Source organism: the organism of the source record quoted next, unplaced genomic scaffold (assembly GCF_019419815.1).
Source record: "Pyrus x bretschneideri cultivar Hongxiangsu unplaced genomic scaffold, Pyrus_bretschneideri_v1 Contig64, whole genome shotgun sequence".
In the NCBI taxonomy this organism is placed as follows: Eukaryota; Viridiplantae; Streptophyta; class Magnoliopsida; order Rosales; family Rosaceae; genus Pyrus; species Pyrus x bretschneideri.
Genome location: NW_025999803.1, coordinates 1,638,336 through 1,710,424, shown reverse-complemented (window position 1 = coordinate 1,710,424; position 72,089 = coordinate 1,638,336). Strand labels below are relative to the sequence as shown.

Below are 72,089 nucleotides of genomic sequence, written 5' to 3'. Positions count from 1 at the left end.
TGAAAATCCAAAATCGGAAATGAACGTGGGTCTCACCGAAGAATTCGAAATGTCACGTATTCCAAGAATAGATATGTCTTTGGGTCGAGTCCTAACAATAATAAATCTGTAACCACTGCTGAAGACAGGTCTTCCTGCCCACTTGCTTAACGAACCCAACAAATAAGCTATCAATATCACAGTCGGCCGCCCGCGATATCGATCACACATTTGTTGTCTCAATAATCAAACAGTAATTTCCTGAAGATGCACAATTCCACACCTCGTAAATTCAATCCTCTAAATATCAGTCCACAATACTCCTCTGTCAACCAATGTTGCCAGTAGGAAACTCTCGTACCATGTCGTAAAAAGCGCCATAATCAAACCAAACAAAACAAAAACTGTCGTCGTAACAACTCTATCTAGTACCAAGCATCTTATCCTCCTTAGTTCTTCCAAATGTGACCAATTACTTCAGTGTTCTGCCAACAAAGAACCCATTTGAAAATTGTACCTTGGGATTCAAGAGAAGTGGCTACCATGTTAGTAGTAGACCCAAAAACTTGAGCCAAGCAAGCAGAAAATGAAAAGTCACTTTTCCCAACAAGCAGTATCTTTAGGGAGCTGTTGCAATGCTCAAACCACCTCTCCATTTTTGCTTAGTTGCAGATTTCTAGTCGAACAAGGTCAATGTTGGTGGAAAAAAGAAGGACTTGCAAGTGATTAACCTAAAAGCCCTATGAGAGCACACACCATTCGAGAGAAGTGTAAAGATCTTTCGATTCTCGCCTCAACCGCACTATGGTGCCATTCCAGAGTGCTCTACATAGATCCGCTAGAAGCGTTTTGACATCCACATACTCACAACAATAAAGTTCGGAAGTGAAGCAGTGGAAGGATGCGTTGAGACAAGTACATATTGTTGGAAAAAAACCAATGTGATAACCTTGAGCAAACCAAAGCACAATGATTCTAGAGAAGTTCAATGTAAAGCTCGATCTTCGTCTGATAATGAGAATGGTAGATTCTCAAGCCATTACACTAAAAATTAAAAGGTTGAACGGTTAGTGGACAAGAGCACTGATCAGTTAAGCTACAAGTAAAAGGCAAAGTTCACCCATACTGAAAAGTACGAGAACAGGGAGCAAGGTTTACCACCGAGTACCAGACCCAGGTGAAGTTCAAGGAGTTAGTTTATCCAAACAAGACTGGATCTTCATCATCCCAATCCAACTACAACAGCAACAAGAATCGCAACTCCCTTTGGAAATTGGTGAGAACGTCTGCTGCCAAAGAGTTTCCCAAGAAAATCAATTAATGTAAATGAAGTCGACACTTGAAGAATTTGGTGTAAAGCTGACTGTCAAAGGTTAAGGAATTTGACTTTAGGGTTGGAGTAAGTAAAAAGGTTATCGATAGAACAACCACCGAGAACTTATTCTAAAGATCCACACAAATTTCTTCAGTGAAAACAAGTCTAAGAACACTGATTCAATCCCACCAAATCACCACTTACTAAGTTTCGTAACAATTAGTACTTGCTGCTTTCTCTAGCACGCACTTCGAATATTTTGAGTAATTGCCACTACGAAATGACTTTGCCCGCCATTCCTGGGGAACGCATGTTGCAGAGTGATATCACCGTTTCAAAGCTCCAGTTAGTCTTAACCAACTAGTACCGCCAAGATTTTTCTGTTTCCCAAGATTCCGATGTAGAGTCGACTCTGCCCGCAATTCCTAAGGAATGCATGTTGCAGAGTGGCATCACCATTTTAGATCTACAACTGGTCTTGACCAAATTTTCTCAAATTGAGATTTCTAAAATACATTGCTTCCAAATAACACCGATTATGCCTGCCCTTCCCAGAAATGCACGTCACAGAGTATCAGTCCGATGTTGAAAGTCGTTCAACAATCCATTACATCACTTATGAGGCACAATCCCAACACGAATTACTTCTTCTTCACTAGGATGAGATAATTCATAGCATGATGAGGATTGCATAACCGTGCCGAAAAGATAGCAAATCTAAAAGTCATGATATCCAAATGATGTCATGACCGACACACTACTAGAGTAACAGAAGATCCTAAGTATGCTCTGAACAAAACCATGCTCTGATACCAATCTAACACGCCCCGATTCCGATATTCCCCGAATACCTGGATAGGCACGTGCTAGCCGACACCAGAGGGTGACGAAAGCCATTAATTGATACAAAAGCTAAAAATGAGAAATAAATAAGGGTTATGATTGAAATACAATGAATTAACAATTTAGGAACGTGTTCAGAGCATACAGCTAATTAGAACACTAAAAGAAATAATATAAAATTGAATGAATAAAAGAGTGGGTCCTACATCGAGAGGCTCGAAGATGCTGATGCTGAAGTGCCTTGACTTCGAGATTGCATGCCTCGATTCTAAGACCTAAATGGGGGCGCAAAACAAATGTGAGTGGACCGAGTTTATATACATACATAATACGAAAATAGTTGTGAACATACTAACCCCCAAGTTTTCATAATGAAAACTACTAGCATAATAAGTGATAGGTTTACTGAAACCCCTAGCATGCCAAAACCATCTCAAAAGACATCGCAGAAATCAAAATATCAATCGTCTCACAGATCGTCTCGTAAATGCGGTGTGCTGTTTGTAAGATCACTGAATAAGTATAACTCCCAGCTCTATGCCAGCACTGTGGTCTCTGCGCCTGTAGCCAGAGATTACCGACTCCCAGCCTAATGCCTGCTCCGTGTCCCTCAGCCCATAACTAGGGATTATTTCTCCCGGCCTAACTGCCAACACCAGATCCTAGCCCCAAGTGGCATAATGTCCACTAGGTACGCACAAATAGTTACGCCTCTCATTAATAACCACTTCATAGTATAAAGTCATCCATCGTCTATACTATAAAGAGGGGTTTCTAAACATGTTCTAGCATCCTATCGTCATCCATCAGATAGTCTACCTGTTCATGGTTTTTATAGAAAATACGATATATTAAAATATAGCTCAATATAGGCCAACAATTAATTCCTTACAAAATAACGAGACAATAATCAACATTTCAATAAACATGCTTAACATAAAATCAATCCATAAACTTGTAAGGCATGCTTTTCATTTATGCAATTAAACTATGAAATCATGTAATTTTAGAAGGGGTCCACTCACAGATACTCCATAGCAGCAGAGTTGTGTGGAAAAGGATTAGGGAAATCCCCACTAGCAAGTTCACCTAAGCACAAAAATGTACAATTTATCAAACTATGCCCAAATGGTAGAATTCCAGGAAATGGACGCCAAAAACAGATTCGGAACATCAAAATTGGCCTAGGAGAGATTTTGGGTTTTCGGGTCCTAAGGTTTTTGGTTGAAAAGGGTTAGGGTGAAAAGGGATGGTTTAGGCTTAAACCGAAACTCACACCCACACACACACACACACACACACACACACACACACACACACACACACACACGTGCACCACACACACTCACACATGCTTACACACACACACACGTACACACACTCACACGGACACACATACACACACACTACACAAACACACACACACACATGCACAGTATGCATACGCATGCACGACATGCATGCATGCACACACACACACATACTCAGCCCGCAAGCCTAACTAAAAATAAAAGGGCTCGGGCCCAAGTTTTATAGGACCCAGAGTATGGGTTAGGTCTCCAAAAGGTTATTGGGCTTAACTTAAATAAATAGGTTAGACAAATTTAAATAAGATTATGGGACTTGGACTGGAAAGGCCCAAAGGCCTTGGGTTTGGTCGGTCACCAGATTCCAAGGAAGGAGAAGGCCGGATTTTGGCCGGAGAATTCCCAAGCTCCAATGGAGCTCAAAACTCAACCAAAACATGTCATTCAATATACCAAATTGAAGCCCCGAAGGTAAGGAATTGAAATATATCCTTGGTTTCCGTCATTGTGGCTGGAGTTGGCCCAAAAATGGCCTGGAAGCCATGGGTACCCGCCGGAATCTTGGTTTAACACACCCGAACTGATTTCAAGTCCAACCTTCACCAAAAGAGGTATACATACTCAGAAATTCGTACCAACATCCAAATTAAGATAGGGTAAAATGATTATGAGCCTTACTTACTTGCAAATGGTGGAGTTCGACTGAGTTTGCCATTGCACCCTCTCGGTGCTTGCTGTGGGAAAAGGAAGAGAGAAAAAGATATAGGGCGAAGGAGGGGAGATCCTCGTGGGTCATGGTGGTGCAACGTCGACATCAGGGTGGTTTGGGTGTGCGTGGGTCGACGGGAATAGGAGAGTTCGAGGGAGAGAGTTAAGGGAGGGTGAGACAGAGAGTGACAGAGAGACGGCAAGAGTGAGAGAGACATGGGGATCGGGAAAAGGGAAAGAGAAGGGGAGTTGGGTGTTTGCCACGTGGCAGCGTGGGGGAGAAGAGAAATCAAGATAAAGGGTCTAGATTAGATTAGGATAAGGGACCAAAAAGTAACTTTCAAAAACCTTTTGGGGAAAATATGAAATTTGCAAAATAATTGGGGGTGGGGTGTAACATTAGTAGTACATGAGAGACATAAAGGAAAACTAAAGGCTGCATTGGAATTTAAACGCTACGATTACAACATAATCAGACGAACAAAAAAAACAAACTCAGTACCTATCTCTACCACATAATATATAACAAAATATATTCACTTCCCAATGCCATCTACAGACATTACAAGTAGTGAATTTTTCATGGTCAGATGCATCCCAATGAGTTCGGAGTGTGATCGGACCCTGGGGACTTCTATAGTTGCTGCGAGGCTTGATGGTAGCAATTCCATGGTGAAGTTTTAGGATTCGGGCCTTAGGATTTAAGCCCTTACTTCCTCATGCACCTAATGAAGGAAAAATTTTGTCCTAGTAAGAACATGTAAGAACATTTGAATACATATGCAAACTAATAACACTTTAAAGTAGGCATGCATTCAAAAAACAATTCATAAAACCCATGACTTTCAAAGCCTAGTATATGGTGAACCATAAGACTCTTTAACAATATTAAAGCGAATAAGAATTTAGAGATTCTTTACCCTTGAAGCTCATCATTGATTGCACAAGGGATTCCCAAGTGGAGGGCTTTCAAGTCCCTCCTTGCTCCTTGGATCTTCCTTGTGATTTTCTCCTTTAGTGCTCCTTTTTCTTCTTTGAGGATTTGAGGATTTGTTCTCCAAAACACCAAAGTTTGGTGTCTCTAAGTCTCCACACCAAAGATGTTGTGTGAAGATGAAATGGATGACTTAGGGAAGAAAGATTGCTAGATGTTCCTCACCTAAGGTAATTTGTTCTCAAAGAAAATGAGAGAGTTTTTTTCACCCAAATTCAATTAGAAACCCTAAGGATGAAATGGCTATAAAGATGTCTTTATACCACCTCACAATGGAGTGGCAAACTTGCAATTAAGCCAAGTTCACTACCCTTGAAGCTTATGGCCGGCCATTAGTTGTTATTGGGCTTAATTGCCCATTTTGTTTTAGTTGTCATACAACTTAAACATAATGGGCCTTGTGGACCAAAACGTTTTTGTGCTCCGAAGCCCAAAACTAACTTAAACGCCCAATACGAACGTTTCGTATAATTAATTAACTATTTAATTAATCTTGACCATTCTTCAATTAAACCATTTAATTGCTTATCCATTTCATATAATTTCTTCACTTATATCTTTACTCGGTGTACGATCCATTAGGTTCCAATTAGCGAGGTAGTGGGCGATGTTACTCTTAACGATCGATTGTGAATTGAAACCACATTTCAATTCTCCCTTAAAATTAGTGTTTGCTAATCTTTAGGGCTTCCACAAACCATGGGTGACGCCTAGCAGCATGTCATGGTTACCCAAGCTAAGTAGAAGTGGTTGGAGAACCTATCCAGTTACAACTACAATGCAATACGGTCCTTCTCTAATACAATACTCTTAATCACATTGTTTAAGTGATAGTTTGTTTCATGTCTACTATCCAATGTGATACTTCTCTATATGATTCAATTGAATAAGATTTGGAACATCTTCCTTAGTCATATTCATATGCTTTGGCCAAAGACTCTCGAATCATATCTTAGAGTATTCTCCTTCCATCATGGAAGGTTAGAGATCCCTTGTTGTGCATTCATATGCCTACATGACTAGATAGCTTGACGCCAACAATGCCGTGGACACTCCAATGGAATGCCGTTGACATAATCAAAGATCAAGGACCTAACCATTAGACATCAATGATGCCTCAGGTCAAAGGACTACTTTGCATATTGCAACTATTGAGTTCTCACATGACATGTATGTTCGAACTCTTGTTTGATCGTTGTTCAGTGTACTCGATTACTCTTTCGAGCACCTATGTGTTTGCCTTAGTGTCCAACACCAAATGACTTGAGACTAGTTCATACTCACGCTTGAGTCGACATAACACATACTAACCTTAGCGGATTGTCAATGCCCAATTGGCAATCCTATGGCTAGGAACGTTTTAGGAATGAACATAAGAGAAAGGTCTCGTTAATTTAACTAACTTAAATCACTTGTCTCTTAGATCAAATACATTCCTTGGATTCCCTTATTGCTTAAACACAAGATACTATAAATAGTGATTAACAATAAGCTTTGCCCTCTATTAAACATATAAAAGTTTAACACAATTAGTATTCCAAAAAGCTATTACATCAAATGAGTGGCTTTGTGAGCATACTTCCAACACCTAAAAACTCGACAAACACAGGCGAAACCTCTCTTAGCATACCATTACACTCAACTATCCCGAGTTGTAATAGCTGAAAGAATATAGAAGTTTGAGCCCTTCGTGCTTGGAATCCCAGATTGCACTTTTAAGCTGCTTAATTCTAGTTTCTTCCTTGTTGTCTCGGAAGAAGTATCACATCCCCACCATATAGAGGCCTTGGGGTTGTGGCACTGGATGAAACGATTAATGAAGTTTGAGACTTTGTCAGATGCCCTTCATGATTGGTAGATGCGAGGGTCTTTGACTATTTCGTTGAACTTCTTCGAGACCATCTTCGTCGAAAAGAGGTCCCTTAACAAGTGGAGAGCAACGATGATGAGAATTTTGAGAAAAACGTCGTCCCAAATACAAATTGCATGAAGGAAGTGGTGGTGCACCCTTTCTTCATCATTTCCATCTTCTGGTTTTATTTTTTTGGGAGAATGTAAATTGAACTTGTGGTTTTGTAATGAAATTCAAATCCACAAGACAACTTAAATAGATGGAGAATAATGGTCCTTCAAAGGGTGAAACTTTCACAAAAAAGGTCATTCAAATGGTGCAACTTCCCTGGACAAAAAGTGAACTGCTTAAATACATAATAATTCAAAAATAAAACCACACAATAGCATTACAGAAGTAGATTAATGATAACCACCTTCCTTATACAACGTATGCACATATTAAGCACACTAAATGATCTCCTATGCTTATGATATGCACACTGCATGCTGCGTCTCGAATACTAAAAATATATATTCTGGAATTGGAAAAATTAACATTTCCCAAACCCTTTTGGGTCAAATTAAGTACCCAAACATAACATTAATTAAAACCCACTACTTTTGTAATATATTATTATTAAACCTTGGGGCATTTATGAGTTGACATGAGGAAAAAGCACATTTTACACATATTGAATGCAATGTACACCTCAAGTAGGTTAGGACAAGACATAAGGGTCATATACACCACATCTACATTTTCTTGTCAATTTGCTAACTAGTTGGCCAACCAATCCATTTAGAAATAAAAGCATGGAAGGCAAAATTTACCTTCCAATTTGCACTTTTTAGTTTGGGATTTCACTAATATGAGGATAGTGCATTTTCCAAGATACGAAACCCTAAAATAATGGGTAAGTCTCATCCCTTTTGGCACGTAGTCTTGAATATAATCTCAAGGTCAACATGCTAATGCCGACTGGATTTACACTAAACGTTTGGAAAAAAAAATTGATTTTTGACATGGTAGAATACTGGGTATGCTTCAATCTGTATTTCAGTTCAATTACAGAAATTTCACAAAATTCTCCCAATGTGTGCATACGATGTGCATATGTTGTGCATATCTCTTACATAAGGTGTGCATTTGATGTGCATGGCATGTTTTGTGCATATGGTATGCATAATGTGTGCATGTAATGTGCATATAACAAGGATACATAGTACGCACGCACTTTTTTCTGCTTGTTTGCATGGTAGAGTGCTTTGTTGGCTTTATCATTGAGTTCCACAAGCTCCTTTTCTACCTTCATTAGCTTGTGGTTCCAATACTCTGCGACACCCGTTTCATAGTTGAGTTTCTTGCGGATCTTATCTATAATTTTCAGCAGTGCCTCTCAGTCCACAGAGCTAAACGATGACGTAAGATTGGCCTTCGGTGATCCCAAAAGTGGAGGAGGATCCATGTTGGTCCACCCCTGGAACTATGCTTTAAAGCCCTTAGTTTCATGTGGGAATTTGGACATGTTTGTGTTGTGAATTGTTTTGGTTATCTGAGAAGTATAATTTTTAATGGGGTTAATAGTTATTGCAACTATGTGTGAGAAGCATATTTATATACAAGTCTACAATAGTGAGGATGAAATCCATTAGGTAAAAGAGAGATTGTGTAGAAGGTTTTATGTGGTGAAGATGTGATGCATGTGACCTTCCAAAAGTTGTATGAATCCCCACTACTTTTTTGTCCCCCCTCCCCCCAACTTGAACAATGCTTCCAAATGTTCTTTCTTCATTTCTAACATAAAGGTTAGTGTGTTATCAAATCTCACATCCCCTACATCATGCTGTGCATGGGTTGGTCCATGCATATCTAACTATTTTGTAATATATTGCAATTATGTGCAAATATAAACAATATGAAGTGTCTAGCCAATTGGTTACTATACATTGATAGTTTTAGCAAGATATGGGTTCGAAAGTTGGAGGTTTTTTTCATTTTTTATCTTTCTAAACCCATTCATATGGTTTTAACTCATCATTTAAAGGTAATGAACCCAGAATCCAACACCTTGTATATACTGATAGCAATATAGAAGCACATGGCAAATCATATGGAGCTAACAAATGTGCATATCATGTGCATATTGTCTATAATTTCTTTCCTATTGAGCTAGGGCTTGTAATTCACAAAAATTTTCAAACAAACACATATTACAAATTGAATTCACAAACATTTGCAAGTTCATAACAAATTAACAAATATTGACCAACATAACTCCATGAATCTTCAATACCCTAAACCAAAATTAAAACGGAAAACTCTAAGATTGAAACCCAAAAATTGAAACCCAAAATCTAAAATAACAAAACCCACAAACAAATAAAGATTTTCCATTTTGAGTCCCCTCTTCCCTATCCTCTTTTCTTCAACTTCCCATCTCTGCAAATCCAAAAAACCTAATTGAAAAAACAAGTAAATATTTGCAGAAATGCAGATGACCGAGCTAGAGAGAGAAAGAGATGGGAGACTGAACTAGATGGCTGTGGAAATATGGTCGTCGAAGCTTCATTGGCTGAAAAAATGGAACTTTCCAGCCAAAATGGAAAATCTAGTACAAAAGTCATATCTTTAATGATCAGACGCTGATGCAAACAAGAAACCCTCACTTCAAAATCGGTGCTCAGAGATCTGAGCTCAACCTAGAAACCCAGAGCTCTCTTAGCATGCTTCTCTTCTAGATGACAAAAATGACGAAATGAGCTGAGGGTTTTTAGTATTTATATGCGGATATTTTAGTAATTTCGGTTTTGTGCAAGGTGTGCATGGCTTATGCATGGCCGGTTCTCATATTTATGTCCTAAGATTAAGAAAAGTCTTATTTTTGGTTATTTCCCAAAAAAGCACATTCCTTCTGGAAAGCATCATAAGATAGTTTGTATGCAAACATAAGTAATTCATATGATTGTATATAGAAGCAGGTCTGATCCAATACCACTAAAAATGTGTAGGCGCTCAGTTGGATCATCATCTAGACTAGACATTCGTGTCATGTTTTTGGTATTCATGTCGTTTTCATGACATACTGATATCTTAATGGGTCGTGTCGTATTACACGCGTTAAAATAAACGGGTAAAATGACCCACCCAAAATTGACCTTTTACTATTATCAAGTAATATGACTCGACGCGTCACCCGTTAAAGAAAATATATCTTAAATCAATAAATATTGAAAATGATAAACATAATTTGACAAAAAAAAGAAAAAGAAAAGGAAAGCATAATACTAAATTAGTATATACATATTATATTGTCACAAATATTACTTCAAAACATAAAAAATAAAAAAATAAAACATTTGTTTTTCAAGTACTACATACCCCAAAATAAGAGCCTAATGAAAAAACATTAGTACATACTACAAAATACCAAATGTTCAAGGATATGCAAAATGAAGGGAGTTGTGTTTCAAGGTTGATGAACCTTGCATGTTTTTGACAATAAAACCCTTCAATTTTCATCAATCACCAAGGGAAATGGTATTGGAACTTTGGCTTGATACATTGTCTTCAAGGGTTATATTGACGATGTTTTCATTAAGGCTTTCCACATTAGCACGGTTTTCCGCATAAACTAAGCATAAAAAATAAAAAAAAAAACACCAAACATTGTAAATCATTCAAATTATGAGTATAAAAAATAATAAAAAGAAATAAAATAATAGTACAATATTATATAAAAGATATATTACCTCTTTTTCCAAAAATCCAATCTCGTGTGTACAACAAAACTTGAACCGTGTCTGGCAACAATGAAGTACGATATTGATCTAGCTAGTACTTTACCCTTGATACTGAAAGTGGATTTTGATGCTACAGTTGAAATAGGAATTGTTAACACATCTTGTGATATCTGAGAAAGTATTAGATAATGAAAATGCTCCATTTGTTACCAAGAAAGAACATTTATATCTTGTCTTCAATCTAGTCTTTTATCATCCAAATACTTTTGTAATTCACTTTTTTCAACTGAGCGTAGACCATTGTAATTATTATCAAAATCCTACATCACAAAAAAAGTAAAAATAAAAATAGAAAGATGAGAAGTTTTCCTCGAATACATATTAAAAGACAAGTCAATGTGTAACAAACATTTTGATATTCAACAGAATTCACTCCATAAAGCTTTGTGTAAGCCCAATCCACAAAATGCAACTTGTAATGAGGATCCAATATGAATGAAATTGAAATAATCAAATTGTAATCTGACCAATACTCCTGAAACTTCATGTGCATATAATTCCCCATCTTTTTCATGAAACTATCGTAGTCATCAATGACTGCCTTAAATTGAAGTTGAATTACAAACACTTTAGGGAAGAATAAATTTGATGTGGGGTTCTTTGTCCCAAAAAATAAGCAGGTAACATCATAAAAGTACCCCAAAAACTTTGACATCTTCACTATTTTATCCCACTCTTCAAAAGAAGAACTTCAAAAATTTTAATCACTCGAACGTAAATTAATAAAAGCATATCGATAGAAAATTGCACTAACATAAGATCGGTTGAGTCCAATCTAGTAGAGACATCTTGTCTCAAGCCTCTCCTACTATCCAATATCCCCACTTGCCTAACACATTCTTTAAACTTTATTTTTCTAGCCTCAGAATCCTTTATACACTTGATGCATTAATGAATTTTTATCATTGAAGAATCATTTTCTTTAAGTCCATCTTGGACTATCTAATTCAAATATATGAGCACAACAACACACATGAAAGAAGTCACCATTTGTCAGGAGAATACCTCTAATATTCAGTTGATCCTTCAAAGATGCTAACAAAATACTTATCCAATGTGAAGAAATTATCTTCTTCTCATTCCTCCACTCAATTGCCAATGCACTTTTTTTTTTTTTTTTTTTTAACATATACAACACCAGTATGTGGAGGAGGCATGTGTCAAAAACTTATAATTTTTTTATGCAATTTCTAGTCATTGTCTACAAAGTGAGCAGTAAGAGCAAGATACCCATCAGTGCGTTAGGAGGATCATAAGTCTAATATCAAACACATTCTACCTTCAATTGATGCTAACAATTTATGAAGTGCTTGCCTTTCAATTTGAACATCTTCAACACATAGGTTTTAACAGTATTTTGACACAGTATCTTAATATCGGGAGATAAATATGCAAACAAAGCCATAATTCCCACATATTCAACAAAACTAAAAGGAAGATTATGCTTGATGATTGCCTTTACCAATAAGCCACGAAATACCACATGATCAAATTTTTGGCAACGCAATTCAAATGCCGACATAAACAATTCAACATTATTCTTTGCCAGGCATGTTTTCAAATGCCTTTTCATATTACCTTGTCTCATGTTGACGATCATCTACCAACACTTTCTTACAATCTTTACAGTGAGGATGACTTTTACCAACTTCAGAAATAGTATCCAATTTATTGAAAATCTTCAAAACGGGAGATATGAGTTTCATGCTTACCTAAATTGATCATTCTAGCATTTTCCTTTGCAACACTTGTATTTGTATTGTCTATATTTTCACTTCCAAAATCTAATTATGTTCCCATTTTAATTTCCACAAACTTCTCATCATTAAGGTTCACAGAATCTGAATTTCTAGTATGCATTGCTTCCGGAAAAAAATAGATAGAAATTAATTAAAAACATTTTAAATAATGACAATTGACAAATCGAATCTAAATTACAACTTTTATTCAAGTATGTCTCTAAAGTAATTATTATCATTCAAATCCATCTAATTAAATAATGACAATTCACAAGGGGAATACAATCTAGATGTGGACTAGAGAAAGCTAATGATATTAAAACATAAAAAAATTAGGGTTTTTATTACCAATGGTCCCTTGACCAAACTCATCATTTTGGTCCCTCACCTTCAAAATAAATCAATGTCTTCCCTGACATTCACCACCACACATCAATTTGGTCCTTCTGTTTAGATTACATCAACTATTTCTGTTAGTTTGCATGTGGGACCCACAAATCCTATAAAATGGTAACACGTGAATTTCACAAAAGAAGGGTTTTAATCACAAATGATCCTTGACATTGATCAAACTCCTCATTTTGGTCCCTGACTTTCACTACTACACAGTCTACACATCAATTTAGTCATTCTGTTAAAATTTTGTCCATACTTTTTTTCAGTATGATAATATAGTCCCATTGGTCCAATCATATGGCACCACATGAACTAACTATTAAAAAAAAAAAATTTAAGATTGAAAACTAAAAGTACTATGAGAAACTAAAAGGAAAAAAAAAAAGACATCATCGTCTTCATCTAGGTATGCTAAAAAGAAAAGAAAGGCACCATGACACCACTAAAGCTCTTGTCCTCCGTGAACTCACTCATTCTCTCTAGTTGGTTATAATCCTATCAAATTTGAATTGAATTTGGATTCAATTTTATCGAATTTAGATGGAATCTTATTTTCTAATGAGGAGTTTGATTAATGTCAGGGACCATTTGCGATAAAAACCCTTCTTTTGTATATTGACGAAATTTTGATGGAAGGACTCTATTGATGTGCAATAGTGAAAGTCGAGGACCAAATTTATTGATTTTTGAAACTCAGGAACTAGAATGAGGAGTTTGATCAGTGTTAGGGACCATTTGCGATAAAAACCTTTCTTTTGTATAATCCACGTGTCACACGTAGTCACCATTGTATTGGATTTTTGAATTCCACATACAAACTAACAGAATAATTGACGGAATCTAAACGAAATGACCAAATTGATGTGTGGTAGTGAATGTTAAGGACAACATTGATTGATTTTGAAAGTAAGGGACCAAAATGATGAGTTTGGTCAATCTCAGGGATCATTTGTGATAAAAACTCTAAAAAAATATAATTGTAAAAACAAAAGCTCAGCAATAGAGGAATGAAGCTGTTGGAATTAAAAATGAAATGTGGTGGGCTACTTTAAAGAAAAAAAAGAAGAAGAGATAAACAAATCAAACTTAACTAAAGAAACAAATCAGGAAACGATCCTTTTTTGAAGAATATATATATTCAAGAAATTATAATCTTACTAAAATTTTCCAACAAATTTGGGCTTTAAAAGTTGGAATGAGTCAATCAGGAAATATATCATGCTATTGAAAGCCAAAATTTGTTGGAAAATTTTAGAAAAAATATAATTTTCCCAAATATATATATTCTTCAAAAGGGTATCGTTTTCTGATTTGTTTAGCTAAATTTGATTTGTTTATCCTTTCTTTTTCGATTTAGAGTAGCCCACCATATTTCATTTTTAATTCCAATAGCTTCCTTCTGCTGAGCTTTTGATTTTACATTTATATTTATATTTTTTTGATGTTTTAATATCCTTAGCTTTCTCTACTCCACATATAAATTGTATCCCACTTGTGAATTTTTATTATTTAATTAAATGGATTTGAATGATGAGAGTTACTTTGGCGGCATATTGGACTAAAAGTTGTGATTCAAAATCCATTTGTCAATTGTTATTGTTTAAAAAGTTTTTAATTAATTTCTATCCATTTTTTTTCAAAAGCAATGGATGCTACAGATTTAGATTTTGTGAACCTTAGTGACCATGAGTTTGTGAAAATTATAATGGGAACAAAACCAGATCTTGAAGTGAAAATACAGACAATACAAATACGAGTGTTGCAAAAAACAAAAAAAAGGCTAGAATGATCAATTTAGATAAGCAATAACTCAGATTTTCTGTTTGGAACATTTTCAATAAATTGGATACTATTTTTTTAATATGATAAAAGTCGTGCTCAGAAAATGTTGATAGATGATAATCAACATTGACAGGTAATATGAAAAGACATTTGAAAACATGCCCTACAAAGAATAATGTTGAATTGTTTATGTTAGCATATGAAATGTGTGCCTAAAAGTTTGATCATATGGTATTCCGTGGCTTATTACTAGAGGCAATCGTCAAGCATAATCTTCCTTTTAGTTTCGTTGAATATGAGGGAATTATGACTTTATTTGCATATGTATCTTCTAATATTAAGCTATTATGTCGAAACACTATTAAAGCCTGTGTGTTAAGGATGTTCAAAACTAAAAAGCAAGCGCTTCATAAGTTCATAGCATCAATTAAAAGTAGAATTTGTTTGACATTACTCTCATGGTCCTCCTAATGCACTGATGGGTATCTTGCTCTTACTGCTCACTTTGTAGACAAGGATTGAAAATTGCATGAAATGATTATAAGTTTTTGTCACATGTCTCCACATTCCTCCATTGCATACTGGTGTTTCATTAAGTGAAAAAATTAGTGCTCTGGTAATTGAGTGAGGGATTGAGAAGAAGTCATTTTCAATCACATTGGATAATGCTTCTTCAAATATTCGTTTTGCTAGCATTTTGAAGGATCAATTGAATATTAGAGGTCTTTTCTTGATGAATGGTAACTTCTTTCATGTGTATTATTGTGCTCATATTTTGAATTTTAGAGTCTAAGATGGACTTAAAGAAATTGATTCTTCAGTGATAAAAATTCGTGAATGCATCAATTATATAAAGGGTTTTGAGGCTAGAAAAATAAAGTTTAATGAATGTGTTAAACAAGTAGGGATATTGGATAGTAGGAGAGGCATGAGACAAGATGTCCCTACTAGATGAGACTCAACCTATCATATGTTAGTGCAATTTTTTATTGATATGTTTTTATTAATTTAGGGTTGAGTGATTCAAATTTTGAATGTTGTCTTTCTTTTGAATAGTGGGATAAAATAATGAAGATTTGAAGATTTGAAGTTTTTGGGGCTATTTTTATGATGTTACATGCTTATTTTCTGGGACAAAGTAACCCACATCAAATTTATTCTTCCCTAAAGTGTTTGCAATTCAGCTTCAAGTTAAGGCAGTCATAGATGACTGTTATAGTTTCTTGAAAAAGATGGGGAATGATTTGCACATGAAGTTTCACAAGTATTGATCATATTACAATTTGATTGTATCAATTGCAATCGTCTTGGATCCTCGTTATAAGCTACATTTTGTGGATTGGGCTTACACAAAGCTTCATTGAGTGAATTCTGTTGAATATCAAAATGTTTGTTACACATTGACTTCTCTTTTTAATGTGTAATTGGAGAAATCTTCTCATAGTAATCACTCAAATATTCCAATGAACTCAGTGCCTAATCATCAAATAGAAGATGGAGATGCCCTCTTTGAGGTAACCTAAAGTTTGTTTGTATTTTACTTTGAAATTGGATGGTGCATTATTTTTATTATCTTTCTATTTTTTATATATTTTGTGATGTAGGATTTTGATAATAATTACAATGGTACACACTTAGTTAAAAAAAAGTGAATTACATAAGTATTTGGAAGATAAAAGACTAGATAGAAGACAAGATATAAATGTTCTTTCTTGGTGGCAAATGGAGCGTGTTCATTATCCAATACTATCTCAGTTAGCACGAGATGCGTTAACAATTCCTATTTCAACTGTTGCGTCAGAATCCGCTTTCAGTATTGGGGGTAAAATACTGGATCAATATCTTCAGTATTGCCTAACACAGTTCAAGCTTTGTTATACATGTTGATGTATATTTCCTTCCTAATGCTAGAATATATTTAGTATAATGGCACAAGCAAGGGTGTGAATCCACAGGGACGAATTGGACCTATGTAATTACTTGTTGGGCAAGAACTCTAAGAAATGAATCAAACTATCAAACTAGGCATATAAGAAATGAATCAACTAATCAAAACAGGCAGAGTTGTTTGTAACTTGAAAGTATAAGAAAATGAAGTAAACACAAATAAATGAATCAACAACTAATACAATGAGATAGTTCCAATGGAAATGAAACTAGGGATTCGATTTCACCATTGCTCAACTAAGTCCATGTTTGTTAAGTTAGTTTGTACCCATTCATCTACCTATTTCTTGAGTTTGTTTCACTTGGACATGATCAACCATATGATGTGTGGATTTGATCAAATGTCTCTAATCATGAACCTAGTTGTGATGTGCAACTTTGGTTCATAATCAAGAGTATGTAATGCACAAGAAACTTTCATAAAACTAAAGGGAATAACTCGGCAGGATGTGTGCTAAACATTCCCTTCATTCATTCACATATCTACCAAGATTATGCATGATGTGTGTTCTAATCTTGGCTACACAACTTTGTGATTAATTCAAATGATGATCAAATATTAAAATCAACACACTAAGTCACCATTAAATCAGAGAATGAAACAAGAAATAGATGAACAAACTGAGCATTCTAACTTAATTACATGGCAAACTTTGCAAGGTTACATTGAATCCCTAGAGGAAGATTAGTTACACTTCATGTTTACAAAGGTTTGACATAAAAATAAATAACATGAGTGAACATAGAATTAAGAAGAAGAAACCCTTGAAGCAAAACTGATGTTGAATTCCTTGAAGAGTGGCCTTCGGACTTGATTCTCCAAGTGTGATGCAAGTGAACTAAATTGGTTATGGTTGAATGGTTTCTGCCCTTGGGACAGAAATGGACAGAAAATGAAGTGAAATGAGCAGAGAATGGAGGGGAAATGGAGTGGCTATATGTGTGTATAATGGACTGAATCAAGAACAAAAAATGCGGAACCCCTTGAAGAGTGAGGTGAGCCTTGTTTTATAGAAAGGAATGTGGCTCCAACAATCAGATTGGATCTCAATCTGCACAAGTGAGATGGAATAGCATCAAATGAGCTGGAATTGAATGGGTTTCTGAGGTGTTGGTCGCACGGCATGGACAAGGTCTGCAAGTATGTGGTTTGTTTAATCAAAATGCATGTGCCCTTGCTGCAACAAGTGAGTGGAATCTGCAAAGGTGAATTGTTTGTACAAATTCTGGAAAGGTGAAGAAAGCACACGGCATGGAATGATGGGATGAGTGATTTTCTGGAATAAAGGATGCAAGGAATGGACATGATCTGCAGGTATGTGGTATATTTAATCAAGATGCATGTGGATTTCTGCAAAGATGAAGTGGAGAAAGGTAATGGAATGCATAATCTGACTTGCAATCACATGGGAGTGCACGGCATGATTGTGTTTGTTGGTGTCAAAATGGCTGAAATGAATTAAGTGATGGAAATGGGTGTTTTTGGCGCAAAAGGGAGATGGACAAGTAGTGGAATACACGGCCAGATTGTGAGGAATCTGATTTGGTGCTAGAAGTGCATAAAATGATGGGATGATATGGGAACACACGGCCAAGGTTGTGACATGCATGTGAATGCATGTTTTGGTGTTGGAACACACATAGCTGACTTCAATGATTTTGCCTTGTTTAGAATCACCCAATATGGCCGAATTGCATTTCTTAACACTTCACATCTTTTCTGGAATGTTTTTACTTCATTTGCCTTCCCATTGATCCAAATTCACCCTTGGCTGCACACTAACACCAAATAATGTAAAATGCAACTAGTTTAATCCAAAACAATCACAAAGACGCCAAATAAGGAAGATATAAATGCATGCAAAATGTGACTTATCAATACACATGAAATTGGCTTTTTGGAGAATGAGGTAATATATCTTTTATAAAATATTGAACTTATTTCTTTTCATTATTATTTTTTGTACTCATAATTTGAATAGTTATAATGATTGGTTTTTAATGTTTAGTTTATGTGGAAGAGAGTGTTAATGTAGAAAACCTTAATGAGAACACCGTCAATATAACCGTTGAAGACAATGTATCAAACTAAAGTTCCAATACCATTTCCCTTGGTGATTGATGAAAAATTAAGGGTTTTATTGTAAAAAACGTGTAAGGTTCCTTAAACTCCCTTCATTTTGCATACCCTTTAACATTTGGTATTTTGTAGTATGTACTAATGTTTTTTCATTAGGCTCTTATTGTTTTTTTTTTTTATATTTTGAAGTAATATTTATGTGACAATATGGTATTCATATACTAATTTAGTATTATGCTTTTCTTTTTTATGGGTCAAATTATGTTTCTCATTTTCATTATTTATTGATTTAAAAAATATTTTTTTAACGGGTAACGGGTCAGGTCATATTACCTGATAACATTAACGGGACATTACCTGACAATATTACCTTTTACTTTACTAGGTGTTACACAACACGACCCGTTAAGATATTAGGTAAGTCACAAAAACGACATGAACACGAAAAACACGTCACGAATGCTAGGTCTACGCCCATACCTACGAATAAGGATTATTCACGAGTTATGATGTGAACCATATATTAGATATGGTAAAAAAAATTAAAATAATATTTATTTGTAACTGAAATACAAGACATTGTATAACACTAAGTAATAATATTTACATAATAAACGTTTGAGTTTACCATATATAATTTATTGAATATGCAGCAGAATAAAATCGTGCAGAAATTACTTCACAACCAAAAGTACAAACAAATTCATTGAGATGATGTAACAAAACGGATGTATACTCAAGCCCTTCCTCCGATGCCTAACATATACAAGGCTCATTATTTTATATTCAAGGCATTCTTCATCCCTTGAATATCCTTACAACTCAAACACTTTACACAACTCAACACAACTCAACTCTCTTTCTTGTTTTGCAATGCATATGTATATAACTTAGATATCAATAATCACATTTTCTTTAACAAGCTTGCAAGCTTTAACATAAATCATGCTGATTAGTAACAAGAGTAATATAATCATAATATCAACAACAAGGTAACAATCTTTAACAACACAAATGATGAACAATACGCTACCATTTACTCCTTTTTATTGTTTTTGATTTCGTATCCTCCCTCTTGTTTTTTTTTATTCCTTCGCCACTTCCCCTTTCTATTTTTTTTTCTTCACGTCTGTTTTTAAATTTTTCTCTTTTTTTGTCTCTTTCTTCTACTCTAACACTTAGCCATTATTTTTAACACAACTATCCTTTTTCTTTTGAAGTCCTTCTCCTCTCTTTTCTACCAACCGACCCCTCTTCCTCACTCACTCATTCTCTCCTTCTTTTTTCACTTTTTGTGAAGGAAGTGTTTCTGTTTGAGCTCAGGAAGTTGGAGTTTTGAAGCTCCAAACATGACTTTAGGATTTCCTACGAGACTTTCAAGGCTGTGATAGTATTTTAGGATCTGGAATGAATGGACCATAGGATCTTTCTGGGATTTGGATATGTTATCGTAACGAGAATAAGGAACAACTTCTGTGAAGGAAGTGTTGCTATTTGAGTTACGAAAATTGGGGTTTTGGTATATGGATGGCCAGTTTTCCGAGGGATTGGAGACTGGGTTGGTATTTCAAACATCTAGGACGATCGAACCGTTGGATATTCCTAAAATTTGGATATGTTTTAGGTAAAATATTTGAATCTGAATAATGGATGACGATGTTTTGGTTGGTTGGTTAAATAGGTAGGACGAATTTCTAGTTTTTGGATATCTTTCTTTTGATAGATGAAAGTGATGGTGAGTTTGGTGGAGATATTATTGGGTAAGCTTGAATACATTTTCCGGGGTTTGTCTCTCATTTCTTTTACAGTATTCTCAAGGGAAGTAAAGGGAGATTTTCGATGGTTAGGTGGGAGAGCTTCTCATGGCAATGATCTCAAAATGTACATGCATAACCACACAATTTAAGTGGTTCGTCAATTCGACTACATCCACTAGGGTTTGCTTTCATTTGTATTTCACTATATATGAGAGACTTACAAATACAATGAAAGATGACTTAAAGCCTGTACAATATGTAAAAGAAACAAGGTAATACGAAGGGGAGAATGGCATTCTTGTTGATGTTGTTCTCTGTCTCCTTTTTCTTCTTCTTCCTCTCTCTTTTCTTTCTTATTCCTTCCGTTGGTTCTTGCCCTTCTTTTATAGAGATTGCATGACATCTTACTTCTCATCTAGCTTGAGGATAAAAGCTCCCAAGTGTGCCAATAGAAAGACAGCCAAATGGTGGTGAATTACAAGCTCCAACTCATGAAAAGCCTTACAAAACAATCTAATATATATGAAACTACAAACTTAACGCATATCGTAGTATAATTTATAATGAAATGTTTATTAGTACAAACATCTCTAGTTGGAAAAATTTAAGTATAAAAGTACTAGCTAGACTTAAAAAAATATTTTTGTAGTGAAAGCAGTCTCTACTAACTTACATGTCAAAAATACGAGTTCTTGTACCTACACACACATTTATACAATTAATTTTTCTTAAATACGGGGTATTACAGATTTCTTGTTCCATTCCTCAATAATTTTTCTCAACTAACGTGTTTGTAGTTTCATTGGTTAAGATTTTGCTTTACAATCAAGAGAGCGTAAAACGAGTTTTGAGAATTGAAGAAGATAAATAGTACGTTAAAAGTGATTTACGGTGTATTCAATTTTTTTTAATTTATAAAAAAAAAACCTTATAAGATTGAAATTGTCATTACATAGTAAAGTACAGAAGTCATTTAATATTAAACTTTAACGTGATGTATTTAACATTATGTGTGGTGCTAATAAAAAAAAGTCAATTTTCATTGTGCTTTTTATATTTAAAAAGAAAATATAATTTTGCTGATTGCACAATAAAATTTTTAAAGTGCCAGTAACAATTTCTAAAAAAATAATTAAAAAAATCTTTTATTTTGAATAAAAAAAATTTGAAGAAGAAAATTGAGGATAAATGGGGCAGCGGGAAAGATGGGCCACACCGTTTCCCTCCTCTTAACGTTGAGTAATGTATAATATCGCTTGTAACAAATTGAAGTGAAAAAAAAAAAAAACAAAAGGCATGGCCATATTGAAAGACATCAAATGTCAGTGTTTTGATATATTGAAATTTTGGTAGTGTGAACCAAGAATCAGTTACCACCAAATTGCAAGATGAGCACCTGTCATGGTAAAAGGGGTCAAAAGAATTGGCTGCCACTGTTTAAAGATAATACCAAATTGCAGCATCTGACATGGTAAGTACACTTTTCATGCTCCAAAATTTCTTTTCTAATCTGCTATGACTGTATGTATTGCTTTGTGTGTAATAAAACGAAGAAACACATTCGGCGTCCCTTGCTGTAGAATTGGAAATAGCGTTACAGAAAGATCGATATCCGGAGCATTTTATAGGACTTAGAGGGCTTTCTTTACTTGAAAGAAGTTGTTTCGCTCCCTTTGTGCAGAATCAATGTCATCTGGAGATGCCACTGCAACCACAACCCCTTTGTCTTTGACCGCGTCGATTGCATTTGCAAATTCCTTGAAGTCCTTCAAGCTGTGGGATAAACGACGAGTTAAATCTTGTACTAGGTAAAACATTAACAGGCATGGCCTTATGTTCTCGTACCAGAATCTAAATATGAAAATAAAATACTCTGATTAGGTATGATAAAACTAGCATCATGAGAGCTACCTATTGCCGAAAAATAAAAAGGAACAGTTTAGTTTATCACGATGACAACGATGGAATAACAAAAATGGTTCTCCTAAACAGTTTTTCTGCCGTCGTAGTGTTATATCCTTGGCATGCCTTACGACTTGAATAACAAGTTCAATCATCAACCAATGAACAGCATCTTTACCTTGTTGACAGTATCTCTGCTCGTCTGATTTGCCTTTCTTCTTCTGTGATTCCCAACAAGTATCGCAACAAACTGCAGGAGAAAAAAAGAGGAAACAGGTGAGGACAAAAGATTTAAGTCTTCTGGAAACAAGAAGTAAATTCAGAACCAATCCGAGACCGCCAACAAACTATTCTGGCAGGTTGTGTGTGTAAAACTAGATGTGGAGGCGTACACATTATTGTTTCAAGCAACAATCATTAAAAGGTAAAAATATATCCTGTTCTCTTCTGGTTCACAGCGGTCCTCACATATATCTCCACTTTCCAACAAGCCAAAAGGTGATGTTAACATACCTACTATAACCTTTGGCATCAGGAAGCTGGTACGAATCAACAGTCTCCGATTGTCCCAATGATAGACTTGGTAAGAGTCTCTTCATCCATTTCTAATTGTCGAAGAAAATCCCCAGTCCCATCATATACACCAAGTGTCTTTAACAAGTTGGGGTCACGATAAGATAAGAAAGAGAATACTCCTACATAAAATTTCACAAATTTAGTTCCTAACACAAGCAATTAAAACTCCATGAGAACAGTTTAACAAGAATTTTTACCTGAGTGACTATCAAAGTCACAAAACCCTCCGTATGCTCCACCACTAACTCTTACACGATCCCACAACCATGTAGTACTAATGTATTTGGAGATAACATGTGCACTCCCACTCAGCTGATAACCAGTGTCATAAATGTTACCAGCTTTTCCAACATAATTAACCTGTACAAGGTAATAGCTTAGAATAATTGCTCCACAAAACATTCAAAAAGGACCATGACAAAAAAGTATTCTCACCTGAGTAGGTATTACAATGGCTTCATTTGCTAAAGGTAGTCGAGCATTCCAAGTAGCAGTAGCAACAGGAGAGCTATTAGGCAGCAAATCAAGAAATTTGCTCACAAACTTCTCAGAGCTGGTAAGATTCTTCCCTTCAGCAGTCATATTCACTATGCAACCTTGCCTAGAAAGTAGGGATTTGCGGATCTCCTCAAGAGACGAAGAAATGCCATCCCAATCTTGATCAACTTTTTCTTCAAGAGCTTGAAGAAACTCCAAGTAACTAAGTAGACAGAAGATATGAATTGCATTGTATCAGAAAGTATGTTGGTTGCACTAAGTTTCCCTATTCAATATTGTATTTAAAGTACACTTCACAGAGGAAACGTAGGACATGCACAATTAGCACAAATGAACAATCACTTATAAATTCCCGGTCCAACCTGACACCACCCATTTGTTCAGAAATCCACCCCGCAGTATTTAGTTTTGCATCCATCCTTGCAGCAGCAATTCCATGACCACTACCTCTCAATCGGTTCTGAAAACGACATAACAGAAATATTACACTTTGATAATTAATGTCAAGGATCAGTTCAGATTAACCTTTTCAAATACAGTTTATTATATACCTCCATTCTAGCTTTGCTTTGAGAGACAAACTGCTTAAACCGCTGCTGGTCTGTAAACTGGACTTCTTGAAGAACACAGCTGAACTGAAATAACATGAATTACATCAAACCTTGATTAAATTTGCAGCAAATATTAAGCACCAGACTACAAAACTAATCTAGAGGTAAAATAACAATTATACAGTCCGTGACTCGGTAATGGCACCGCGATTACAAATATTCCGCCATGCAAAAGGGAAAAAAAAGAAGGAAAAGTATGAAATTGATCATTTAGTATATGTATACAATCCTTATAAAGAAAGGATAACTAAATCGTAAACAATTTTTTCTTCTAAATTAAGAAAAAAGCCTAAAATTTTATCTGTTTGACTAATGAACAATGGAATTTTGCATAGGAATAGGATACATTTCAAATGAAAGCATGGTATCTAGAATGGAAACAAGAGATTTAATCTATAGAATTTACATCTACTAAGATAAAACTTAAGAAAAAGCAAAGATTCTCCTTCGCTTTTTTTTGGGTCAATGGCCTCAAGTAAGGAAATCCTTTGTTTTTTCTTCTGAAATAGTTTTCTAATGTTTCAGATAAAGGAGTTTTGTCTAATTGTTGGTTTCTCATTTACGCGTTTTACACTTGGCTTGTGCTACGTGGACTCCTTGCATATCTCCTTTTGTAATTTGTTTCTCATTTGAGTACAGTAACTGATCCTATCTAGAAAGAAAAAAAATAGGGAGAATCTTATTAAAGAACCAAAAATTGTTCTTCTAAGTTATTGTTCAAGTGAGGTACTACATCTAAGTGATAAGCATTTCACAATTTGACAGATTATGGTCAACTCAAGCCTCAAGGTAAACTTCATGAAAAGTCATGAAGTTAAAAGCAATAAATACATGAAGCCCATCACATATTAATTATTCTTTAAGTAATGAACAGGAATGTCTTATTGGCCAACTCTAAAAAGAAAAGGAACAAAGTATACCAAGTGAAATAGGTCATCAGCACGTCCTGTCATGGCTTTTCCTCGAACAATTATATGGCTACAAGGCTCCTCCTTGCCCTGTACAGATGATGTCATTGGATAAACTGATATTCCTCCAGTTTTCCTTCCAATCAACTGATTAAGTTGCACAAAACTTAAGTCTTTTGTGCCCATCTCTAACAGTGATTGGCTGTCAAAGAAGATCATGATACCATCAGGAATACAATCTAATTTCCTTAACTTACCCCAGAATATAACATTCTTTAAGTAAGCAACTTGTAAAGCTCAACTGGCTATGGTTACACTATTAATGTCAGTAAAGAAGCAGTTTAGTGGGGTGTGAATAATTTTCATAAAGCAACGTTGCTGCTGCTGCAACACTACGACTGCTATCCATGCTTTGCCACTAAATAGTTATGCATTATTGTCTTTCCTTTCGTAAATACAATTTGTCACCGTGATTAGGGGCATGAGCATGAGTGTTGTATTCAAAAGTCACAGGGTAGTCCACGAAAACATGTAGTCTTGTGTGTTTACTTTATCAATAAATAATAAATGTATACTTCGATATAAGGGTATGCTGGCATGCACAATAACCACAGTAAGTAAAAGAAAGTACTCATTCTATAATTTTGCATAATTCCTATGCATTTGAATGTGAAACCTTCTTGTGTCTCCAAAAGTGTGTCAAGAATGGGAGAACTGTGTTCCTAACCATTCAACATGCAAGTTATCACCATTGCTCATGTGCTATACAAAATTCAGTGTGGCCTTTAAGACCAACACGAGTCCGAGAGTTGACTACAGATTTTCTTCACTGAAAGACTAATAGAACAACAGGAGTCAATGAGAAAGGGCATGGAACCAGTCTGACTTGTTGACCAATTAAGGGAAGTTGTTGGGATTGGAGATCAAGCTCAGACTTCTTTTTCTTAGTCAGCGATGGCCAATTAAATCTAAACAATGGTTCTGACTAAGAGGAAAGAGATACCAGATTGATTAGCCATTGTGCGCTTTACCTTTGATAACAGAGATGCTATAGTTGGTTTTATTTTGCTTCTAGAGGGGAGAGTTTCAAAAATTAAAACTTTTGGATAAAATTTTTATATCTCCAAATTTAAATATTGGGAGGACCAGTTAGTCCATGCTCGAAATCCCATGGAAAATTAGCCAAACTCTACTTTTGAGGTTTTTCAGACGTAAACCTTTGTTTCAAGAAAAGTTTGCATCATGTTATGTCAAACCAAAGCAATGAAGACATTAGAGCAAATCACTGGAAACATCTTACCAAAAAAGAGGTACCAAAGGAAGAAGCTCTTGCTTTAGTGAACTCATATTGAACACAACTTCAGTGTACAGGACATCATTTGTGAAGAGGTCATGCTGCAGAACTTTCACACCATTGATATCCCCAACCTACATTTAACAGATATGTGCTTTGTTATCCATTTCTTCCAAAGGAACTTGCCCAAAAGGAAATTCTCAGAAACTTAAACACAAGAAATTTAATTTGATGGTAACCTCTGTGGGGACACAAGTAGGTTCCTTTGGAATGTCTTGCAGAGAGAGACTTGGAACACTTCTCAAAGCTTCCGGAGGGTCAGGAGTTTCCTGCCTCAGTTGCAGCTCGTGTGTAGCACGAGCTAGCTCAGCAAGATCTTCTTCTGTCATACCTGATTTAACTTTCTGCAAGATTTCTTTCTCAGCCTCTTCATCACGAGAAGCTTTCTCTGGATCAGGCTGGCAAGGAAGTTGCTTGTTAGGAGTAATAAACAGGGAAGAAAAGTCTTGGGAAATATATATATAATTCATTACCTGCATTTCTACCACAACTCTATGGGGATTGTTCAAAATAAATTTCTCTATTAAGGGAGAGAAAACAGCCTTCGAGCCTTCAGCTTCTATTCTGGCTTTCAGTGCCAGTAAAGGTTTCTCGTACTTTAATGGCTCAAATGGATCCATATCATATATCCATTTACCCTTTAAAAAGAAAAACTTATATTAGTCTCTGATCAAGAATAAATGGCCAAAAAAGATGCCAGACACTTTATTGAGAAAAAGATAAGGAAAAAACTAAACTCAAGATGGATATATCTTACCATAGATCGGAGCATTAGTGACAAACCACGAGGAAATGATCCTGTGTTGTTTTCCCTCAGAGAGAACTCAATTGTATTCATGGATGCTTCTACAGCTTCTGTATCAAAACCTTCCTCTGCTAACTTTTTAAGTGTACTCATGACTACTTCTTCTACCTTTTGAATGTCACCTTCCGAAACGCCCTTCAACCCAATACTAAATTGGGGTTGTAGGAGCTCATCTTCAACTCCACCACCAACTATGGCCTCTCCCAAGCCACTCTCCAGCAATATTTTCCTCAATGGAGAAGCAGGCGTTCCCAACATAAGATGATCCAGAAACCCAAGCGTAAGTTCAGTCTCCAAGTCTAGGGGATTCTCAGCGAGCAACCAATTGAGGCATACCATGTTTTTCTTCCTTAAGTCACCACCTTTACCAGCAGGATATTTCCCAGAAATCCGAATTGGTTTGGAAAATAGTTTTTGTGGTTGAATTCTTGATTCATTTGGAGATGAACTTGCGTCAAACATATCTAGGTACTCTGTGAAAGGGAGACAGAGGGATGAGATGCTAGAGATATATTCCACTATAAAACTTAAATATCATTCATAAAAAATTCTAGGCCATCAAACTGAAAAAGCAATGACAAAAAAATGAAAACCTAAGTGATTCATGGCTTTTTGCAACTGATATCTATTCTGTTGTCTTAGATTAGTAACTATATTTTAGTTCTTGAACGCAAATTGGTTAAAAAACTGAAATAAAGGAAAATCCTGTTGACATGCAGGTTTGGTAACCTTGATACAGAAAAGTAAAAACCATAAATTGCACACTACTATAAGAAATGATAATAGTAACAAGACCCACTAGAGTAACCGGCACATAATTTTCATGGTTTCAGTGGCTAGATTAGAATCCTCGACAGTTTCTTTATAAAACTATAGCTTCTCATCAATCTTATATGGGAGTACTCACTCAATCTTTTATGGGAAAATGCAGAATTAGTCATACCTTATAATCTAGTTAGCAAACCAAAGTAATTCAATGCATGTATAAGGAGATCCGATTTAATACCACTCAAAATGCGCAGGCGTTCCATTGGATCATCATCTCCATAAAACCAGATCCTGGCATTGCTGGGATGGTAATATTTACGGTGGAACTCCTGTATGTTTGCGAATTTAAATTAAATATTATTTAAGAAAAACGTAAAATATAATCAATATATGCAAATTCAAACACGAGAATCAGAAAACTTGGCAGGAATATGGTCACACTCAGATGAATATGCATATGAGACAGAGACCACAGAAAAAAGAAGGGAACAGTCACAGCGTTGCTATTCAGAATATCAAATATCAAAGCTACTAATAACCCTATTAGAAATCACCAAGGCATGGGTGAGGCGTCCGAGGGATAGCCCAGCCTGGGTGTGAATTTTTTAATATATACACTGAGCGTGCACATATATTACATTAAAAAAAAAAGATTATTAATCAATAATCACCCTGAGCACACACATATATTATAAATACATATACACACACATATATACATATATTATATTTTATATATATATATATATATATAAAATAGAGGATGAAAAGCACAATGAGCACACATATAACAAAGAACGTAGACAGCACACACATCCATTATATAAAAAAATAAAAATCAGAAGAAAAAAAAAAGGCAGAGAGATGATAGTGTAAGGAAGAGGTACGAGGCAGTTAAAACCCTACCTAAAATTTGGGTTTGGGAGTAAAAAAAAATTCCCCTAAGGCGCACCTAGGCAGCTCCAGCAGCACCTTTCGCTGCCTTCTGCCCACTCCCTCAAAACAGAGGCGGCAACCCTCAAGCCCAGCCTCACAGGGAGCCTAGGCGCGCCCTGAGGCGAGCCTTTTAAAACATTGTGCGTGACAGACAAAAAAGCTCTCTCAAACAACAAAATTCTTTTGTCCACAACCCTTATGCAATAAAATTGTAAATACTATCATTCTACAATAAATGACATTGGAATGCATACTTTAAATGGTTCCAAACTTCTTATGGTTGGTCAGCTGAATACACTGAGGACAACATGCTGAAATTTTCCAGAGCATTTCTTAAAAATTGCACAGAATGTGCTACTATAACAGGAATGATGTGCCAAATTGTAAATTCTACAAAAGAATTAAGATTCTAAGCCTATAAATAAAAAATTTAAGAAATATATACTACGACCACAACACACGTAAACAGTTACATTTAAGTTTAATATAGTATTCTGAAAGAATAGAAAAATATTCTTCTTGGTGAACACAACAAACCTTGAACTCGTCAAATGTCAGTTTAGGAATAACGGTTGGATCACCTCCACTGTCAACACCATAGGTATTGTCTGGAAAAAGAGCCTGTAGCAAATGTACATGACACAATTACAAATGGAAACAAGATGTATCCTATCAAAGTACTTTAGTCGTTCACAAAAGCTAAGTGCCATTAAATGTTCAAGTCCTATAATCATCCATGATAACATACGACTCTATTGTAACATGTGAATAACATGGACGGCTGTGTAAGTGTGTATACCCCAGAACAAATGGTCCTTAATGAACTCCCGCATTCATAACTCCAATTAGTAACAACATGGTGAGTGCAATGGTAAATAAATTTGGAGCCAGAAAATATGTTCCATTGTATTGAGCAGATAACAACATAGAATTGAATACTGATAATGTTAAATGATTTGTCTGATTTATAAAACATTTAGCTCAAACTGATGTGATCAAACTACAGCCCGCCACAAATTTTCCCCAACAAGTTACCACAGTTGGCCCCAATTAAACCCTCTGCAATAAGTGATTCAAACAACAACATAACTGGATCAAGTACATAAATTCAAGTAAATGTTCACATTGTGATGGTACCATTAAACCCTCTACAATATGATTTGTACCATTGGGCTGCACAAATCATTCAGACTCCCTGGGAAGGAATAGAATCAAAGATGGCTGAAGCTACAGTTATGCCAAACTATTAAAACAGTTGGGCAGAATAAGAAAAGAAAACTTACCTGTTGAGCAGTCCGACCAAGTATATTATCGGGCTGGGAATAGACCCCTTTCATCTCATTAAAAACAACTCCTGAAATTAACCACAGAAATCATTTAAGAAGAAATAAAAGTAGCTCAATACTTGGAAGTCAATGGAATTTATAACCATGAAACATCAATTTCTTTTCAAAGGTAATGCAATTCTAAAAAAACACCAGAGAACTAGGCATCTCTATAAAGTACTAATAGGCAACCTTTATAAGATATATCTTCAGAAGGATCATTGAGCTCGTAATGCCAACCCTCCTGTTGGAAAGTCCGGAAGTCCTCCACACATTTAGGAAAGAAGACGGCATCCAGATATACATCGACAAGGTTATAGAAATCCTGATACAAAATGACGTGTTTTAGTACAGCATCCAGTGTAGATATAACACATATCACAGTGTATATCCTTTCTGTTCCAATTCTCGACACGTTTTTACCTTTGTATTTGTGGAAGCAACTGGGTAGCAAGTCCTATCCGGATATGTGAATGCATTCAGAAACGTATTCAAGCTCCCTTTCAACAATTCAACAAATGGTTCTTTCAAAGGGTACTTTCTTGATCCACACAGCACACTGTGTTCGAGAATGTGAGGGATCCCAGTGGAATCATTCCTGCATCAAGAATTAGATAAACAAGAGTAAATATCTTGATCGACAACAAAAAAAAGGGGCATTTGCAATCACTTCAAGCTACTTGATTTACATGACAATTCTTCATTCTTTGGTAGTAAACCAATCAAACACATAATGGGCAGAAAAATAATGTCGTAATTCGAAAAAGCTAAAGCCCCACTACATAAGGGAGACAAATTTATCAAGATTACTCACGGAGGTGTCCGAAAAACAATGCCGAAAACCTTATTCTCGTCATCGTTGGACACCGAAATGACTTGGGCACCGGTCTTTTTGTGCCTGAAAAGCAAAGCTTTGGATTTACACTCCCCAATGAACTCCTCAGAGACCTTCTCGAACCCGAGCTTTTCCACGACTTCATCTTGCACCCCAGAAAACTCTACACGCACACACACAAAAAAAAAAAAAAAAAAAAAAACCCAAATTAAATCACAAAATTACAAAACGGGTATTGGGTAGCTAGGGGTTTGACATGGAAATGCACCTGAAGGGGACTGAGTGAAGGGGGTGGCGACTGCACGCGGTGAGAGGGAGGAGAAGTTTCTAGCGACGTTGGGGGCAGAGGAGGGGAATAATCTGCTGGCGCGGCGGAGCAGGGAGCGTCTGCGGGGGTTGAGAATCGGACGGTGGCGGTGGTTTCTTACAGCAGAAGCCGTGGAAGAAGATGAGCGAGATGAGGGGAGGGCGAGGCGATGGGAAGAGCGGAAGGAGAAGAAGAGGCGGTTGCTGGAGGCGAGAGAAGAGCGAAGCAGGGTTGCTCCCTCCATAATTTTTGTGGTGTCGTCGCTTCTGCTCTGATAAGAGAGATAGAGTGACAAAATTGGGGTTTTAATGGCGTTTTGTTTTTTTAGATTGAGAGGGAAATAAAAAAATATCTGAAGGTTAACGTATTGGAGTTGGGGGATTGGATGGGTGGTATGGGGAGCGCCAACGTTCTTTTTCTTCTTCCTCTTCTTCTATTTTCCATTTTTCTTGCTTAGAAAGTTGAAACTAATTTTTTTATCTTTTTATTTTTTGCTTGCTTAGGGTCGAAAGTTTTCTCTGTTTGATTCTTGGGTTTTTTGTTTGTTTCAATCACATCTCATTAGTTGATCGTTTGTCTGTTGTGGATATTTAATTATGGTTTTCGCTATAAAACTTATGATCTTTGACAAAGAATTTGATCTCATCATTATGCAATCACTCATTAAATCATGACTCTGGGTTTTTCTACAAGGGAAGTGATTTTCATACTCCATTTATACTTTCTCACACACCTTTCTTTATTTATAATCATCAAATTGAATAAATCAAACAGAATCATCGGCTAGGATTAAACAAAAGTGTTTAATTCTACAATCCTTTCATATTAGGCCCATATAAATATTATACGCATACCTAACATAAACAAAGTAAACACAACATAAAAAGGCAAAGCAAATAGAGGGAATATAACCAATACATTCAGGGAGGCTCACATAAACTTAGGCTCAATAGAAGCAAAAAAACAACACAAAATAAAGCCCTCATCTCCTTCATTGGAGAGTTGTCTACAGCCGCCATCAAAACCGCTACATTGGCTGTTGACGAAAGGAAACAACTCGAATTTGGGTAACACCCTAACCTTTATGTTGGAAATAAGTAACAACATTTGCAAGCATATTTCAAGTTAGGGGACAAAAAAGTAGTGGTGGGGATTCTTACAACTTTTGAATGTCACATGCATCGCATCCTGACCACATAAATACCTTGAACACATTCTTTCTTTTACCCAACTGATTTCATCCTCATCATGGTAGACTTGTGTATAAATATGTTTTTCACATATAATTGCAATAACTATTAACCCTCGTAAAAAATTAGACTTCTCAAATAGCTAAAATAATTGAGAACACAAACATGTCCAAGTTCCCACATGAAGCTAAGGGCTTTAACTGCGAAGTTCCACGGGTGGTACAACATGGAACCTTCTCCACTTCCGGGGTTGCGAAAGGCAAATCCTACGTCATCGTTTAGCTCTGTGGACTCGGAGATGCTAGTTGAAAAGTATAGATTAGGTTCGCGAAGACTCGACTATGAGACGGGCGCCGCCGAGTATTGGAACCACAAGCTAATGAATTCATAAAGAGCTTGTGGACCTCAATGGTGAAGCCAACGAAGCACTCTACCATGCAAGTAAGCAGAAAACGAAGGCTGACACGTTTGGAGAAAGGATCACATTCCTAAATTTTGAATTGTTCCAAAAGCGTCGGGCCCATATTGAGTCGTATGAGCGTTCTCAAGAGGGAGAGGCCGAAATAGAGGAGGAATGCAACAAAGGCTTTGAGGATTCTTGTCGACTAGTGAAGGAAAAGGAACTGCGTCAACCATAATGGGATTATATGACATTGTATTGTTGTGCAAAGTATTAGCTAAGTACTTTATGATAATAAACATGCTTACTATGTATCCTTGTTATATGCACATAACATGTACATACCATGCACACAAAATGCCCATTAAACACACATAATATGCATATTATATACACATAATATGCTATGTGCAAGAAATGCACACCTTATGTATGCAACCTACACGATGTATGCACACATCGAGAAAAATTTGTAAAATTTATGTAATTGAACTTAAATACAAATTGGAACATACCAGTATTGTACCATGTCAAAAATCAAATTTTTTCCACACATTATTGTAAACCCAGTCGGCATTAGCATGTTGGCCTTGGGATTCTCTTCAAGGCTAGTCGCCAAGGGATGAGACTTACCCCATTATTTTTGGGTTTCATATCTTCGAAAATGCATCATCCTCAAATTAGTGAAAACCCAAACAATACAGTGTAAATTGGATAGCAAATTTTGCCTTTCATGAGTTGTTTCTAAATGGATTGGTTGGCAAACTAGTTAGCAAATTCACGAGACAAGGTAGATGCGGTGTAGATGTGGTGTACATGACCCTCATGTCTTGTCTTAACCTACTTGAGGTGTGCATTGCATTCAATATGTGTAAGATGTGATTTTTCCTCATGTCAACTCATAAATTTCCCAATTACAAAAGTAGTGGGGTTTAATTAATGTTTTGTTTGGGTACTTAATTTGACCCAAAAGGGTTTTGGAAAATGTTAATTTTTCCAATTCCAAATCATATGTTTTCAGTATTCAAGACGCAACATGCAGTGTGCATATCATGACCATTGGAGATCATTCAGTGTGCTTAGTGTGTGCATAGTATGTGGATATAGTACGCATGCGTTATGCATATAATGGGCATGCATTGTGTACGGAGGGCGGTATGGTTTTGGGTGGTTTTGTTTTTGAATTATTACGTACATAAGAAGTTAACTTTTTGTCATGGGAAGTTGCACCATTTGAATGACCATTTTGTGATGGGAAGTTGACCAGTTTGAATGACCCTTATTCTCCATCTATTTAAGTTGTCTTATGGGTTTATGTTTCATTACAAAACCACAAGTTCAATTTACATCCTCCAAAAAAAATCCAAAGTTGAAAATGATGAAGAAAGGTCGCACCACCTCTGTTTTTTATGATGTTCTTCTCAAAATTCTCATCATCGTTGCTTCCTGCTCATTAAGGGATCTTTTTTTTCAATGAAGATGGTCTCAAAGAAGTTTAAGGAAATAGCCAAAGACCCTTGCATCTACCAACACATCAATATTACAAACTTTGAGACCGTCAACTTGCTTAGATCATGGGGCATGTCTAACAAAGTCTCAACCTTCATCAATCGTTGCTTCCAGTGCTGCAATCCCGAGGCTTTTTACATGGTGAGGATGCGATACTTCTTCTAAAACAACAAGGAAGAAGCCAGAATTCAGCGACTTAAGAGTGCAATCTCAAAGGGCCATCAAGTGGCAACGTATATGTACGCTGCGATCTTGGTGTGCCACATGTGGGATTCCAAGCACAAAGAGCTCAAACTTCTCTATTCTCTTAACCGTCACAACTCGGGATGGTTGAGTGTAATGGAATGCTGAGAGAGGTTTTAGTTGTTTTTTTCGGGTTTTTGGGTGCATAGAGAAGTAAGCGCTTGAATCCTAAAACTGCACCACGACAACGCTGCCATCAAACCTTGCAACGATTGTGGAAGTCTACAGGGTCCGGTGTCGCCTAAATTAGATTAACCGAAATTAACGCAATTAAGTTCAAATTTGCAAGTATACGAATCATGAAGTAGTATAGTAGGCAATCATAAGATTGTTCCAATTAAGATTGATATAATTATAATTATCTAACTTAAAATTAAAGTGCACTTGAATTGGAATTGAAAGATTGATGATTTGAGAAAGAACTTTGAAATTGTGAATGTAAATAAAAAATCAAATGAGATCCAGAAAGTGACGAGAACAACAAAGAAATCAAATGTAAATCAATTGCAAAAAACACTAGAGCATTTGATTCACCATAACCAATCCAACTCAATTCCAACAGTTTATTATTAATGAGTAATCATCCAAAATGACAGTTTAGTTCCTTTAATTCATATAGTATCTACGACATCTAGATTATTAAGTATACTCATATGTGCTAACAATCTATGGCATCTAGATTACTAAACACATATGAATACATTAACGATTTGGGAACTAACTAAGTGACCACATGAAACCTAGTGTATGACATCTACATCAAGAAAGGTTTTTTAGCCAAAATGGTCCCTGAGATTTGCATAACTCCTTACTTTGGTCCCTGAGATTTAAAATCAATAGAAGTGGTCCCTAAGATTGTCCATCATTAATCATTTTGATCATTCCATGAAAAATCTCCATTAATAAGAATAAAATGACAAAAATACCCTCAATTTTTTGTCAAATCATTTTGGCCTATTGTTTGCTAAATTGAGGGTATTTTTGTCATTTTGATCTTTATTTAACATAATTTTTCGAGGAAGGACCAAAATGATTGATGGTGGATAATCTCAGGGACCACTTCTATTGATTTCAAATCTCAGGGACCAAAGTGAGGAGTTATGCAAATCTTAGGAATCATTTTGGCTAAAAAGCTCATCAAGAAATTCATGGTACCATTTGCAAGATGCTAAAACCGAATTAACAATATGACATTTACATTAACTCGCATCACATACACTCAACTCAACCTAAAGTGGTGGCCAATCACCAAGATTAAAATCAAGCTCATAAGTACAGCAAAATGATATTCAAAGTGAATGAAAATTCATGAATAATTAAACTGAGAAATTAAGATTCATAATTAGGCTACATCGTAGGCCCAGTGCAAAGAAATTAGTTCCAACAAAAGTATATTGAATCCATAAAAATTAAGAAGAAAAACTAGTTTAGAAAAAATAAAATAAAATAAAAAAAGCCTTGAAAATTCCTTTTGCTTTGTAGCACTACTTGCCGTACCCTTCTTTTTTCTCTTTAATTCTCAGTTTGCTTCTCCATTTCCCTTTCTTGAATAATCCATAATCATTAGCCATTATTGATATCTTAATACCAAATCGAAACTCCCAGCCGTTCCTTTTTGTTCTTTGTCTTTCCCCTTATTTTACCTTTCTTTCCTTCCCCGTAACCGACGAATACTTAATGTCGATTTATTGCTGATAGTAAAGGAAGAGATGACAATTGAATTCCTTGATAGCCATTTGTCATTTATGAGAAATTTTTCCACAATCCGAGGCTCATTAGTTGACCTAGAGTTTCACCTATAATGACTTGACACTTGTAAACATTTTTTACAGAACATATCGTTTAAGAATTGAAAAATAAAACATATTGGGCTTTGGGTCCCACTAGTCTCTTCTTCCCCTCTCCCTTCTTCAGGAAAGTCCTTTTCATCACTACAGCACTGGCCTTCTCTCTTCACTCTCCATCGCCGTCTCTATGCACAACGACAACCAAGCAATCTCTGACCAAAGCGTCACCACCACCTACATCTGAACATCCACTACTGCCACCACCAAGATCACCCACTCAATGTTGATGTTCTCCACCCAACAACCACATCATGCCCACCACTATGAACACCCACCCGAAACTCTAGTCTTTAACACCCAACTAAAATATGAATTTGTTACCATCTTCTTCTACAGTCTGTCCAAACTGAAATATGATTTTAAAAGAGATGGCATAATTTTGAAATTAATTGTTGAGTTATAATTTTGAATAATGTAAATGCAAAAATCTTGGATGTTTTCGTCGGAGATTGCTTGGTTGCCAGTGTGCATGGAGATGGCAAAGGGAGAGGAAGAGAGAAGGTTGGCCGGTGTTGAATTCATAAAAAGCCTTTCAGTTTCCCAAAGAAGGGAGATAGGAAGGAGTGGGTACAAACCCCAATATGTTGTTGTTGTTATTATTATTATTATTATTATTATTTTTTTTTTTTTTTTTTTTTTTTTTTTTTTTATCTTTAAACGGTTGGTTGGTGTTAAAATGTGTATAGGTGTCATTTCAAGGTTGGTGGAACTCCAGATTAGCTAATGAGCCTAAAACCTGGAAAAATTTCTCGTCAATTACACACCTTCATTTATTTCTCAATGAAGAAATACATACTCTAGTGCCTTTTGGGTTTACTTGTTGTTGATTGCTCCTTAGAAATTAATAAGATAACAGCAATTTTGCTTTTTTTTTATTTTTTTTTTCTCTTTTATGCAGTTGAAATGATAAGAGCAACCCTTTGAAAGCATTGTAGCCACATGTTCTTCAATATTTCTCATCCTGCATCCAATTCTCATTGAAATCAATTAGCACATGGTGGTCTTCGATTTTAATATTTCGAATACACAAATGGTTAAATACTTATAGCACTATATAAAGGAAATGGATCTTTTTCAGATTCCTTCCTCCTAATCCACTAAGTCCGGGGATCCGGGCCATTGAAATTTGATCCAACGGCTAAAGTTATTATAACTTTTAAAGTGGGCCCTATTTGTAGCCGTTGAATCAAATTTCAACGGCACGGATCTTTGGACTTGATGGATTAGGAGAAGGGGATCCAGAGAGGATCCTTTTCCCTAGATAAATGGCCATTTAAAATAAGTACCAGATTCACTTGACTAGCTTTAAAGATCAAAGAGTTGTGATATATTTCTCCATCGTGTTATTTTAGCCATAAAAATACAAATGACATGTAATTCTTTACATTTAAATCCAATATATCACAAGTAAATGTAATTTTTGGGATAAAATAAGTATATAATTTGTGCTCACCGCACATTAATTCAGGTTTTGTATCCACCTTTTGTCCATAATTCCTACAACCACAATAATAGTACAACAATCACAACAACTTCATACAAATGATATTGTAACCTTATGCCTCTGGTAAGGGTCCTATCCTATTTGGGAATGCAAAGTTATGTCATGTAATTTATGGCTACATCAAGTTAGATTTCAACGTGGAGGAATTTCGACAACATCTCGGTATAGTTCTTCAAATGGACGACATAGATATGAAATACCTATGTGCCACCCAAAGAACGTACAAATTTGACACCGAAATCGCCACAACCATAAACTACGGGCCATAACTGTGCATTCCCAAACTGTCCAAATAATGGGACAATTCAAGAATCAATTGGACCACAATCATGCTTTCGCATCCATGCGCGAAATCCAACTAATCCTTGAACGAGAAACTAAGTTTTACTAAAAAAAAAAAAAAACAAGTACGAAGTTAATTACAATTAACTCCGTACATCAAAACACATATTTGTACGTCACATACAAATTTAACAACATAATATAAACATAACAACATAATTTCAACATAATTTAATTAATGATATATTTTTTAAAAATAAAACGAAGAAAATACCTTCCAAATCATTCTCCGCCAATCGCTAATCACACACAATATCCCTATAGACAACGAATTTCATGGCATTAGTATGAATTTACATTAACACTTTTACCCTAACCACAAAAAAAAAAAAAAAAAAACGCTTACCAGACACACCAAGATAGCTCGATCAACCTAGAGAAGAAGATGGAGGAAGTATTAGATGATGAAATAGAGAGAAAATGAAAGTGACGGATGCCGGATTGAAGAAAAACGAAGGGGGAAGAGGTGCAGAGGCGGATTTTGCGGTTTTACTGCAGTTTCTGCCTCAGCTGCTGAAACCACATTATAAAGACAACTTTTGCATGAATCATTTTGCGCGACGAATATGGTGTTCGTTGCGCAAAGTATATTTGCGCCACTAAGGTATATTTGTCTCGCAAGTCTAAATATTTTTTTATTTTTTTTGTTTTCTTTATAATTAATTAATGTAAATAGCTTGCGTGACGAATACTTTGTTTGTTGCGCAACATGCATATTTTAATTTTTTTTTCATTTTTTTCCGTTTTCTTTTTAACTAATGTAAATTTTTATTTTAATCTAAATAAAAAAACTCAAACCTAATTAAACATTACCAAAATAATTAATAAAACTAATTTATTAACCTAAATACATATTATAAATAATTTAAATATTAATAGTCATCCATATAACATAAATTTATTAATTAAAGTACAATATAACGTCCAAATAAATCTTATTTCATAAATAATAATAAAAAAAGCGAATAAACTTCAATCCTCCTCCTTCAGGGTATCAGCAGGGGCATCGGGAACTCCCCCACGCTCTGCATCCCGCTACACATCGAACTTCCACTACCGGAAATGCATCTTGAAAAGGTCATCCAGATACTTCTGTTGCTTCTCATTAGTTTCATCAACATCCCAATGAACCTATATTAATGGCAATAAAATAAATCAATATTTAAAAAATACTACTTTTTAACAAAAATAATTATACATTCTTTAATACAAACTTATCGATAACTCCCCCATCATGGACTTCTTCAACTCCTCAGGCATCATTTTTCAAGACTCAAACTCAATAGAACATTGGTTCCGCACCAAACCCCCAATATCAAACCTAAGTTCAGCGTATGCATCAACCCTACTTTTGTCTTCAAAGTAAGGTACTCACTTACAATGACACTTCTTTGTTTGCAACACACATTTCCTCATTTCTTTTTCTACCACAAAATTTGGAAGTGATACACTAATTCAACAATAAATTTCTCTTTTAACTTTTCCTTCACAAGAGTCTTTTCCCTCGCAACTTTTCGTTGAAGTAGGAACCAAATCGGCCATCGCCTTTGAAAACTAGGGTTATGAAATTGTGTTTATATAGAACCCGTAACACTTTGAACGACGAACCACTTGGTCGTGCAAATGCGCACTAAATGGGAGCAGTTAAAGGGCATCTGATCGTTTTTAGCGAAACTTTGCGTGACGAATATGTGGAAATATTCATCATGCAAACATTTGGTGGAAAAAAAAAATTTCCCGCTTTTTATTGTGTGACCAACACACGTGTTCGTTGCGCGAAGTATTCTTACGCGATGAATATTTTTGTCGCATAAAGTGTTTTTTTGTTTTTTTTTTTTAATTATTTTTGGTATCCTGCTATTTTTGCGTGACTAATCTATATTTTCGTCGCGCAAGTGCCACTTACGTGACAAAATTTGTTTCGTCGTGCAAAATCTCGTTGCAAGCAGTTTTTTCTACTAATCACCAACTGCAACTACCTTGCCCCATCGTGGCACACATTAAGGGAATGATATTAATACTACATCATAATTAAAGGTTGTGGGTAAAATTAGGTTTTAATACGTAAAATGGTATATTTGACAAATGTATGGCCTCATTGAAGCCAAAATATGCATGATGCAAATCGTCGAATGATCACCAACTGGATCGTTAATAGAATCTAAAAGGGGTCATGTAGAATCCACCAAGTCCACCCACCAACATATTTCAAACTATCTCCACAACCACAAGAAAGAAAAATGTCTGCAATCTCTATACTTGTGTTAATTGTTCTCTTCTCTTTCGTAACGTTGAGCATGAACGATGAAGTAGCGTATGATTTCTTCCCCCTCATGAGAATATACAAAAATGGTACAATTGAGCGTTTTATGGGTAAACAAAAGGTTCCTTCATCACTCGATCCCAAAAGTGGCGTGCAATCGAAAGACATGATCTCACATAAGGAAAACATATTTGTGAGGCTTTTACCTCCCCAATTCCACCACCAATTCAAAGCACAAGGTCCTTTTTCTTGTTTACTTTCATGGAGGCGGCTTTTGTGTTGAAATCGCCTTTTCTCCACTTTACCACAACCACATCAATTCCTTAGTTGCCATGGCCAATGTGGTTGTTGTCTCTGTTGAATATAAGCTTGCCCTAAAGCACCCTTTGCCTATTGCTTACGAAGATTCATGGACTGCTCTCAAATGGGTTGCTTCATATTTTGATGGAAAACACTTCGAAGAGTGGCTGAAGAGATGCAGATCCAATGCGTGTGTTTTTCTCTGGCGACAGCGCTAGGTGTAACATAGCACACCACATGGCTTTTAAAGTGGGCGCAGAGGGCTTGCCCAGGCTCAAGCTCAATGGGATAGTTTTGGTGCATCCATTTTTATGAGGGACAAAACTTACTCGGGCAAAGTTAAAAATGCTACCAATTTTAAGACTATATATGGCCAGTTTGTTGCGGTTTATGTACCCATTAAGTAGTGGAATTGATGATCTATTTTTCAACCTAGGTTAAGGATCCGAAACTGAGGAACTTGGGGTGTCAGAAGGTGCTGGTTTTTGTTATTGAGAAAGATGTATTGTATGATAGCGGAGATGCGTTGTATGATAGGGGAATGAATTATAGTATGGCATTGAGGATGAGTGTGTTGAATATAGTTGATTCTGCCACGTCATCATTGAAGTGTAATGTTGCTGAGTCATCAAAGATTAGTTAGAAGGTTGTTAGAGTTGGTTAAAAGTCTGGTATGTTAGTTGTATTGGTTAGCGTATGAACTAAGTCTATCTCTAGCTCTATATAACTCAGAAATGAGTTAGTTTGTAATTCATTTAAGTTTATCAATAGTAAAAGATTGTATTCCTTTCTTTGATCTTCTTTCTTTTTCCTTAAAACTTTTGTTGCAACTATTCATTTTCTGCAATTCGCATACTCTGTTATCATGGTATCATCACCGACGGTCTTGATCCTATGTGTTGTTACTTCCGCTGTGCTATCTTGAATGGTTGTTGATCTTCGGTGTGTTTTATGGGCTTTTTCGCTCAAAAACTGAAGACTCAGGTTTTGTCTTTCTTTTTGCACTCCAACTGTTTGCTTGATTGTCTCAGTGAAAAATTATGTGTTAATTCGTGTATTAAGGGCGATTGCCATTTACTGATTTAGAAGAATACGAAGGCCTGATTGCCATTTCCTCTAAGTGAAAGATTGATTAGTAGAATTTAAAGGACAATTGCCATTAATTGATTGAAAAGAAAATGAAGGCCAATTGCCATTGCTGAAAGATCGATTCTTTGATTGATTGTTAGGTATTTTACACTCAAGAAGGTTGATTGCCAAGAGTGTACTAGTTCAAGATTCTAAAAAATTTGTTTATTTGTTGAAATTGTATTCATTAGTGAAGATATGGCGTCAAGCAATGTTAAAATTGAGAATCTTTTAGGTATGATTACTGTCAAACTACAAGAAGATAATTATGTGAAATGGAATCTATCGATTTCAATCAGTTTTACACGAATATGATTTCTTTGATTTCTTTAATGGAGAATCATAGTGTCCACCAAAGTTTTATCAATTATGATACTGGTGTGACTAAGGAAATAACCACTGCATATAAGGAGTGGATTAAGACAGATAGTTCTTTGTTGAGTTTGTTAATTGCAACTTTTTCGAATGATGCTATGGATTATGCGATTGGATGTAAGAATTCTCAAGAAGCATGGAAATGTATACAAGAGAGACATGCATCTGTTTTAGTTGTTCAAATTAACCAACTTAAGACTGAATTTCACACTACAAAAAAAGGTACTGAATTAGTGGATAAGTATCTGTTAAGATTGAAAGGTATTAAAGATCAATTGATTGTTGCAAGAGAGAAGATTACTTGAGAATGATCTGGTAATTGCTGCATTGTTTAGGTTACCTATTAAGTTTGAGATGATAAAGACAGTAATTCTTGCTAGGGAAACACCAATTTCTTTAAAAGATTTCAGGGCATAACTTCTTGGTGCTGAAGCTAGTATTGAGTTAAGAATGACTACTTTATCTCAATCAATATCTACAATGTCGGTTCAAGGTAGTTCATCACATTCACAAGGGCAATATCAAGGTTATGAGCAACGGGAAAACTCAAACTCACAGAAAGCACAAGGTTTTAATGCTGGTTATGAAAGCAATGATGGAAATGGAAGTAATGCTAGAAATGGTAGCTTTAATGGTGGATCTTGCTATGGAAGCAATGGTGGTTCTGGCTATGGAAATAATGGTGGTAATGGGGGTTTTAATGGAAGCAAAAGTTTTCAATCACAACAGAGGTTAAATTTTAATAATTGAAGGTTCTTTGGAGGAAATAATAACTCAAGGTTCTTTGGAAACAAGTTTGCTTTAAATTTTTTTACTGATAATGGAAAAAGGTCTCAGTCAACTGTCTCTTGGAATAGAAGTAAACAAGTGAACTCTTGGAATGGGAATACCAACTACAAATCTCCAATTTCTCCCCAGATATATTCTAGGAGGGGACACACAACACCTAACTGTTTTTACATAATTGATAATGGCCAGTCATCATGAGGTTTTGTGGCATGCCAAATCTGTGGGAAGAAAGGTCATATATCATTAGAGTGATATCATAGGAACAATTTTTCATATCAGGGTGCTTCACCTCCTGCATCAATCACTGGAATGACTGCTCAAAGGTTAAATTCAACAAATGGTGGTCAAAATATGACAACAAATATTGAGCAGTCATTCCACCTCCATGCATTAATTTTACATAATATGTTACATGTACTAAGAATTGTAATGAGTTTATTATCTATTAAGAAATTGTGCAAAAATAATGGATGTTGGTTCATTTGTGATAATCTGGTTTTCATTATACAGGACAAGGCAACTCGAGTGATGTTGTACCAAGGTAAAAGTGATGATTGAGAGCTATTTCGGATTCCAGTCAATGTGTTTTCAAAATCTTTTGCTGCAAAGTTGAAAAGAAGTGTTGCTTTTGTTAGAAAGAAGATAAGTTCAGTTTGGTCTAAAAGGTTAGGCCATCCCTCTAAAGACATCTTTAGTAAAATGTTGAATAATGTTGAGTTGCAAATTACTACAGATACATGTCGGTCTGTATGTTTAGCTTGTATTCATGGCAAGATGAGTAGGTTACCTTTTTATGTAAAACAAAATAGATCAAGTGTAGTTTTTGAAAAGATACATTCAGATGTGTGGGGATCTTCACCACAAAAGTCAATAAAAGGTTTTAGGTATTACATAAGCTTTATTGATGATTGCTCTAGGTTTGTATGGATATTCCCAATGATAAATAAATCAAATGTTTTCTCTATCTTTTGCAAGTTCTATACTTTTGTTGTTACATAGTTCAATGCTTACATTAAGTATTTTCAGTTACATGGTAGAACAGAATATATGAGCAAAGTTTTTAATTAGTTTTTAGACAGTAAAGGTATTATGCATCATACATATTGCCTTCATACTTCACAACAGAATGGCCTAGCTGAGAGAAAGCATAGGCATGTGGTGGAAACAACTATTAGTCTAATGTCAGATGCAAAACTGCCTGCTCAATTCTTGTATCATAGTTGCTCTCATGCTACTTTTCTGGTAAATAGGATGCCTTGCAAGAATTTAGACATGAAATCTCCTTATCATGTTTTATTTCATTATAATCCTAATATTCAATCTCAAAGTTTTTGGGACAACAGTTTATCCTTTACTCAGATCATTTAATGACAACAAGCTTTAGCCAAGATTAGTTGAATGTGTATTTCTGGGTTATGCCAATGGTTACAAAGGTGTGATATGGTATAATATATAAACAAGGAAATCTGTTATATCCATGAATGTAATTCATGATGAAGAACTATATCCTTTCAAGCAACAAGTTGATAACAATAACTGTAAAGCAGTACGAAGGGTTTCCAATTCTCCAATAATAGTGCAGTTAAATATTCCAGTGAGAGATCACAGGTTAATCAAGATACTCAATTTGTATCGCCACAGGTTAGTCCTAATTCAATATTTAAGAGCATTCAGTCTTCAAGTTCCAATGATAGAAGTATGAGCTTTGGTGACAGAAATACAAGTTTAGTTGATAATGAAGTTCCTAGTGGTCAAATATATGATACTATCAGTGACAGAATTGCAACAGACTCATCCGATCATCATTCTCCAATACATCATCACTCTGGTACATCATCCATGTTGCATATCCATTCAATTAATCAGCTTGAGGTAATTCTTCCTCCTTTATCTAATTTTGAGCCACGTCATCTTGATGCTATATACAATCACCCCATGGTCACTAGATTAAAAAGTGCACTATTGAAAGGAAGAAATACACTGCACTAGCTTAGTTCATTACAAATCATTGAGGAAGATCCTTTTACTAGAGGCTATTCTTTTGTGTCTGAAATTGTGGATATGCTAGAATGGTCATCTTTTAGAAAGACATATACTATACAACATTGGCAAGAAGCCATACTATGTAAATAGTGGTGCACTACAAATTGTTTAACATTCTGTAAGTTAGTTAGGGGGTCCCAAGCGTCACTTCGTATATATATAAATACATAGTTTTTTATATAAAGGAAATAAGCATGCAACATAATTTGTATTGTTTTCATATTTTTCTGCAATGATGAGTTTGATTGATCAACTGCTTTTGAGTAGATACATTACTTGGTTTGCTATGTTTATATCAAAAAGGAAAAGAAAAGGTCGACAACAGAAACATTCCTTGACAACTATAAAATTGAATAATATCCGGGTAAAGCATTGTTTATTGATTGATAATAAAAACCAAATTCAAGAGTCCCTTAAATAGTGAAACAACTAAAACAAATCCTAGATTAAACGAGCAAGTAATTCGAAACTTAATGGGCAAGGGATTAACCCTTGGCCCACAAGACAACTAATTCTAATAATAATAAACTGAATTCCAACATATATATGTTATATGCTTCTACTAATACAATTTTGTAGGTGCATGCTGATTCCACTCCAAGTATATATGGACCAAAATTTTAGTTTTGGAACTAATTTCAACACACTATTTTTCTTGATATGTACTTATGTCTAACTGTTAAATCAAATAAAGAAAAAATCAATGGACAAAATAAAGAGAGTATACACATGAAAAAAAAGGGTGTGAAAACCATTTCCCTTTAGTTCTATGTTGTGCCTCAGTGTACATGCGACTTTTATGAGAATTTTTGTACGAAGTGGGTTAATGTTACTGTTAGAAGACGAATATCATAGGAGAAACTCGATATACCATAGCCAACCGTTCTAATCTTGGAGACCGAGAAGTACCTGTAAAGAGGCTAGAACTCGTCCATGGAAGATCCAAAAGGAGTTTTAAAGCATGGACTGTAAGATTATGAGTATGAATATGGAACTAACTATGGTGTTTAAGATTGATGTAGAAAAGTCCTAATCTTTAAGCTATTATGTATTAGTATTTCTGCAGGAAAAGTACATCAAGGTTTTGCATAAACCTTGTGGGATTGGAACTCAATACCAGAATTAGTTTGGGATTGGTGTTTCAGTATTAGTAGTTAAGTCTGAATCCTAAACCTATTCTGATAGGGAATGGTTAAGGGAGTACTATATAAGACTTGAGCCACTGCCCTTACGAGAATGCGGTTCATTGAGATCTCAAGTCCTATTGATTAAGAGAGCCATTGTGTCTTGTTAAACGGTAGAAGGTTTCGAGTTTATCTTGTTGCAATAGCATGATCATCTGGAGCGAGTTCTGCAGGTCAGTTTCATGCTTAATAATTTACAATTTTCTTATCTTGATCTTTTGAGAATTGTGATTCAATTGACTGAATCTTTATCCTTGTAATGTTATTCTTATATGTGGTATCAGAGCCCTAGGTTCTAATCATTGAATTCGATTCATAAAATCTTTTAGTTTGCTGGAAAAGATAAGGAACTGGAATCGAAACTTACGTTAAAAAAAAAAAAGAAAGAAAAAAAGGGGCCCTGTCAATAAACAATGTCGTTTCGTTAAAGAGCCGTTATAACTGTCGAAAGGTTCTTTTAAAATTTGACCGTTATGTTTTGAGTTTGTTGTTTGTCCATTGAGAAGTTCTCCTTGCGATCTTTACCCTCTTAATTCTAGTTTCGATTCAAAGTTTGATCTAGAAAAGGTATGTTTTCATACCATGTAAAAACTGATTTTACTCGACATTGATGGCAATATTAGGATAATATGATTGAATAACTAAGGTTATCTGCTGGTTCAATTCCTTTTTCAACCTTAATATATTCTGTAGTTGTAATAATGCTTCCGTTGCTATAATCAACCCAGAAGCTTTGAATTTTCACGGATTGGTGTGTTCTATCATGCATATTGTATTTTGCATTAACCAAGTTCTGCAGCATCAAACCTAAAGAAGTTATGCAGATTTTATGCGATTGACTTTAATGATCTTGAATTGTTTATTCTATATATGTCTTCAATATGAAAGGCTATATATATGATTAAGTTGATTTAATGCACTCAATTTGTGGTGAGAAAGACCGAAATCAGGAATCACTCTAGATTCAAAGTTTTGATTTCATTGCTGTTTTTCTGCAGCTTCATTAAAGTCAATCAGTTTAGGGTGCAATACCAATACTCACTGGTGGGAGCAATTACAAAAAGTGGAGAAGAGAAATTGAGTTGCTTTTCACACTAAATGAGTTTGATATTGCACTTGACATGCCAAAGCTTGCAGCATTAATCGATAAAAAGCATAAAGAATGAGAAGGCTGAGTTTGAAAGATGGACTAGGGCTAATAAAGTGGCCCTATCCATTCTTGAAAGTGGCATGATAGACACGGTGCGAGGAAGAATCAAGAAGTGTGAACTAGCAAAAATTTATCTAAATGCTGTGGAGAACAAATTTAAAGAATCTGAAAAGGCTGAAATCGTTCAGCACATGTTCCTTTTGACATCTTACAAATTTGAGGGTGGAGGTTCAATCCGAGACTACATTATGAAGATGACGGATGCAGCTGAGAAACTTAATTCAATGGATGTCAACATTGGTGAAAAGCAATTGGTGTTCATGATTCTACAAGCATTACCACATAAATTCAATCAACTAAAAGTGTCTTACAACACTCAAGACAAGACCTGGACAATGGATGAATTGATTGCTCAGTGTGTCCAAGAAGAAAATCGACAAAAACAAGAAAAGAGCAAAGAGACTACAGCAGTCAATTATGTGCAAACTGCAAGGGGAAAGAAGGACACCAATCCTAGTAATGCTTCTAAACCTAAGCAACATGATAAGTCTGCTATATCTGCTAAAAAATCCAACTCCTCTAAATCTAATAATTTTAAGGTCAAGGTTAAAAACATTGAAAAGATTAGGTGTCATCACTGCAAATCTAAAGGTCACATAAGAGGGAATGTGAAATTTTCAAGGATTGGTTAAGGGCTAAAGGAAAAGCTAATGTCTATGTGTGTGAAGAGTCGAATCTCATTGATATTCCTGCTAAGTCTTGGTGGTTTGATACTGGTTCATCTATGCATATTACTAATTCATTACATGGTTTTGAAAAACAAAAGAAAACAAACTATTTCAATGTCTTTGTTGGTGAGGGAACCAAAGTCTCTGTTGAAGCTATTGGTATTGTTAAATTAAGATTATCCACTGGCATAATAATGCAATTGAATGATGTTTTGTTTGTGCCTGCAATGAGAAGAAACTTACTTTCATCATCAAAGATAGTAAAACAAGGCTATGTTTTCATGGGAGATGATGAATGTGTCAAGTTCTTTAGAAAATGTTCTCTACAAGGAAAAGCTTTTCTGCATGATCAACTTTAGAAAATAGATTGCACTGTAGAAACCAACCATTTACATGTCTTAAATATTGCAACCAAAAGAATGCATGGTTTTGATCAAACTTTCATGCTTTGGCACAAAAGATTAGGACACATTTCAAAAGAAAGGGTTTTTTCAATTGTCCAAAATGAACTTGATTTCGACCATTGATTTCAAGAGTGCACTTGAGTGTGTTGATTGTATGAAAGGAAAGATGACAAATGTTAGGAAACTAGATGCTAAAAGAAGTCATGGCCTGTTAGAAATCATACATACAGATATTTATGGAGCTTTTCCTATCAAAACCATATGCGGGAACTCTTATTTTGTGAATTTCATAAATGACTACTCTAGATACAGTTATGTTTTCCTTATTAGTGAAAAGTCTCAGTCCTTGAATGTTTCAAAACCTTCAAAAGTGAAGTTAAAAAATAGTTAGACCGTGTGATTAAAATTGTTAGATCAGATAGAGGAGGGGAATATTTTGGCAGGCACACAGAAGCTGGACAGAACAAGGGTCCTTTTGCATGTTTCCTTGAAGGCTAAGGCATAGTAGCTCAATACACCACTCCTGGCACACCCCAACCAAATAGAGTGGCAGAGAGGAGAAATACAACTCTCATGGGGATGGTGAAAAGCATGATTTCTAGGTCCAAACTTCCTGGTTTCCTTTGGGGAGAGGCATTGAAGACAGCAAATTATATACTTAATAGAGTGCCAACTAAAGCTGTGCCTAAGATACCATTTGAGCTGTGGAATGGAAAAGACAACCAAGTTTCGATCATTTTCATGTCTAGGGATGTGAAGGAGGGGCGAGATTTTACAATCCAAGTGAAAAGAAATTAGATTCCAGGACCACAACCTGTTTCTTCATTGGTTATTCTGAGAAGTCAAAAGGCTTCAAGTTTTTCTGCGCTCAAGCCAACACTAGAATACAAGAAACTCATAATGCTACCTTCCTAGAAGATGAAGATGTTTCAAATTTAGTTCAAGAAAATTTTGAATTTGAAGAAGCAAGGCAAATGGATGATGATTCCTCATGGTTAGACTATAACCACATACCAGTTTTCCCGAGATTGAGTACTAATACTCAAATTGATGAAGTAATGGGTGAGACTGAGATACCAATAGAAATTTTGAATGAAGAAGATTAACACAATGCTTCCATTAATCAAAATCCAGTCACTGAGAATCAGGCTACCAATTCTAATGCTCCTACCAACTCACTTGATCATCAAAATCTGAGGAAATCCAACAAAATTAAAAAGCCAGTTATTTCTTCAGACTATGTGTATCTTCAAGAGATAGAGTTCGATGTTGGAGACATTGATGATCCTATGACATATCATCAAGCCATGCAAAGTCCTCAAAATGTTGTATGGCAGGCAGCAATGAAGGAAGAACTTGATTCAATGTCCAAGAACTCTGTTTGGTCTTTAGTGCAATCCCTACCTAACATCAAGGCAATCGGTTGCAAGTGGGTATTCAAAACCAAAAGGATGCTGAGGGAAGGATCGAGAGATATAAAGCAAGGCTTGTTGCAAAAGTTTTCACACAAAGGGAAGGGGTTGACTATAATGACACTTTTTCCTCTGTCTTCCAAGGATTCAATGAAAGTAATCATGGCTTTAACAACACATTTTGATTTAGAACTGCACCAACTGGATGTCAAGACTGCATTTTTAAATGGAGATCTGTATGAAGACATTTTCATGGTTCAACCTCTTGGATTTGTTGAAAGGGGGAAGGAATATATGGTTTGCAAGTTACAGAAGTCAATCTATGGACTAAAACAGGCTTCAAGGCAATGGTTCTTAAAATTTGATCAAGTTGTTACTTCACATGGTTTATAGAAAATAAGATGGATGATTGCATCTATCTCAAAACAAGAGGGTCAAAATTTATTTTCCTTGTTCTCTACGTAGATGACATCTTACTTGCAAGCTCGGATAGACAACTATTGAATGAAACCGAGCACCTGTTGAACACAAACTTTGAAATGAAGGATCTTGGAGAAGCCTATTATGTTCTGGGAATTGAGATAGTTCGAGATCGGCAGAGAAGATTTCTTGGATTGTCTCAGAAAGGCTATATTGAAAGAGTACTTAACATGTTTAACATGGAACATTATAATAAAGCTGATGTTCTAGTGAACAAGAGATATAAGTTCTCCTGAGACCAGTGTCCAAAGAATGAGCATGAAATTGAATTGATGAAGATGAAGCCTTATGCTTCATTAGTTGGCAGCCTTATGTATGCTAACATTTGCACTAGGCCGAATTTGGCATTCATTGTTGGTCTTTTGGGAAGGTTTCAATCAAATCCTGGAGAAGCTCATTGAGTGGCAGCAAAGAAGGTACTGAGATACTTGCAGAGAACTAAGAATTTCATGTTAGTTTATGGCAGAGATGATTATTTAGAATTAGTTGGATTCACCGATTCAGACCTTGCTGGAGATATGGATGAAAGAAAGTCGACTGGTGGATACATTTTCAAACTAAATGGAGGGGCTGTTTCATGGAAGAGTGCTAAGCAAACCATTATATCAACATCAACAATGGAAGCTGAGTTTGTGGCATGTTTTGAAGGTATGAAGCAGGCTGTTTGGCTTAGAAACTTCATAGCTGACATGAAGATCGTTGACTCAGTAAGAGACCAGTGAAGATGTTTTGTGATAATAATGCTGTTGTATTCTTCTCAAAAAATAACAAGAGGACATCAACCTCAAGGTTGATGGATGTGAAGTTTCTCAAGGTTAGAGAAAAGGTGAAGAAAGGAGAGATAGAAATTCAGTATCTATCAACAACTGCAATGATTGCAGATCTTCTCACAAAAGCGCTGCCTAATAATGTATTCAAAAGGCATGTTCAACAGATGGGCGTCTTAGAGTCTTTTGATAAGTAGGAGTAAGTTATTTTGGAACTTGAAGACTATTGTTGCTGCTTCATGATTACTGAGGCTACGATTTTCGAGTAAGGAAGCTTATCTTAAAAGTTAGCTATGATTGCTTTAGTTAAGATGAGCCATATGTGTTTATTTAGTTTTTGGTTTTCGGTTAGTGTTCAAGTTTTCCAATTCTGTGACAAATTGTTCCAGAAAACAAGTTTTATTAATAATAATAGTTTTGGTTTGCTAGAAAATCATCTTGTGATTTTGCTGATGCATTCTTTTGGAAACTATTTGGTATGATGATCTGAATGTTACTGTTGACTGGAAACTTGATTTTGTTGAAACAAGTTTTGGCTGACAACAATGGGAGTAATGCTTTTGATATTACTATAGTAAAGATTCATATGGACATGAGATATAGATCAAGTATGTAGTAACTTTGGAATCGATTCTGCAATATGCAAATTAGGTTCTAAAATTCCATACTTTGAAATGTATGTCTGTGTCAATGCATGATGATAAGCTTTTCTGGGATTTGGACTTAGTGATCACTTCTATAAATCTTGAAAGATTGGTTCTCAGGTTTCATACTCAAGTGGGAGAATGTAAGATTATGAGTATGCATATGGAACTGACTATGGTGTTTAAGATTGATATAGAAAAGTCCTAATCTTTAAGTTATTATGTGTTTTCCTAATCTTTAAGTTATTATGTATTTTCATAATCTTTAAGTTATTATGTATTAGTATTTCTGCAGGAAAAGTACATCAAGGTTCTGCATAAACCTTGTGGGATTGGAACTCAGTACCAGAATTAGTTTAGGACTAGTGTTTTGGTATTAGTAGTTAAGTCTGAATCCTAAACCTATTCTGATAGGGAATGGTTAAGGGAGTACTATATAAGACTTGAGCCACTGCCCTTACGTGAATGCGGTTCATTGAGATCTCAAGTCCTATTGATTGAGAGAGCCATTGTGTCTTGTTAGAGGGTAGAAGGTTTCGAGTTTATCTTGCTGCAATGGCATCATCATCCAGAGCGAGTTCTGCAGGTCAGTTTCATGCTTACAAATTTACAGTTTTCTTATCTTGATCTTTTGAGAATTGTGATTCAATTGATTATGCAATCCTTTAATATACTCAGCCAGAAGTAGCTGTGTCGGCGAAGTAACCAACACATTTTACGTCTGGATTAGTGAGACCGGCAAATCCCTTCGTGTACCTCGGCCATTGCTTGGGCAGCCTCCTGTGGGCCGAGACATCATAACAATAATCATCTTCACCCTTTCGATATAACTCATTCTGGTATGATACGTAGTTTGTGGCATGAACTTTCGTCCTGTGATTGCATTTGTTGCTAGGGTTATTGAGATATCGTATAATGGCCATTCTTCAATTGTCTGGCAACGTCTCGACGGCACATACTTCTACGAGGTCTCTTCGTTCTAACAATGATGGTAAATACATCACTCGTGTGCATATTACGTGGTTACGCTGGAGAACTTGCTAATTAACCAAGGCTGGGTAAGATCGTCGTCCTATCGGTGTTGCCTGGCCTAGCTTGCCCCCTAGGAGTTGTGCTTCAGAGGCTATTTGGGCAAGTTCGTTCGCGTCAGTGTTCCAGACATGTGAAACGTGCTCAAAGGTAATTCCCTCAAATGACTCGGTCAAATAGGTGGCAACCATGTGATAGGGTGCCAAAGTACAACTCATGCAATGAAAAATGTCGTTTAGTTGGTTAAATACCAGTTCGGAATCACCAAGGATGAAGACACGAATTGCTTTTAAGTTGTGAAGGACGTGAAGGCTGATGATAAGAGCTTCATATTCGGCCTGATTATTCGTACAGCTGAAATCCAACTTAAGAGATAGGTGCCAACGGTAATGGTTGGGAAATTGAATGATGATGCCGCTCAGGTGCTAGAGCCATAAAAGTGCATCGTCCAATAGTTGTCTCGTGTGTCGACTAATCCGATGTCGACTTCGCTGCCCCCGAAACTATAAAGAAAGGGTGTTGGGCCAAAAAATCAGCTAGAGCTTGACCTTTGACGACTTTTTGGGGTACATATTGCAAACTGAACTCGGACAATGCCATTGTCCATTTCCCAATTCGCCTTTTGACTATAGGCCGAGTAAGCATGTAACGAATAATGTCCGTCTGGGCAATGACCTGTGTAACTGATAAGAGTATGTAATGTCAGAGTTTTGACGCGGCGAAAAATAAAGCCAAGCAAAGTTTCTCGATAGGTGAATAATTAATCTCAGGCGAATTTAGATTTTGGCTGAGATAAAAAATAGCTTGTTCATGCCCAACATCGTTATCTTGCGCGAGGAGGCAACCGATAGACTCATCGGCCACCGAAATGTATAGTTTGAAAGGCCTCCCGTGTCGAGGTGGTACGAGTATGAATGGCATTGTAAAGGAGACCTTGAGTTGCATAAAAGTTATCTGATGTTCTTCTCGCCACTCAAATCTATCTGAGTCCTTCAGTTTCAAGAGTGTAGAGAACGCTTTCATTTTACCCTTTGAATTAGCTATGAAACGACAGAGAAAATTTATCTTCCCGAGTAACGACTATAGTTGTTTCTTGGTCGTTGGGGGTGAAGCGTTAATGATTGCGCGAGCTTTATTTTCATCTACTTCGATGCCACGATGGTACACGAGAAAACCCAAGAAATTCCCTGTCGATACATCGAAGGCCCACTTGGCCGGGTTCATTTTTAGATTATGCTGATGCATACGAAAGAATGCTTGCCGAAGATCATCCATATGCGTTTGACGGCTCTTCGATTTCACTACCACATCGTCGATATATACTTCTACGACCGTATCGATCAAATCATGGAATATCGTATTCATAGCTTGTTGGTATGTGGCACTAGCGTTCTTGAGGCCGAATGGCATAATGACCCATTCATATGTACCAAGTGCCCCTGGGCAACTGAAAGCTGTTTTGTGAATGTCAGCTTCAGCTATAGAGATCTGGTTGTAGCCAGTATGGCCGTCCATGATGGATAATATTTCATGATTGGCTGCGGCATCAATTAACAAATCTGAGATCGGTATCGGGTATTCATCTTTGGGAGTTGCCAGATTCAAATTACGAAAATTGATACAGATGCGTATGGCGCCATTTTTCTTTAGCACTAAGACGATATTGGCCAACCACTCGACGTATCGAGCGGTCTGAATGAACCTGGCTTTTAAAAGTCGAACTACTTCGTCCTGTATGCCAAGATGTACTTCGACCGAGAATCGGCAGGGGGGTTGTTGGAAAGGATTACAACTAGCTTTAATGTGTAATTCATGTTTGACGAGGTTTCGATCGAGGCCCGGTATCTCATGCTAACTCCAAGCGAAGCAATCTTTAAACTTGTTTAACAATTTACAAAGTTCGATCTTCATGAAGTAAGGTAACAACACACTAATAAATAGCGACTGAGGGTCATCAGCCGTTCCAACATTTATTTCTTCTAACAAATCCTTGACTTGGGGTTGACTGTCTTTGAGTACGACTGGTGCGGCCTGAACTTTGTCTAATGATAATACTCGGCCGTTATCTCCCTTGATGATAGGAGCATATTCATGCGACTTAATTAGCTTGTTCTCGTGCATTTATGTTGTGTTTACTTAGCTATTTTAGTGTTTAAGGCTACTTTTGTGTATTTTCAGATTATAAGGCCAAAGGGTGCAAGAAGATGCAAATTGGAGTATTTTGGAGCGAAAGAGGAATGAATGAGTTGAAGATTTGAAGAAACGACGAATTCCTACTCCAACGATGAATTCTTACCAAAACGAGGAATCCTACTCAAACAAGGTTTCCTACTTGAAGTAGGAAAGTTAACCCTAAGTTCCCGTTTTGGTAACCTTTCCTAAACTTAAACGTCCGTATTTTCTAGCTACTTTGAAGGCCTTGTAAGCACTTTAGGACACAAAACCAAGGCCCTAGCCACACCCTTTAATCTTTCCCTCTTTAATTTCTGATTTTATTTCCTAATTCTAGAAGCCTTTGAATTTATTTTCGTTAATAAAAATAAGCTAGGAACCAAACATATTTAAAACCCTAGGTTTTACATACTTAGCCGCACCTTTCCATATCCTCCCCTTTAATCCGTAGCCTTCCATTTTATTTTCATTTTTATAATAAAACAAATCTGCCATTCACCCTAATATTCTATCCTAAGCCGTGGCCCCCCATTGAATTATCACCCTAATTCCTCCATTATCTCCCTTTTGTGCCGCAGCCACCATAAGCCAATATCCCATTATTCATTCACAAGCCGTGACTCCCCAAAAACCATGCAACCATTCACCCTAATAAACTAAAAAACAATTCCAGCCGTGGGATCCCATTTTTCATGCCATTTTTTAATCAGCCACCATCCATTCTTTTTCTTTGGAGCCGTCATTCATTCTAATTCATGCCATTTTTAATCAGCCACCAATTTCCCCAAAAACCTATCAATCCGTGCAGTCCATAACCGAATTCACAAATCAGCCGCATTCTCCCATACACTAAACGGCCGCACCCTAATTCATCTTCCCATCTTCTCCATCACCTTACACACCTTCCTACACCACCACACCACCTTGCCGTACCACCCAACCTCCATAAATCCATCCCTAAACCCGCAAATCATCCACCAACACCATTTAACCAATCTGCCGCAGAAAGGAGAAGAGGAAAGAGGAGCTTCGACGCGTGGAAATTCAAGTGGATTCATCGTGCGTTCTAGGTGTAATCAATCCTTTGTGCTTTATGTTTAAACTCATTTGTAATTCTCTTTTTGTGACCATGAGAGGCTAAATCCCCCTAGTTAGCTAGGGGGTGATTCGAAACCATGTTTATGCTTGCAATATGAATTGATTACTTTTGGTTGGAATTTTATGAATGGTGAATTCAATTTGTTTAACTGCTTGATCGATAACTTATTTGTGTATGTTTATTGAGAGTGCACGCTTAATTTTCATGCATGAATATGACGCTAGAATATAAGTGAGTTTCACCTAATAGTTATGAACTTATATTCACAAGTAGTGGAGGTTGCTTATAAACAATTGCGTTAAATAAATTCTTGGCATAAGTTTCATGCAATCATAGTAACGAATGCCTCGTCAACACTTATAGTTTTCATGATGCTTAATGATTCTTGCTTGTATCTCTATTATGCAATTCATGTAGGGAACTTGTGGGGAATGCTTTGGGTTGTCGCATGCAATCATCCAATTCATTAACTTAAGGAAAACTTGACGGTTAATTTAAGCGGACCTAATTAACCCGGGGTGTTGAGTTTCATAATTTATCGAAAGACCAACTGAAAATCATTTTGTATGCAAGTGTAACATGTGTGGAGAAGAACCTTCTAGCTAGCATTCATTCCATATTTCATCACATTCATATTTAAATTCTGCCTTTAAATTACAATTTGTGCATTTAATTTATTTTCGTCAAAATCTCAATCCCCCTTTACTTTAGTGTCCAATTTAGTTAGAAAGTGTCTTAGTTTGTGTTTATAAGTGTTTTGTATTCTTTGAGTCTTTTGATTTGTTTTAGTGTTTTTATTGTTTAGTTTGCATTCTTTGAGTCTAGTTTAGTGTTTTTAACGTTTGTTTTACGTTTTTGAGTCAGTGTCCAAGTGATTTAGTAATCCCTCCTAATCCCCGGTCTAGAACGATCCCTACTTGCATCTTTACTACAATTGTCACAAGAGGGTTTTAATTTGTGTGCTTACTTAGTTAGCATCACTTGACCAAAAATTAGATTAAGTTTATGCCTGAGTGTGGATGCTTGGAAATAGCATACCAATGAGCCAGCAGGCGTTCCATAGTAGATGAAACCGCGGCCCGACGCCTTTTTTGTGTGGAGTCAGTCATCGGTGTTGGTAATAAGGTCTGCCAAGCCGAGTCTCGCGTAATCGTGGTGTACAGTCTCGGTGCCTACCTCGATGGCTTTCTGGATTGAGATCCGAGTTGGCCGTCCGTCCTTGTTAAAACCCTGTAAGGTAATTTAGCCGACGTGATTATCATAGTAACGAGCTTGAAACATGTTGGCTTCAAATGGTTGATTGTCCGCTGGATGAACCACAATTGATTTGCCATCCCAAAAAATGAGAACCTAATATAATAAGGAAGGGATGCAATTTGTTTAATGAATCCAATCCCACCCGAGTAGTACATTGTACTCGATTTTGGAATCGACAATAAAGAAAGCAGCCATGTGATTATGACCTACGACACTTACTTCGAGAGGCATGACTATTTTAGTCTGTGATTTGTCGTCGACAAAGCTGCTTATGGTTATTCTTAGTGGAATGAGTTCGTCATTAGATCGTCGTAGCACCTTTATGACGAATATGGGCATGATATTGACCGTTGCCGACGAAAATTTTGGAGATTGGATAACCCTCAATATGAGTCGTGACATACAACAGCTTCAAATGCTGCAGACTAACCGAAGAATGGCGGGGAAATAGTACAGCCATAGCTGCTTTTAATTTGTTGTCTTTACTGATTTCCCCATCCTCCTCGGTGACGTTGAAATCGACTTGTGTCGCTTCTTTGGCAACCACGTCCCCATCTAAGAAATTTGACTGGTGGGTGGTTGGTTGAAATTCAGCAAGTAGGACATGGACCATGCTGATTTCTATGTGCTCAAAGACTGAAAGACCCATCGGGTCTTGGTTGTCGTCTTCCAGGTTAGCGAGTGTAGTGTCAGTCTTTGGAATCTCTTTAAACTGATCATCTCTCACCTTGTTGTGCATGCATCTAAACGCGTCACACACTCCTCCTCATCAACCGTAAGGCCAAAGAGAGATACGGCCGAGAAAACTTCAAAATGATATCGCAAATGCTGAAAATCTTCAAGGGAGAAAGGAAGCTCATCAATATCTATGTCTGTGTATAGATCGACCTTGAAACCGAGGACTCGAGCCTTACATATATGCTGGAGTCTAGCTTTTATTGCTAGATTGGTGGTTTTCTGGATAATCTGTTCAACATCGGGACAAGTTAATGCCAGGTCGAGAGCTTTTTGGCAAGCCTTGGGTAGGCCGTATAAGTTATTGACAGAGTGTTTCTTATGAACGGTTCTTGCAGAGGTAATGAGGGAAACTTTCTTTCAGTTTCTTGTCTGAAATGCTCGAGACGAGCTTTCATCTCTCCAGGTCGAAGAAAGAGTTTGATGCATTTTTCGGACTCTTCAATGGTGGTTTCAAAGTCACGATTAACTACATTTTTCTCTTGAAGTAATTCAGCCATAATGGTCGGGGTAGGTCGGTTGTCGCTGCTTCCCGTTGCCTCTTTTGGTTGCCATCTGGTAGTTGAATTAGCTTGTGCTTCCTGTCGTTGAGCCATGCCGTCTATCTACTGATGGCGACGTTTTTGAGATTTGGACAACGTTGTATACATTCCAATAGGAGAATTGTAATTATACCAACGTTGGTCGTGTGGCTTAGGTGGCTTAAAGGTTTTTTGACCCACCGATGAACTCAAACTGCTGGAGTTACACGAGTAATAATCCTCATTATAGAATGGCGCGTTAAAATCAAGACGTTGTCTGGCTGAGGTTGGATTAGTTGGTCGTATCTGCAGGCTGAGTCTCTCGAACACCTACCGACGTTGGCCGGCAACGAGTTCCTTTGGAGGTGTTGTTACGGTCGTGGACGGTTGACATGAAGTTGGAGCCTGAGGTGTTTTCTCTTCAGGTTCGGTTAAGACAACTCGTGTTTTATAACGGCCGCACAAAATCATTGGTCCATCAATTTCTTCGGAACTAGAGCCTGGCGTAGATTTGACTATAGCCGACCCCGAAAACTCCATGGGCAGTTCATTTGAAAATAAACCAATCTTGAGTCTCGGCTAAGAGTTCTGCTTATGGATATATTCTACTGGGATAAATTCGGCCTTTCCTTTCCCCTTGTGTTTAGGCAGATGAGCATCCATCATGCCGATTGTTGTCGAGGGAAAGGGATTAACGTCGACAATCATCTGTTTCTCAGGAAATTTGAGCTTCCCTTTATCAATCCAGCTTTGAATGGCATCACAGAACACGACGCAATTGTTGGTGGTATGCTTATTCAAATTATGATACTTGCAATACGTTTTACCTTTCAACTCTTTGGCCTTAGGGATGTTATGTCCTGGCCAAAGTTTTATGATCTTTGCTAACAGCAACTGGTCGAAAATTGCATCGGCCTTGGTGATATCGAAAGTGTAAACTTTCAATGTTTTAATCGTCTCTTCAGAGGCCGAGCAAGTTTTGGCATCATTGGAATTGATTTAAGCTAATGCCTTGCAAACGTATGGTTTATCTATGACTATCTCAGCCGTGTCCATACTGGCGTATTGGAAATCCTCATTTTCGACCAATGCGTAACTAACCGTAGGATTCTTATATATCGTTTCCCGGGATGGGGATTTTAAGATCTTTTCCTCTAGGAGCAAATAATCATACTGCTCAACGTGATGAGCCAGTTCATACATTTCTCGGATATTTGCCCCTAGGAATTTCTTTTTGTATTCCACGTCCAGGCCGTTTAGAGCGATTCTGTCAAATTCAACTTCAGAGAGAGGTACTCGGCACCAATTTCTGGCCAACTTCAACCTTGTCAAGTATTCCATTGGTGACTCGTTTGAGGCTTGAGCCATTCTAGCTAATGATGAAACTGACATTTCCATCCCTGGTCGATAGAATTATTCATGGAATTTTTCGACTAGTTCCTTCCAACTCTGGACGGAGTTAGGTGGGAGGTTGATGTACCAAGCAAACGTTGAACCTATTAGTGAGAAGTTGAATAATCGTATTTTATGGAAATCGCTATTAACGTCTCCACATTGCGCAGTGAACTGAGCCACATGTTCCAACGAAGATAAAGATGATTCTCTAGCAAAAAGACTGAAGTCAAGGATTTTGAAGCCTTTAGGATATTCAAACTTCTTTACACAAGTGGGGTACGGATGGATGAATTTTGGGAACTTCGGCCCTTTTTTTAAGGCCGAATCGATCATCTTTTGGACCTCGGTCATATTGACAGATGCTGCTTCCACTCCTTGGTTGGGGTCGTCTGATTTACTGCTTGATCCTTCTCTTTTTTCCAAGTCAATTGGTTGGAGCCGAGTAGATCCTATCTCGGCTTGTAATGGAACATTCTTACCTGGAAGTTGTTGAGGTTGGCTGACGTGGCCATCCTCGAAGGCTTTACTAACCAATAGTTTAAGTAATCTGGTATGTGTATCACTATTGCTTTGTATTGCTTCGAGCAAATTATTCATTTTCTGGCCAATCGACTGTTCGACCTGCTGAGATTGTTCATCATGTCGTCTTCGAAGAAACGACCTAGTTGGAGGATCAAAACCTTCCCCACTATCTTCATCGCAATCTTTCACTATTCCTTCGATGAAAATGTCTGCAGCTTTGTTGGGAATTTCTGGGTTGCGAGGCTAGCCGCCGAGACAAACTTCCTTTTCTCGATGTGCCGCACTTGCAGCCTCGGGTGGCACAATAATGAGGGGATTTTGTACCTGTGACAAATCTTGTCCAATGCCTTGTACTGGTAGGTTGGTCGTTGACTTTCCTATGACTGTTTTCTTTTTTAAGGACCGTGTCTCAATGGTCATGAACTCTGAAGGTTTAGTACTAGGTCCCACCTAACGTGCCAAAATGTTAACACTAAAAATACAAAGCCTACGTGGTGCACAAGCCGAGTAACTAATGAGCTAACTTCGTCCTTCGGTTGATGCGGGGAGTGCCAACTCATCGGCTGAGCTTGGCCGAGGAGTACAATTTGTTGATGTTGCGTTTGAGCGCGTTGATGATTTCTTGATCTTGCGATTGCCGTCGAGGAAGGAACAAGTTTCGACCTTTGGATTCTTGAGCCTAAAGACAAGCCTGCTAGTTCTGCGAAGTTCGCGAATTGTCAACGCCAGATTCGGTCACAGTGATTATATTCGTAAGAGTATAAGCATGTCGAATTGACACCAAACTATATGGGCATAAGTACTCAAAGAGATGTATGTCTTTATGGTAAATGTGGTTCGGCCGTCAGAATGCCGAACTCTAAAACTCACTTGTGAGTATCCAATTGTAAAATCACTCGACGTTCAATGTGCCGAATGTCGTAACTTGTAACACCTTACTTCGCCGAGAAGGCTAATAAGATGACCTCTGCCAATAAGGATTTGGAAACCCCTTTTGACCAAGACTTGGATAGGTAACCAGCCGGCCTCGACACAGTGCTGTTTGATAGAAGCATATTTATGCGACTTTGTTAGCTTGTTTCTTTGCATTTAGTAAGTTAGTTTCTATTTATTATAGTGTTTTAAGCTATTTTCATGTGTTTGTAGGTTTAAATGACAAAGTTGGCAAGAAACTAAAATTTGGAGCATTTTAGAGCATTTTTGGGCTTGGAATGGATTGCACATGCATGGAGCAAGGTGGATGGACGAATTTGAAGATCAAGAGAGGCTAGGAATGTGATTAACATATGGAAGAATTAAATTGAAGACTTGGAAGATAAGGAATCAGCTACAAAGAAGGAATATTATCCAAATTTCCTTATCTTGTCCAAACCTTATCCAACCTTATCTTATCTTATCCTATCCTAATCTTTTCCTACCTTAATTCCAACTTCAAAGAGGACTCCTTTTCACATTAAATCACCTAAATATCAAGTTCTAGAAGCCCTATTTTCGTGCATTAAGTTTATGCCACATGTAACCCTTCTAGAAGTTCTAGAATCTGCCACAAGGACCATTCCTTGTCCTCCTTGGAATCTGATTGAAAGTGTCCTTGTTCTTTAGTGATTTGGAGTCCTAATTCCTTTCCTTTTCAGCCTAATTTCATGCCTCCCCTTCACCCTATAAATACATGATGCCACAACACTCAAAAACCACCACCCTCTACCACAATTTCACACCACACCATCCACTACACCTCAAGAGCCAAAATCCACACAAATCCCCATTGTGGGCAGCAAGGAAGGAAGGAGGAGCCACCTGGAGTGTTTCTAGGTGTATTCTATCTTTGTTTTTAATGTTTAAGTTTAATTATCTTTGTTTTGCGAACATGAGGAGCTAAACTTGTTTTAGCTAAAGGAGACTTTGAAACCATGATTATATTTGCAATATGAATTGATTACTTTCAGTTGTGATTTCTTAAATCGTGAATACAATTTGCTTAACGGTTTGATTAAGAACTTATTCTTGAGTGTTGATTAAGAGGGCCCGCTTAGTTTGCATGCATGAATTTGATGCTAAAATATAAGGGAGTTCATCTAATCGTTATGAACTTATATTTATAGGTAGTGGAGGTTGCTAGTCACGATCATGTTAAGTAAATTCGTAGCAGGAGTATCATGCTGTTCATAGTTACAAATGCCTTGTCAATGCTTATGATTTTCAAAAAGCTTAATGATCTTTGATTGTATCTCTATTATGCTGTTCATGTAGGGAACTGTTGAAGAATAATTTGGTTACCGATGCGTATTCCATCCAATTCAATGACTTAAGGAAAATCTGAGGGTTAATTAGTGCTGTTCACGGTTAATTTGGGGTGTTGAGGTTCATGGTTTAAAGGAATAATAACTGGAAATCAATTTGTATGCATATGTGTCATGTGTGGAGACGAACCCTCTAACTAGCCATTCACCCATATTTTCCCCCAATTTTGTCCATATTGTTTAAGTCTTTAAATCTGTTTGTTTTTACCTTAATTTCGTCCAAAATCCAATCCCCCTTTACTTTCTTGTGTCAAATTTAGTTTGAATTTGTCCAAATTGTGTTTTTAAGTGTTTTGAGTCAAGTTAAAAGTAATTTTCGTCCAAATCACCTTTAGAGTCTAGTTTGAGTCTTTTTGATTGTTTTGTGCTGTTTTGAGTCTTTTTAGTTTGTTTTGAGTCTTATAAGTCTAGTTAAGTGTTTTTAAGTCAGTTTAAAGTAGATTAGCATCCCTTCTAATCCCCGGCCTAAAACGATCCCTACTTTCATATACTACAATCATAGGGTTTTAATTTGAGTGTTAGAATATTTCACATTACTGTTTATCCAAACTGAAGGTGCTCCTCGGTCGGCTGATTCTACGGCAACAATGTTGTTTATCCAAACTGAAGATGTTCACCGGTTGCCTTTATTATGTTGTTTATCCAAACTGAAGATGTGTCAGCGGAAAAAGAAAATAAAAAAAATCTCAAGATGTTTGAGATGTTTGCAAATAGCAGTTGTGTGTTGAATTGTAGGGGGCTTGAATGATGCATTCTGCTTTCTATTTATAGCATCAAATCCTCCTTAAGATCAAGTTGAAACCACATTCGGATTAGGACTTCTTATTCTGATCCAACTTTATCTCAACTAGTCCTACTCTTATTAGGACTTTGAACTCATCCCCCTTCTCAAGTCGTATTCATTGCTGGCCGAGAATCCATATTGCATTAAGACCCATTATCGTATTGGGACTTCGACCTATCCGTTTATCCAAACTACTCCTTCTTGCAATAGGACTCGACCACCTTTACTGAACGGCCCTGGACTAACAGGCAGCCCATGATATATTTGGAAAAGCTTTGGGCCGAACATAAACCTACTATCACCCCAATAATATTATTTTTGGGCCCAAACAGAGTCTTAGATCAACGGAAGAATGCAAAAAAAGGTAAAACTCATAAAACCTCACTATGGTAAAACCCAAGGTGGGAGAAAAACCCATAGACTAAGGAGAAAAGTGAGAAGTTGCATTAAGTCAAAACTATACGTCTTCTAGATGCAAGTAGAAGAGCGCACAAAGGTATGATTAGCCCAGGATGGGTGCCTCGTCAAAACCTAGTTAGGTAGTAAAAACCTAATGGGAAAAATGCTCCTAAACGTAGGGAAAAAAAGTACATTAAGATCAAGTGAGTATACTTTTGGATACTCCCCTTGAGTTTGATAGAACTTCCAAATGAGACAAGCATTGCATACGAATGGTTAGGCATACCAATTCCTTGAACAAGCTTCTAGAAGGTTGACTTTGACACTGAGGTCATGTAGAGGTCAACAAGGTTGTTTGGGATTGGCTTGCATGACTTCAATCTCATGATGCCTTGCTTATGTAGACGTAGACGCAATATGTCTTGGCTTCGACTTCGTTGATGTATCATGTCTTGGTTGGGTTGATACATGTGGCATAGTCTTCATGGATCATCGTTGGGACACAACAATGGATGAAAAACAACAAGTACTATGCTCAACAAGAACTCATAACCTTGTCTCACGTGTAGCGTAGTGAAGTGAGGTAAGTCTTGGAACGATTTGAAGATTACACAACTAAAGTCATACCGTGGACCTCCAAGATACCATTTGGGGATGTGCCTTGTACGAGTTTGATAAGTTACCAGCATTAGCATAACAAACAAGGCAAGCATCATTTCGAGGATCAGGGGGGTTGGATTCGCTTGAGATGCATTGGGATTTGCCCAAATTCGTAGTACCTTCAGGGTACGTCTTTAATACCAATTCAGTGGTTGCGTGTAAGCGCAGTGCTGCATCTTTACCGATAGATCAACAACAAAAGACATGTCTTATGTAACATAATGAGCTAAGTACAACAAAGCGCAAAGTTAAACTTAGATATGAAATTTTGAATTCCATAACCTCTTCAAGGGTCTCATTTGCATATAGTGTATAGAATATCATATGTATACTCAAATGTAACACATTCGGGGTGTAGTTCGATTGGTAGACGAAAGTACCATCAGAACAATGCTTCAACTCCAAGTCAAGGCCTAAATGAGTTTTCCCAAGATCCTTTATCTCAAATTCCATCTTTAGGTGCGAGGCAGTTTTCTCAAGCTCTTTTAGAGTCTTAGTGAGATTCATGTCAACGACATAGACTGTAACTCTAGCAATTTAGAATAAGACTTCATAGTTTAGCACGCAAGTGCATTCATTTATATCCTTAATTGATCAAATAATCACTTAGACGGGTATACCACATTCGTTGGATTACTTCAATCCATAAGTGAACACCTCAAACGAGTTAAGAGGGTGTTCCGTGGTTTGGAACTATTTGAACCAGTCCATGTAATTCTTCGGGAATTTACATGTAAATCTTCGTATCTATATCCCCAGGGAGAAACACTAACCACATTCACAATGCTGCAATCAATCACAGGGCGTTTGAGAGAAACCTTGTGCCGTAAGGTGTGCATCATTTTGCACTATTTCATTCAACTTATGCTTCCTTTCCCACTTGTAACACAACCGGGTTACCTTGGGCAGTATAGGAACGATATTTCTAAACACACTTTAGTAAGGAATTTTAACTTAGATTGTAATTTCGGTTGTCCAATCAGTTCTACGTTGTCACTAATCAATGGAACACGATTTGATATCGTTGCTTTTCATTTATGTCAATAGCTACCATATAAGTGAAAGCATCATCGATGATAATCTCATTCCAATTCCATTATATCATCCAAACTAGTATATTGGACCAAGAACTTCAAGTCTAGGGAGTAATCTGGATTAATCTCATAAGATAGAAATGATTTGAGATAGCGATCAAGTATAGATTCATTGCTGTGCCGTGACTTTCCTCTTCCAGGGAAGTGAATCTTATGAACCGAGTGATCTGTCATGCTTCAGGCCGAGATAGATTGATTGGCTATCCGCTGATGTATCGGACCGTCCAACAGGGGCGGCACATCCTTCGGGGATGTTGACTCAACGTCTGTTAAGTACGTCTATCCTTGCAAGCATGTTTGCAGCTGGTATATGATCACGTCACTTTAGTTAGATCAGAGGAATGTGTCTGGAGCAACATTCTGAAAGTTAGAATTCATCGCACTTGCTTATCACACTTGTGTGGTATGGGGATCGAGATGAGACATAGTGGGCAACATCTACGCAAATGTGTATCATTTTACAAGAACGTTGATGTTCTTATCTCTCCCTAACGGTGGGAGGACTGTCTCATTGAAGTGACAATCTCAAATGAGCAGTAAAAAGATCGCTTGCAAGAGCTCTAAGAGAGTTAGTGTGAAGGAGAATCATAATCGACAAAGATTCACATCCTTCTTTAAGGACCCATATTGGTACGTTGCGATGGCGCAACCTGGCACATGAAATGCACACCCAAATGCGTAAATACGAAACGTCAGGTTTGTACCTAGTAACCAACTGTAACGTCGAAATGGTTAGTGGTAATGGGCCTCAAGGAGGATGAACATAACTGTGTACAAGATTGCATAGCCCTAGGAAGAATCCGAAAGCTTGGTGTGTTCACCAAGGTCCGAGTGATCATTTAAATTGCGCTTTATGATCACTATGTGAGGCTATTTGGGGTGAACATAAGAATTCGATGTTCAATTATAAACTCAAAAGACATTCAATACTTTATCGAAAACCGTTGATATAAGGTGATACTTGAATGGAAGGTGATACTTGAATCAAACGGCATGGAATTGATCTTTGAATGGAAGGTGATACTTGAAATGATCTGGTAATGGTTTAAATTCAAGATTGGATGCCTGAATCATTAACAACATGTTAGTATAAAAGAAAATTGAAATTGGAGGAGGTGGCTTACTTATGTGATCCAATAAGAACTCAAGAATAAACACCCCTTCTTTGAACGTTTCAGGGACTTTGCACTTGGTTAGATTTGATGTGAGGATTGGTCCTTGTCGTGTGTCATAAAATTCAACTTCTTTGGGGTTGTTTATCTCAAGAACGTCCTCTTTGATGAATTCATGATATTCCCTACTTTTCACCTTTGGAAGGGCTTCCAAGGTGTCTTTTTCACTTTCTTCTTCCTTGGAATTCATGAACCTGCAAGGAATAGGGATATTAGGTGGAATGGGGTTAGAACTAATTAAATTTGGAACAACCTTACTTGAATTAGATGGCGTAGGAGCAATAGGTGCCTCCGGCAAAGGTGTTTCCACTCTTGCCGTGGGTTGGGTGTATTCCTCTTCCTTGTGATTTGATTTTGATGGTTGAGGGTCCGTTCCAACCTCCTTGCTACTTCTCAAGGCAGTTTCAAATCCTTCCTTCGGATTTGCAAGGGTTGAAATAAGGAGTTTGCCTTGGTCTTGAAATTGTCCTACGAACTCCGCGATCTGCCCAATTTGCTTTTCCAAGTAGTCCAACCTTTTGTCTTGATTTTGCCTTGCTTTGTTTAGATCTTCTTGCCCCTGAGACAAATTGGTGAGTAACTTACTAACCGTGTCATTATACAAAGACTCACTTGAATTTGTTTGGGCAGGTTGTGGTGGCTGCATAGGTGTTGTATAGAACTCCTCATATGGTTGCCAATATCCTTCTTGTTGAATATGTTGAGGTTCCCACCACATAGAGTTTGAATGATCACTCCAATCCGAATTGTAAGTATTGGAAAACACATCGTTCCTTGATTGATTATGATCAAATGTACCAACTCTTTGCGTTTGGTACTCTTCCATAAGCTGTGACAAAAGAGAAGCATTATCAAGTGCCATGTCTTGCTTCTAAAATCAACAAAATAAAACTAAAAATATATACACACAAACGATAATAAAACAATCCAAGAGATTAGCAAAGTTGCTAATCCCCGGCAACGGCGCCAAAATTTGATGCGAGAATTATACGCACACAAATTAAACCCTCTTTTTATCAATTGTAGTAAGTACGTAAGTAGGGATCGTTCTGGACCGGGGATTAGGAGGGATTGTTAATCACTTGGATTCGACTCAAAAACGTAAAAACACAATATAAAACACTATACTAGACTCAAAGAATGCAAAACTAAACTTTAAAACACCAAAACAAACCAAAAGACTCAAAACAGCACCAAAACACTCAAAACTGCCTTAAAAACACTTTCTGGGCAGTTTTGAGCACTTTGAGTACTTTGGACGAATTTGGGTAATAACTTGAATCAAAACACTTAGAAACACAAACTAAGACACTTTCTAACTTATTTGGACAATACAAAGACTCAAAGGACTCAAAACAGGTTCAAAAGACTCAAAGGACTCAAAACAAGTTCAAAAGACTCAAAACTGCCTAAAAACACTAACTAGGCAGTTTCTGACCTTAAACCCAATTTTGGACGAAATTAAGTTGTAACTTGACTCAAGACTCTTAAAAACACAAACTAAATTGATTTCTAACTAATTTGACAATAAAGTAAAGGGGGATTTAGGGTTTGACGAACTTAAACTAAATGAACAAATTGCAATTAAAACAGAATGTAAATATGAAATTGATGAAATGGAATGAATGGATGCTAGCCAAGGGGTTCATCTCCACATATGTTACACTTGCATAATAAAAAGATTTCCAATTGCATTTCAATAAACCATGAATTCTCAACACCCCAAGTTAATTAGGTCCGCTTAAATTAACCTTCAAATCTTCCTAACGTTATTGAATTGGATGATTGCATACGACAACCCAAAACATTCCCCACAAGTCCCCTACATGATTGCATAATAGAGATACAAGCAAGAATCATTACGCTCTATGAAAATTATAAGTGTTAACGAGGCATTCGTTATTATGATTGCATGAAACTTATGCCAAGAATTCGTTTAACGCGATTGTTTATAAGCAACCTCCACTACTTGTGAATATAAGTTCATAACTATTACGTGAAACTCCCTTATATTCTAGCGTCATATTCATGCATGAAAATTAAGTGTGCACTCTCAATAAACATACATAAATAGGTTATCAATCAAATAGTTAAACAAATTGAATTCACAACTTATGAAACGCAATTAGAAGTAATCAAATCAAAATGCAAGCATAAACATATATTTCGAATCCCCCCCTAACCAAGGGGGTTTTAGTTCCTCATGATACAAAACAAAGAGAATCAAAGAAACGCCTAAACATTCCAACAACTCAAACTTGAATTGTATGAACGTTTAGGCCCTCTTCTCTTCCATTCCTCATTCGTACAAAACAAAGGGTATTGAAATTAAACATTGAAATCAAAGAAACACCTAAACATTCCAACAACTCAAACTTGAATTGTATGAACGTTTAGGCACTCTTCTCCTCCTCTTCGTTGTAGCACAAGGTCTAAGGATAGGTTTGGAGGGATGGGGAGTTATGGATGGTGTAGAATGATGTGTTTAGGATAGGGATGGATGTAGGGGACCTCAAGGCTTCTTTTTGGGCAGAAAATATGAAGAATGGTGAAGTATGGATGTGTTATAGAGAGGGGATGAATTTCTGGCGTGAATGGTGAATGAATTGTGTATGAATGGGAATGAATGAATTGTGGCTGCAATGGATGCTTATTTATAGGTGAAAAGGAGGGAATATGACAGCTAGGAACTTGGTGGAAATCTGAAATGGTGATGGGAGATGCATGTGGCTGATTTATGCATGTGATTAAAGGGTAATGACAGCTAGGTTATGATGATGAATGCATGTGCAAAGTTGGTTGAATGATTATGGGTGCATGTGGCTGATTTATGGTGCAATGATGAAAGGCAAAGTGCATGTGGCTGATTTGTGAAGGGAATGCATGTGGAATGAATGTGTGAATGATGGCAGATTGTGTATGTGAATGATTAGGGTGAATGTGCATGTGCTTTGACAGCTAGGTTGAATAAATTAAAGGGAGTGCATGTGGCTTGGCTGGAATGATTGGAATGCAATCTGAAATGGGATGTGTTGGTGTGAATTTCTGGTACAAAGGGCCTCCTTTGGTCTTCAATTTCGTCCATCTACTTGGCTTCAAGTATATGCAATCCATTTAACGCCCCAAACTACTCCAAAATGCACCAAAATGCACCATTTTGCATACTTTGCCCTTAGAACCTGAAAACACACAAAAGAAGCATAAAGGACTAAAATAACTAAAGAAACATAACGTAAATGCACGAGAACAAGCCATTTAAGTCGCATGAATATGCTCCTATCAAATACCCCCACACTTATCTTTTGCTAGTCCTCGAGCAAAACAGAAAGAAAAACAAAACAAAACGAAACGAAACAAAACAAGTAAAACACAACCTAAACCTTCCAACAATCGTCTTAGGGATTTCCAATGCACATGACATGTTAAAAATCATCATTCCCACAGATTTTAGTCATCTTCACACTTAATTACATTCTTAATCACAGTCACCACATACTATTTCACAATTAAGCATTTAAAACCATGTTTTGAATGTAGTAACATGCCTTAGAGAATTTGCTCAATTCCTCACAAGATATGCACTCAATTTTTACTCAGATTTTCTGACTACACACCCTACACTAAGTATATGTGAGAAGATTGATGTAAACATGAAACCGAACACTCACATATATGTAACACAAAGAACGCAATTTCTGGAGTTAATAAGCATGTTTAGATATGATCTCATGAATGGAATGCTACTACTTAGACGCGAGAACCAGTGACACCATATGCTCATACCAAGTTCAAACTCCACAAATTGAAACACATAACACTCAAGATTGAAGTCACGGGTTGTAATGGGGTTCGGGGCGTGTGGATAACAAAGAAGGGATATGGAAAACAAAGGTTCTTAAAGAAATAGTGAGCAAAGCACTTGAATCAACTTAGAATTCACTTTTGAATGAAAACTCAACTTTTGAACAAAAAGGGAGAATTTAGACAATTTACGGCCAGAATTGGTGTTTTGGACCCTTTCTTCAATCACTCATTCTTTCATTTTTTTCAAGCTCTTTTTTTCTTTCTTTCTTTCTTTTCTTTTTTTTTTTTTTTTTTTTTTCTTTTGAATCTCAAAACATACATAAACACTTAAACATTCTCTCCCCCACACTTATTTTCTTTCATAATGTAACTCAAAAGGAATTCAATTAAGTCATGCTCACTATCTTTTAAGAACAAGGGTGGGGATTGTCCTAAACTAGGCTAGGTGAGGAAAATGTGGGTAAACAAAGAATAAAGGCTAAACAAGGCTCAACGGGGTTAAAACTTACAACATATACGAAATATGGGAAGTAAGGCTATTTGGCTATGGTGGTGGTCACTACACAACTTCTTCTTGATATATGTTATGCAATTCAATGTCATGCTTTGAATGAAACGGATATAAGTTCTAGCATTTAGTTCTATCATGATATAATTGCATTCTAAGTAGCAACCAAGCAAGGAATAATGAGATCATGCAACAACTTTAGAAAACAAAGAATCACAGATTATAACTCTCCAAAGAAGGTAATGGCTCGAGTCTCACAGGGTTGTAGCGTTTGTTTGAGTTCCTTCCTTCAAGCATGTTACAAAAACGAATTTTTCTTTTATGATTGCAGGTGAAGTCATACATTATAACCATAACCAAGCATATACCAAGAGTAAATCAAACTTTTCCCTATGTTTATAACTCTTTTTAACAGTCATGCAATTACAAACCAAATCCTTATCATTGTGTTGGAAGGTATCCTAAGACACAAACACACAAAAACGACTCAAAACACTCTTTTTAGGCATTTCAAAACATGTTTTTCAAATTTTTATGTGATTTTCGGAGTTATAAAACAAAACATACTAAAACACTCTAAAACATCTTAAAAACACCTTAAAACAGCAAGGAACAACATTTGAAGTTATG

General features: G+C 36.6%; 1 protein-coding gene and 1 pseudogene across 1 annotated transcript; one reads left to right on the top strand and one right to left on the bottom strand.

Moving 5' to 3' along the window:
• Positions 1–21,895: 21,895 nt before the first annotated feature.
• Positions 21,896–31,582, bottom strand: LOC103940284 (presequence protease 1, chloroplastic/mitochondrial). The gene is given in 20 exon segments (XM_048573177.1): positions 21,896–22,254; positions 22,562–22,633; positions 22,897–22,937; positions 22,939–23,078; positions 23,157–23,319; positions 23,395–23,659; positions 23,820–23,917; positions 24,009–24,092; positions 24,989–25,178; positions 26,277–26,404; positions 26,510–26,728; positions 26,804–26,968; positions 27,088–27,608; positions 28,142–28,232; positions 29,377–29,460; positions 30,123–30,193; positions 30,357–30,489; positions 30,588–30,762; positions 30,979–31,162; positions 31,268–31,582. Coding segments are annotated over 20 exon segments (3,249 nt in total). The 5' UTR covers positions 31,551–31,582; the 3' UTR covers positions 21,896–22,112.
• An 8,999-nt stretch (positions 31,583–40,581) lies between these two features.
• Positions 40,582–41,547, top strand: LOC125472115 (annotated as a pseudogene).
• The last annotated feature ends 30,542 nt before the right edge of the window (positions 41,548–72,089 follow it).